The 72,089-nt window shown below is 43.1% G+C and overlaps 3 protein-coding genes and 1 pseudogene across 3 annotated transcripts; 2 read left to right on the forward strand and 2 right to left on the reverse strand.

Annotated features, from left to right (window-relative positions):
* Positions 1-104: 104 nt before the first annotated feature.
* LOC113641397 (NLR family CARD domain-containing protein 3-like) lies at positions 105-10,723 on the forward strand (the record flags this gene model as incomplete). Its single annotated transcript, XM_047809725.1, has 7 exons — positions 105-145; positions 1,050-1,166; positions 1,858-1,906; positions 2,108-2,312; positions 2,536-4,312; positions 6,864-7,040; positions 10,564-10,723. Coding segments are annotated over exons 1-7 (2,526 nt in total), but the record flags the coding sequence as incomplete, so codon positions are not given.
* A 432-nt stretch (positions 10,724-11,155) lies between these two features.
* On the reverse strand, positions 11,156-13,266 carry LOC125140452 (leucine-rich repeat extensin-like protein 5). Its single transcript, XM_047809726.1, has one exon. The coding sequence runs from the start codon at positions 13,264-13,266 to the stop codon at positions 11,587-11,589; it is 1,680 nt and encodes a 559-aa protein (XP_047665682.1). The 3' UTR covers positions 11,156-11,586.
* Positions 13,267-24,857: 11,591 nt separating this feature from the next.
* Positions 24,858-24,976, reverse strand: LOC113641398 (annotated as a pseudogene).
* Positions 24,977-40,148: 15,172 nt separating this feature from the next.
* On the forward strand, positions 40,149-41,275 carry LOC113641396 (DNA-directed RNA polymerase II subunit RPB1-like). The gene is made up of 2 exons (XM_027144055.2): positions 40,149-40,474; positions 40,791-41,275. The coding sequence occupies exons 1-2, from the start codon at positions 40,471-40,473 to the stop codon at positions 41,273-41,275; spliced, it is 489 nt and encodes a 162-aa protein (XP_026999856.1). The 5' UTR covers positions 40,149-40,470.
* The last annotated feature ends 30,814 nt before the right edge of the window (positions 41,276-72,089 follow it).

The raw sequence follows: 72,089 nt of genomic DNA on the forward strand, positions 1-72,089 counted from the left end.
AAGTGAACTCTGTGCTGATTCAGGGTTTAATTTAACACACCGATGTTGGAGTGAAGTAAACGTGTGTCCTGCTGTAATCTGGAGAAGGAGACATGACCTCCAACATGAGTGTGTCTGGGAAACAGGACTTAAAGAAAGACGAGACGTGACTTACTTTTACATTCACCAGCAATAAATACACACTGTCTCATGGGAACACATCTGTATCTCTAAACACTCGCTAGTTAACACAGGAAGTCAACTTTGCTTTAAGGTGTTTAATAGCAGTGAATATATCACTGATCTGATCTAAGAACAGTTTAGACAAATCATTCACTGAGAGAATAGTAAAAAGGACTGTGTAATGTGGAGCTAGAAGTCTTCTCGGGTCTAAATATTTGTATCCAACCCGAAGTGACCCGAATCACTTTTTACCCGAACCCGACGTGCATAATTTATTTATTTTTCTACCCGAGACAAACCCGAAAAAATTAGACCCAAGTCCGACCCGACCCATTGGCATTTTTTTAACCCGACTGGACCGGAATGTTGCGTAACTCTACACTAAAATAACCGCTACAGCGTGGATTCAAAATTGATTGACAGGTCTGTTTCAACAAAAATTCGCTTACTGCCAGCCACACGTCGCAAGCGGTCTTGGCAAACAGAGGAGAGGTTGGAAAAGAACTCGAGTCGATGCACACACGCGAGATCTTCTCGGGTCCGTTCGGTAAAAACACATTCATTTTAAATTACCCGATAATAAATGCCGATATTATTACACCCGACCAGTGTCCGAGGCACATGTGAAACTTTTAGACCCGAACCCTTTCGGATCTAAGTGGACCCATGAAGACCTCTAATAAGAGCAGTATAGCTTTGTGTCAGTGAACTCTACAGGCTGTAATTCCTGACTTATGTCTCCTGTTTGAATAAGTGTACAGACTGGATCTGAATTAAAAAGATGGAATTATTGGTGTTTAATGATGAACACATGATTTGTTTAATAATTTAACAATGCTGAGACAGCAGAGTATTAATTATTGCTGATATTTCTGTTGTAATACTAGAATGATGGAGGGAAAGAGATCAGACTCACCAGAACCCAGCTGTGTGTCCATGAAGAGTGACCAGTCAATGGGAAAACCAATTAACTTCAGAGACAGAGACAGTTCTACTGATGTGAGGTCAGTATAGTGAGGTGTTTAACACTCACTTGTCTCATTATGAAGCCCTTCGTGACCTTTATCAGGTGCTGAAGCAGTTAACAGTGCTGAGACAGCCGAGTATTAATTATTGCTGATATTTCTGTACTTCTGTAATACTAGAATGATGGAGGGAAAGAGATCAGACTCACCAGAACTCAGCTGTGTGTCCATGAAGAGTGACCAGTCAATGGATTTTCCACTTTTCTTCAGAGACAGAGACAGTTCTACTGATATGAGGTCAGTATAGTGAGGTGTTTTACAGCAGTGTTCCACCTGATCAAACTCACTCGTCTCATTATGAAGCCCCTCATGAGCTTTATCAGGTGTTGAAGCAGTAAAACACTAAACTGTGCAGTTCTGCAGCTCTCGGACTGGCAGTGAGGAAAAGTGCTTTAAGAGTTCAGTTCAGTCTGCAGTCCCTGAGCTGGAGGGTCTGTGGTGCTACAGAAGAACATTTACACCTGGGACATTAATGACAATATAAAGATTTTATTCATTTATTCAAACATTTGTTTCTAAACATGTTGGTGTCAGTTAGGAAATCCTGAAATCAGTGTATTGTGTTAAGAGGATAGTGTTAAATATCTGTGTGTGTATTTATTAGTGTGTGATTTGTGCAGCTATGAATACATATAGTCCATATTACATGATGGGTTTTGTTTGTTCACAGACCACAAAAATCAAACATCAGCACAAATCAGCTGGACTCTATATTCAAGGTGTGTGTGTTGTTTTTAAAGTGTGTAATGTCTGTGTTGTGATCCCTTGTCATGTCTTGATGTGCAGCAGCATTAAGGGTAATCAGTTGTATGAGTTTAAATTTTGTGATAATAAAAGACTTTTCTTCTTTTGATAAAATAAAAGCCTCTCTCACTGTAACATGATAATATTTATATCTGTTCCTGTGTGTTTCTAACCAGGAGCTGGAACACAAAGTCATCACTCTGATAAAGAATGAGCTGAAGAGGTTTAGGAAGCTCCTGAGTCCAGATTACCCAGCATGCACTGAGAGGGAGGTGGAGGATGAGGAGGATCTGCACAGTGTCAGAGACGGAGCGCTGAAGATCTCACTGCACGTCCTGAAGAACATGAACCACACAGATCTCGCTAACACACTGCACAACAGTAAGAGCTCTGAGTCATGACTTTATTCCATCAGCTTCACTTTAGAGAGAGTAATAATATATAGTACATATACATATAATACAGTATATACAGTATGCATATAATATAGTATATAGTATATAGAGATAATATTTAGTACATCAGTCAGGAATTAATAGCAGTGTTTGTACGATTTTGCATTATAACTATTTATTACTAAACTAGATATTACTTTGTTTATTAGAACTCGCCTCTGTGTATCAGCCAAAGTTGAAGTCCAATCTGAGAAAGAAGTTTAAAAGAATTAATGAAGGAATCTCACAGCATGGAAGCTCAGCACTTCTGAATGAGATCTACACTGAGCTCTACATCACAGAGGGTTGGGGTGGAGACATCAATAATGAACATGAGGTGAGACAGATTGAGGCAGTGTCCAGGAGACCAGCAACACAGGAGAAACCCATCAAATGTAATGAGATCTTTAAGGACAAGTCCATCAGAACTGTGCTGACTAAAGGAGTTGCTGGAATTGGAAAAACAGTCTCTGTGCAGAAGTTCATCCTGGACTGGGCTGAAGGAGAAGTAAATCAGGATGTCACCTTCATGTTTCCACTTCCCTTTAGAGAGCTGAATCTGATGAAGCAGCAAAATCTCAGTTTGATGAAACTTCTTCATCACTTTTTCCCAGAAATACGAAAACTAGAATCAATAGACTGTGACTCCTACAAAGTGTTGTTGATCTTTGATGGTCTGGATGAGTGTCGTCTTCCTCTGAATTTCCAGAAGAATGAGAGATTGTGTGATGTGACAGAGTCAGCCTCAGTGGATGTGCTGCTGACGAACCTCATCAAGGGGAATCTGCTTCCCTCTGCTCTCCTCTGGATAACCACAAGACCAGGAGCAGCCAATCAGATCCCTCCTGAGTGTGTAGACCAGGTAACAGAGGTACGAGGCTTCAGTGATCCTCAGAAAGTGGAGTACTTCAGGAAGAGGATCAGTGATCAGAGCCTGGCTGATAACATCATCACTCACCTGAAGTCTTCAAGAAGCCTCTACATCATGTGCCACATCCCAGTCTTCTGCTGGATCTCAGCCACTGTTCTAGAGAGAATGTTGGGTGAAGCAGAGGGTGGAGAGATCCCCAAGACTCTGACTCAAATGTTCACACACTTCCTGATCTTTCAGATCAAACACAAGGACCAAAAGTACCATCAGAAATGTGACCCTGATCCTCAGCAGACCAGAGAGAGTATCATGGCACTGGGAAAACTGGCTTTCCACCAGCTAGAGAAAGGAAACCTGATCTTCTATGAGGAAGACCTGAGAGACTGTGGCATTGGTGTCAGAGAAGTGTCAGTGTACTCAGGAGTGTGTACCCAGATCTTCAGAGAGGAGTTTGGGCTTCACCTGGGGAAGGTGTTCAGCTTCGTACATCTGAGTGTTCAGGAGTTTCTGGCTGCTTTATATGTATTTTTCTGCTTTATTTTAAGAAATACAAATGTGCTTGTGGGGCAAAGCACTGGTCCTTTTCATTTCTTCAGAAAACCAACCATGTCTGATCTCCTCAGGAGTGCAGTGGACAAGGCCTTACAGAGTGAGAATGGACACCTGGACCTGTTCCTCCGCTTCCTTCTGGGTCTCTCACTGGAGACCAATCAAACTCTTTTACGAGACTTAATGCCACAGACAGGAAGCAGATCTCACAGCAAACAGGAAACAGTGGAGTACATCAAGGAGAAGATCAGGGAGAATCCATCTCCAGAGAAATCCATCAATCTGTTCCACTGTCTGAATGATCTGAATGATGATTCTCTATTGCAGGAAGTACAAACTTACCTGAACAGAGAGGGTTACAGTTGTCTCAGTGGAACCAGACTCTCACCTGCTCAGTGGTCAGCTCTGGTGTTTGTGTTACTGACCTCAGAACAGAAGCTGGATGTGTTTGAATTGAGGAAATATAATCGATCACATGAAGGTCTTCTGAGACTGCTGCCAGTGGTCAAAGCCTCCAGAAAAGCTGTGTGAGTATTTTTATTTATAACTATATTACTGCATGGTTTATTATTTTAATGTAACACTGAACTGCACTGTTTGGATTAATGTGTGTTAATAGTTCCTCTAATCATCTTTACACAAACCTCTGGTACTTTTACAGAAGATTGTGTCACTTTTTAAACTAACATGTTATATCTGAACTGAGGGCTGGGCCACATGGACAAAATCTTATAGCATCATATGAGGTATTTTATAGCTTTTATATATGAATCATGAAAAATTAAGTGTTCTCTAAAATTTATGGAAAAATTTCTATACAAAATAACTGCATGCATTTAAGAACTAAAGACATTTCTGAACTAAACACCAATGAAAGACTTTTTCTGTTCTGTTTATATTGAAAGTGACATTTAACAAAACTCTCACACATGAGAAAAACATCAGACTGACAAAATGGGATCAATATGGATAGAAAATAGAAAAAGTAAATATTAAAACACTCTAATGTCCTTCAGGTATGTCTTTATGTTGAAGTTCCTCATCTTTTGTTGTGTGTGACACAGTGTTGTGGGGAGATTCACTCTGTCATGGCTTTTTTACTCAATTGTTCTTTCTTATAAAAATAAAACATAAATGCTTTTTAAAACTTTAACCCAATATGAAGGAAAAACAAAAGTCTCCTTCAGTCTGCACTACTGCTAAACTTTACCAAGGACTGAGCTCGTGGTAAATAAAACATCAACCATCATTTTGGACCTCGACACATTGGACAGACGAAGTTGGAAAATGTTCAGCTTTATCTTCTTATTATGTTAGAAACAAGCTAGGCAGCGAACTCAGATGTGTGATTAAGATTTTCTTTCTCTAACACTGACCTGTTTGTAGAGGATGGAGTTTAAATGTGACTTTTTATATGAAGACTTTTATTTTGATGGGGTTCTTTGTTCTTTGCTTATCAAGTGTACAAGCAGGTAAAAAGAGAGAGGATGAATAATGTGTCACAGGTGAGTGTAGTGTCGTGACCGCTGTTATTAAAAAGTCCTGTTTTGTTCTACTTGGCGCTCGACAAAGACACCAAACTGTTAATAATCACATTCTTGTTCTTGGGTCGTGATTGTTGTTAATCTGTTGTAGTTGAATTATAGACAGTTTTTTGTCTGGTTCACTGCATCAGAAGATGGTGGATGTGGTAAAAACAGACGGTGAACACAAAGACGGTTGCCCGTGACGGTCGGTCAGGTTTATCACCGTTACTGTTGAAGAGTCGCCAGGTTTCGTTCTTTGGAAACTTTCTGTGGATTTTGGAGACATTAACCTGTGGACTGTGTTTGTATTTATAAGCAGCTGTAGTGAATCGTTATTTTTGTTGTACAACATTAATAACAGACTGGTTTTGTTCTCTGTTCATCATTATGTACTGATAAAATATTACACGTTGGTACACTACATTCTACCATGTCACTTATAGCCCCCTGAAGCCCAACTACACAAATCCTTTAGTGTAACACACAGTAGTGTTGTGTTAGATTTGTACCTACAAGGTGGGTTAGATTTCCTGCTATGTGTATAGTCAGTGTTTTAGATTGAACAAACGAATGTCTGTATGTTGATCCATCTAAAGCTAATACTTGTGTATATACAGTGTGACTCATTTAAAGGTAAGAAGTTTGCCTTTGTTTATTTCTGATGCTGTGTGCAGTCGTGCTGATGTGACGTCACTCTGTAAACAGGGAAGGAGCTCAGATTTGAGAAGAGAACCCAACGTTCACTTCTCAGTTGTGGAGGCATGAAAGACATGATCCCATTTACTCTGTGGAGAAAGAAGGGTTCACTAAGTTGTGTTGAAATAGTAACAGTGACATCTGTAGTAAACAGTACAAAGTTCTTTCTAATATCCTTTATTTACATTGTTTATGATCGATGAGAGATTTTTACTCATCTATATTTTATAAAAAATACAATTCATGATCAAGAATCGTTTATAAGGTTAAAAAATGTAATCTTTCTCTTTAGTTTGGATGTGTTTGGACGTATGTGAACACACCACCTGTACTCAGGTCCACACCAAACACCTGAACCAGTGTGTGTGTAAAATCAGAGGTCTGGAGGTGACAGATTTGTACGTGTACGAGCACAGAGAACAACACACACCAACTGTTTTAGTGTCTCTGTGAAATCCAACATATAACTGAGTGTAAAGTACGACTAGTATTGTCATGTTATTAACTGGTAGTGTACAGCTGTATAATTCTTTATGTTCTGTAATAAAATGCACTGTATCTGCAGTGTTGGGTGTAGAAACTTGAACACAGATCAGAGTGTAGTGTTTGTAGGCTGCTCGCTCTCACATGTGTGTGTTATGTACATAACCGAATGGTCTTATAATAAATTGTACCTGAGAGATTGTGGAGTGCAGAAAGACGTCCCTGCTCCTGTAAATGTGCTGATGTGGTGTCCTGTCCTCTGATTTGTGTGTGTGACACAAACACACTGACATTTCTGTTACATCTTCAACTTTAGCTGGATTATGGCTGTGTTTGAGATCAGTGTTCTGATATTTCATCATTTATCTTTCAGTCTGCGTGGGTGTAATCTGACAGAGGAAAGCTGTAGACTTCTGTCCTCAGTTCTCAGCTCAAACTCCTCCAGTCTGAGAGAACTGGACCTCAGTAACAATAAACTGTTGCAGGATTCAGGAGTGAAGCTGCTCTCTGATGGACTGAAGAATCCACACTGTACACTGGAGATACTGAGGTACACACACACACACACACACACTCACACCACACACACAATACATACATATATATATATATATATATATATATATATATATATATATATATATATATATATATATATATATATATATAGCTAACAAGCTATAAGTTAGTAAACATCAGCAAGGCATTTTTTAACAGGCTTTATTTAAAAGGTGTGTTATGTACATGAAAAATCAATATTGAGTTTAATAAAAGTAAGATTGTTACATTATAAAGTCTTATAACAGACTGAATAGGAGCTTAGAATGTGAGAGTTTACAACACAAAGCATTAATTATCCTCTAAATAAATTCACATAGCATCGTTATTACATAATTTCATAACATTCAGAGAGATTTAGATCACTTTTGAGTTTGGGAGTTAGATACATGGTGAGACTACTGAAAACTGCTGTGACCTTGTAAACATTTCATGTTGTCTCACCCTCAAGTGTTTACCCAGGACACGCTTCACCTACAGTATGGGGGAAGTTTGTGTTTGATGTGTTTGATGAGTCCATCTCTGTTCATCTCATTCACAATGGAGTGAAGTGGAAGATAAACTCTGTGTGGCTTTCGGCATGGTTTAAGTCTCACCATGTATCTAACTGTTGTAGTGGAAATTTTAACTATCATCAGTGTTTATATATAATGTTATGTGCTTTTACAGTATTCTGTGTGAAAGACTAGGGAGAAAGAACAAGAGGCCCTTATTCTAGCTGTTATGGGAACTTTAGGTGTGTGTGTGTGTGTGCAGGTGTTCAATAAGAACTGAAAATGGAATGTGGCCTTGCTGAGGTGATAATGGGAGAAATCTTCAGTAATGAGGGAGGATGCATGAAGACACACACATACACACATGTACACACATGCACACACATACATTTACACACACACACACACACACACACACACACACACACACACACACACACACACACACACACAAACAAACCCACACACATGTACACACATACACACACACACATTTACGCACACATACACACACACACACAAACCTGGGGTATTTGCCTCTTCACTGTGTAGACTTTGCAATGTATTGAAGAAGCCTTTTGCTTTTACTACCAACTCTGAGTCTGAGTGTGTTTTATACCTCAACTGACAACACACTCTCAAATTCAAAACTGATCTAAATCTCTCTGATTGTTATGAAATTATTTAAAAACGATGCTATGTGAATTTACCCATCCATCTATCCATCTTCTACCGCTTATCCGGAGCCGGGAGCTCTCCACCAACCTGAAGTGGTTTTCATCTGAGAACCATGGCCTCACAGTTGGAGGTGCTGATTCTCATCCCCGCCGCTTCACACTCGGCTGCAAACCGTCCCAGTGCACGCTGAAGGTCCTGATTTGAGGAAGCCAACAGTACAACATCATTTGCAAATTACAGAGATGAAATCCTGTTGCCCCCAAACCGGACTCCCTCCGGCCCCCGACTGCGCCTCGAAATCCTGTCCATATAAATAATAAACAGGACCTGTGACAACATGGTCTGACTTACTGCCAGCAAAGCAAACCAAACTCCTGCTCCAGTCATATAGGGACCAGACAGCCCTTATTAGCAGAGGGCCCTGGACCCCATACTCCCAGAGCACCCCCCCACAGGTCGTCATGAGGGACACAGTCGAATGCCTTCTCCAGATCCACAAAGCACATGTGGACTGGCTGGGCAAACTCCCATGAATCCTCCAGCAACCTGGCGAGGGTATAGAGATGGTCCAGTGTTCCACGACTGGGATGAAACCCACATTGTTCCTCCTGAATCCGAGGTTTGACTATCGGCCAAATTTTCCTCTCCATTACCCTGGCATAGACTTTTCTGGGGAGGCTGAGGATTGTGATCCCCCTGTAGTTGAACACACCCTCCGGTTCCCCTTCTTAAACAGAGGGACCACCACCCCAGTCTTCCAGTCCAGAGGCACTGCCCCCAGCTGCCACGCGATGTTGCAGAGGCATGTCAACCAAGACAGCCCCACAACTTCCAGAGACTTGAGTTACTCAGGGTGGATCTCATCCACCCCTGGTGCCTTGCCACTGAGGAGCTTCTCAACTACCTCAGTGACCTCAGCTTGCGGGATCGACGAGTCCACAACTGAGCCTTCAGCCTCTGCTTCCTCAGTGGAAGACATGTTGGTGGGGTTGAGGAGATCCTCGAAGTACTCCTTCCACCGTCTGAGGATGTCCCCAGTCGAAGTCAGCAGATTCCCACTCCCACTGTAAACAGTGTGTGCAGGGCACTGCTTCCCCCTCCTGAGGTGGCGGACGGTTTGCCAGAATTTCTTCAAGGCCAACCAATGGCCTCACTGAACTCCACCCAGACCCGAGTTTTCGCCTCCGCAACCACCCAGTCTGAAGCTCGCTTGGCATTCTGGTACCTATCAGCTGGATCTGGATTAACCGAGCCAACCAGCCTGATAGGACTCATTCTTCAGCTTGATGGCATCCCTTACGTCCGAGGTCCACCACCAGGTTTGGGGATTGCCGACATGACTGGCACCAGAGACCTTACAGCCACAGCTCAGAGGGGCCACGTCGACAATGGAGGTGGAGAACATGGTGCACTAGGACTAGGGTGTCCTGGTGCCACGTGCACTGATGCACACCCTTATGCTTTAAACTGTGACTAGCACAGAAGTCCACTAACAGAACACCACTCGGGTTAGGTTCCTCCCAATCACACCCCTCCAGGTGTCACTGTCGCTGCCCACGTGAGCGTTGAAGTCCCCCAGTAGAACGACGGAGTCCTGGTAGGAGCACTTTCCAGCACCCCTCCCAGAGACCCCAAGAAGGCCGGGTACTCTACACTGCCAAATTTTCCCATAAGCACAAATAACAGTGAGAGACCTATCCTTGACCCGAAGGCGCAGGGAAACGACCCTCTCGTTCACCGGGGTAAACTCCAACACATGGCGGTTGAGATGGGAAGCTATGAGCAAGCCCTCTCTCCATGGCCAACTCCAGAGTAGTAGAGAGTCCAGCCTCTCTCGAGGAGTTGGGTTCCTGAACCCAAGCTGTGTGTGGAGGCGAGCCCAACTATCTCTAGTCGGTATCTCTCAGCCTTCTGCACCAGTTCAGGCTCCTTCCCCCCAGTGAGGTGACATTCCATGTCCTTAGAGCCAGATTCTGTGTCCGGGGATTGGGTCACCGAGGCCCCCGCATTCGACTGCCACCCAATCCACAATGCACCAGACACTTACGGTTCCTCCTATAGGTGGTGGGCCCGCGGAAGATGGGCCCAGCTAAGCATCTGTCGATCAAAACCATCTTAATGTCAGGTTTACATACTCTCTTGTGATGTGGCAAGAAATTGCAGGATCCTTCTCTATGTGATGCGCATTCTTACTTACCACATCTGTACACAGACTGTTTATTTTATATTTTTAACCTGATATTAGAACCTTGTGTTCAGGTCCACACTTTATTTCTCACTGATGGAAACACCCCAATTCACTATCAGACAAATAAATCAAACATTTCATAATTTCTCTTCCAGTCTGTGTTGGTGTAATCTGACAGAGGAAAGCTGTAGAGTTCTGTTCTCAGTTCTCAGCTCAAACTCCTCCAGATTGAGAGAACTGGACCTGAGTTACAATAATCTGCAGGATTCAGGAGTGAAGCTGCTCTCTGATGGACTGAAGAATCCACACTGTACACTGGAGATACTGAGGTACGCACACACGCACACACGCACACACACATACACGCACACACGCACACACACATACACACATACACACATACACACATACACACGCACACACACGCGCACACGCGCACGCGCACACGCGCACACGCGCACGCACACGCACACGCACACACATATACACATATACACACACACACATACACACACACACACACACTGTGTTTAAGCTGCTTTGTAAATGTATTTAGTGAAGGTGACTGATGGATAAACACTGAGAGTGAGATCCACATCCTGGGAGCAGCGACACTAAAAGCAGTTTAACTGAAGCTTCTTCTTATTAAAATTCACCTTAAGGAAGTCAGCATTTGTTGATGATAAATAAATATTTGAGATGATATTAAAATGATTGTGGATGTCACAGGTAACCAGTACAGTTCCTGTACAATAGGAGTGATTTGGTTACTAACTGTAATGTATAAAGGGTTTTTTTTTGTGAAATACATAAAAGAGCATTACATTAATCTAATCTACTTGGAATGATTGAATGTAGAAAAAGTTTTTCTGTATCTTCTTTACTCCAAATGAAATTTCATGTTGTCTTGATGATTGACTTCACAATTGAACATAAAACTGTCTAGCACACAAGTATGATGTGAACCAGTTTAGTTCTGGTCCTGAGAGACCTACCCAGTGTTCAAGTCTGTGTAGCAGAATATCCTGGTCTACAGAATCAAAAGCTGCACTCAGGTCAAGAAGAAGAAGAATGGAAATGTGATCAGAACTGGAACTTAGTTACAGATCATTTGAAACACTGAGCAAATGCCACACAGCACAGAACATTTGTATTTAGTGACATTAAAACTCTATATGTCACAGCGGGACAAAGGCGAGTGAGGATCGAATTGCAGTTTCAGAGTTTAATAATCCAAAACAAGAAACAGATGAACAATCAGGCAGAGCAGGAGGCCAGGGTGGAGCCAGTAGGGCAGGTGGCCATGGCGGAGCCGGAAGGGCAGGTGGCCGGGGCGGCGCCGCAGGCAGAGTCAGATACCAGGGCAGGACTTGGAGCCAGGGTGGTACCACGGGTCGAGCCAGGGACCAAAGCCGAATTGGCAGCCAGGGTGGTGCTGGAGGCGGGGCCAGAAACCAGAGCAAGGCCGGAGACCAGGGTGGTGCTGGAGGCGGAGCCAGAGACCAGAGCAAGGCCGGAGACCAGGGCGGTGCCGCAGGCGGAGCCAGAGACCAGAGCAGGGCTGGAGACCAGGGCAGGGCTGCCGATGCGCTCAGTGAGCTGGCCGTGATTGCAACCCATGGTGGTGCTGGGGGTGCTCTGAGCCTGTAAACAGGGACAGGAGGTAGAGGGGCTGGCAAATCCAATGGAACGAAACACAGGACAGATAAAACAGGAAAATTGGTTGGTTCAGGCCAGGCAGAGAGTTCAGGGAGCTTGGGTATATCCATGTCGACTGCGTTATCCGACTCCGTCATTTCAGTCGACCCGGTCGGTTCGGCTGGTTCCATCGACCCGGTCGGTTCGGCTGGTTCCATCGACCCGGTCGGTTCGGCTGGTTCCATCGACCCGGTTGGCCCATCTGGTTCTGAAGACCCGGCCGGCTCGGCTGGTTCCGTCGACCCGGTTGGCCCATCTGGTTCCGTCAACCTGGTCGGTTTGGCTGGTTCCGTCGACCCTGTCGGTTTGGCTGGTTCCGTAGACCCGGTTGGCCCATCTGTTTCCGTTGATCCGGCCGGTTCGTTTGGTTCGCTTGGTTCCGGTGACCCGGCTGGTTCACTTGGTTCCGGCGACTTGGCTGGTTCACTTGGTTCCGGCGACCCATTTGGCCCGGTTGGTTCCGTTGAACCGGCTGGTTCGGCTGGTTCCGTCGACCTGGCTGGTTCGGTTGGTTCCAACGACCCGGTCGGCTCATCTGGTTCCGATGACCAGGTCGGTGCGGCTGGTGAGGCCGACGGCTTAGGGATGCCGGCCACCCGAACCGACCTCATCGGGGCACGGGCCTCAGCCGAGCTTGCTGGTATGGTAGCCATGTGAACCGGCTCGATCACAGGTGTGCACGGGACTGGGCTGGACGGAGGCACTGTAGGGCATTTGGGCGTCCGTGGCTGGTTTGGCCCCGAAGCCCACGGACCTCGATGCTTGCTGCCCCCCCCCCCCAAAAAAAAATATTTAAGGCCGGCTTCTGTCTCTCCACTGCCCATGGTTACCGAGGACCCGCCCAGGAGCAACGCCAAGTTGACGAAATCCGACAAAGATCCAATCTCTCGGCTATTCTGCATTGAGTAGCGCAGGTTTTTCTCTAGTCCATACCTGAAGATGTCCTTGAGAGCCTTCTCTCCAAAATTGACCTGGTTACACAGGTCCACGAATACCTCAGCATATTCCTCGACTGGGGAATCCTCTGACAAGATTTCTGCTGGATCCAATTGTGGTTGGTCGTTCTGTCTTGGCGGGACAAAGGCAAGTGAGGAGCCAAGTGCAGTTTCAGAGTTTAACCCTCTGGGGTCCAAAGACGTGCCGGCGTGTCTTTGGCACATTTTTTCCTCTTCAACGTGAAGTCCACTTAAAATACTCCATCATTCATAGTCATACACATACATGTAATACATCATTCGAATCTGTAAAGGGTCCACTTTTATTTGAGTGCCTTCATAATAACAACAAAACACTGTGCTTTTGTAGAATAAAGAAAATAAACAGAGTGTGTTCTCTGCCATCTCTGTCTCGGTCACCACTCTTCACAGACACATAAATAAAACAACCCGAATCTCAGCAAATACTTGCCTCAAATACAAGATAAATATATGCATAGAAAGCTTGAAATGTCTACTTTTTAAAAAAAAAATTCAAGTCAAAAACAAATAATCTATTTTTATGTAATCCGTAAGAAAGTAAGGAGTGGTCCGGTGTCTCCTGTTTCGCCTAATTATCGCTAATGTGTTCCCGCATCCCTCTGAGCGCGCTGTTCATATGCAAATGAACTGAGGTGATTCAGGTAATCACGTACATGCCCCCGAGACACAGGGATGACTCAGTACATGAAATACAGACCTGTGTGCTTGGAAATGCCTTGGAAATGCCAGGCATGTGATGTTCACTTGTGTGTTCAGCTGAAAAGGAACTGTTTCCTAGAGTGGCACAAAGATGACTGTATAATTCTGGGTACTATGTGACAGAGTAGGTTAGGTTCTACAAACCTTACACCCTTTTTTATCTTGCGCTCTTCCTGTCCTCTTTTTGTTGCACAGTTTTGCCCTGATTGTGTCTTCTGTGTTATTACTAACTTCTAAAGTGATTTTGTGTGGTTACCTGTAAGGCTCATTATGCGACTCATTATGCGGGCCTTTGTCTTCTCAGGTGTGAATTACATTAATATGCATGATAGTTGACGCCTACTCGCATATGCCCTTTACAAACAAAAAGTGTCTTAGAAAATTTAAATCAACATATTGTTTCCTGTGAGTGAGTAAACAAGATAATTTTCACATAATTTTGAAGCAAAAACTCTAGGCTACAAGATCCAGTTCTCAAAAGTCATGTGAACCAATGTTCTGTATGTGTTTTAAGGCCTTATTCAAGTGATTTAAAATGTTTCATTTTTCACTAAACATTGTTTTCTCAAAAACACAATCATGTACATACATGCTGCTCACATATTATTGTAGTCCAGTTTGTGCTGATTACAGTCATATTAGACTTTAGCCATTTATATCTTCATAAGCAATTGAAAAAAGCACAAATGTCAGGGTATGACAAAACTTCTCCAGGCCCTAAAATACCCTTAGACCCCAGAGGGTTAATAATCCAAAACAAGAAACAGATGAACAATCAGGCAAGCAACACAAGGCAAAACACAGAGCACACAGGAAACGGGAACATCGACATAGACACACAACATACCAACACCAACAATGACCAACACCAGGGAAGTGAACAAACAGAGTAGATATAGCAAACAGGAACCAATCACAAAGCGGAGACAATCAGAGACTGAGACAACACACCTGGGGAAAGGATTGAGAGCAATTACTGTCCATTGTGACAAATGAGCGGTCGGAGCAAACAATTAACAGCAGGGCAAGAGAGCAGACAGAAACAGGGCAAAAACACAGACAGACTCATTACACTATAAAAGGTAAATGGGAGTTATTGTGACTTATTAATGTAACAGCAGCTGAAGACCAAAATGTGGAACCAGTTTACAGGAAAGGTGAATTAGGTGTGAATGTGGTGAAGGGAAAGAAAACAGTTGGAAGGAGAGAAAAAGAGATCTACACTATACCCGGGTGATCATGAACACTGTAATGACGAGTCAGCAAAATCCATGTGAAGAAGTTTTAATGAAGAAAAGATAAGACAAACAATCCAAAATCAGTAAGCAAAGGCAGGGTCAAAAAACAGGCCGAGTCTGAAATAAGTGTAACAAACAGTCCATGAGGAGAACAAATCACATCCACAAATCTGAAGAAGCAATAATCCAAAGAGCAAAAACAGGGTCAATAGTGATAAATATCACCATCAGAAACAAAGCTAATTCACACCATATAGAAAAACACTTATTTATTTGATCTGTGTATTGATGGTTTTAAGTGATGTGAAGGTGTGTGAAGGTTATTAAAAAACACCAACAGTTTTACTGTCTCTGTGAAAATACTGAAAGATCTACATCACTTCTCACATCAGAACAAAATCAATCATCACGTTAGTTCAGGCAGGCCGCAGGCCACGTCGTCAAGCGTGCATCAGGGGTTAATCAGCTGTTCATGACGCGCACCAATCCAGGTACGACATCCATATTATAAGACCCTTTAAATTCCCATTCACTGAGCCGCTTTTTAGCGCATCGCTGCTGCTGCGATTTAAACTCCCTCCTCCAACCCCAACTCCACCGAACCTGTTGTTCCCTTTCGGAACTTGAGCTGCGTCGAAATGCTATGGGAACGCCCCTGCGTGACCGCTTTCTGAACCACGTGTGTAATCTGACCAATAGGCATAGGGACGTGACGTTGCATAAACAGGAAGCTACAAATGGCTGCGAGATGGAAAAGACGCTAGCTTCTGCTCGTTCAGGTAAGCGCTGTTTTTCTGATACTGTGTTTTTCTGATCGAGTGATGGCTGGCAGACAAAAATTCCGAAAGTGTGTTTTTCCGTGTCTCCGTTTTATTACCGGGAAGGATTCGCATGATCGATGAGTTGTTTGCTTGGGAGTGGAGCATGCACAATCGGCTCTCGAGGGAGTAGATTGCTCACATTGCAGCCGCATGGCTATGCGCATGTTTCGCTCCCGGAGAGCGCTCTTCAAGAAGAGCGCTCTCCCTCGCGGCTCCGGTCCCGCTCCTGCTGAGGCAAAGCGGCGCCGGTGCTTGTGGGGCTCGCAGGTCGATTTAGCAGCGGGATTGGAGGAGGATGAGTCCTCTCCAGCTTCGTCTGCTGAATCGAGCTCCGGCTCTTGTGGAGAGGCAGGCCCGATGGCTGCTCCTTCTCCCGGCGTGAGCAGCGCGGCATTACATGTCTCTCTCTCCGAGGAAGGAGAGCTGATGGATGCTAGCGAGGCCGTGGGCTCCTCACAGCCTGTGCTGTATGAGGAGCTCCTCGAGGTCGTGACATGAGCCATAGCTAAGCTGGATTTAAATTGGCCAGTGGAGCAGCAGAAGCAGCGCACACCCGGTAAGCTGGATGAGCGTTTCCTACGCCCTGTGTCACTTCCTCAGCACCGGAGCTTGCCATTTTTTCCCGATCTGCATGCCGAGGTGTCCAGATCCTGGGAAACCCGTACTCTACGCGCACTTCTCCTAGTCACTCCTCGCTTTACGCGAATGTGGTTGGGGCTAATGCGTGCAACTATTGGGCAATGCCGCATGTGGAAGAGACGCTGGCTAGCTATCTCTCCCCTAGCGTAGCATCATCGCTAAAGGCTCCGGTGTTCCTTACTAAGCCGCTACACGCTACATCAGCCTTAGTAGGGAAGGCTTACGTGGCAGCAGGTCAGGCCGTGGGCTGCCTCCACACCATGGGCATACCAGGCTGACCTGCTACGTGATTTGGATGAGGGACTTAGCTCCGGGACCGCTGATATTGAGGAGTTGCATCGCACTGCCGTCTTGACTCTTTGTGCCACAAAGCACACCATGGCTGCCCTGGTGGCCACAGAAAGGCATCTGTGGCTCACCTTGTCCGACCTCCCGGACAAGGATCGAGCTGTGCTACTGGACGCACCGATGGCTCCTCCTGGATTGTTTGGCAATGCTGTAACAGCAGTCGTACACAAGTTCCAGGAGTCTATAAAGCAGTCGGCTGCGTTTCAGCAATACCTCCCTCGGCGATCTCGTGGGGCTGTTCCTTCCGGGCACCACGAATCCCAGAGACAGAGGCCCTCAGGTCACCCTGCTCTTTCCTGGGCCTTGGACGGAGATCGGGTGGCGACGCTCTAGGCCCAGGAAAGAGCAGGGTGACCTGAGGGTCACTCTCGCCTCCGACAAACGGGCAGTGGTGCATAGATCCTGATGGTCTATTGTTGGGAGGATGGGGCACACCTCACGTGATGGTGCCCATCCCTCCGCTGCACCACCGGGGTGCTAGGCCGTTGGCTCTGCCACAGGATGTGCTCCAGAGCACGGCCCCCCTCCGGCGGGCACCTCTCTCCACTTCCGCCCAAAGTCTCGGTACGGATGGGGGAGACCCGCCACCTCTCAGGAGGTGTCAATGGCCGCAGTACGTGGCTCCGGCCGTGCGGGTCATGGAGGCCGGTCTGTCAGCCCTGCCACAAGATGTGCTTCACGGCGCGGCTTCCCTCCAGCGGTTCACTCCCCACCTTCCACCCAAAGGTTCGTTGTGGAGGGGGAGGGTCCACCGCCTCTCGTGAGGCACCAGCAGCTGCAGGGCTTGGCACCAGCTGCTCTGAGTGGGTCAGAGGCCAGCAGTGAGGGGCTGGTTCCCCTGAGGAACTTTCTGACAGCTTGGGAGGAACTGCCAGAAGTCTTCCGGTGGGTCCTGCGGACCATAGAGGACGGCTACACGGTTCAGTTCGCGTCCTCTCCTCCCCGTTTCAACGGGATGTATCCCACCCTGGTGGGACTAGAGCAGGCTCTGGTCCAGGAACAAGAAGTGCACATACTCCTGAGGAAAGAAGCCATTGAGGTGGTCCCCCCCTCGGTTTTACAGCCCGTACTTCATCGTTCCGAAGAAGGATGGTGGGTTGCATCCCATTCTAGATCTACGCTCCTTGAACCGCTCTCTCAGGAGGCTCAGGTTCAGGATGCTCACCCTCAGGGAGGTCGTGACTCAGATCAGGTCAGGGGACTGGTTCGTCACAATAGATCTGGAAGATGCGTACTTTCACGTTTCCATCCTTCCTGCACACAGGAGGTTCCTGAGGTTTGCTTTCGGGGGCGAAGCTTACCAATATCGGGTCCTCCCGTTCGGCCTAGCACTCTCGCCCTGCACCTTCACGAAATGCATCGAGGCAGCACTGACCCCGCTGCGGAACCAAGGCATCCGCATTTTAAATTACCTCGACGACTGATTGATTCTGGCTCAGTCGGAGCGCCGGGCATTGCGTCATCGCGATGTCGTCCTCGCCTGCATGAAGGTGCTTGGGTTTCGGCTACACGCCAGCAAAAGCATGCTCTCTCCAGCACAGATAACCACCTTTTTGGGCGTGATATGGGACTCGGCCAGGATGCAGGCACGGTTGTCACCTGCTCGGGTCGAAGTCATCCTCACCTCAGTCAGGAGAGTGCGGGAAGGCCAGCCACTCATTGTGAAGCAGTTCCAGAGGCTGCTAGGGCTCATGGCTGTGTCATCCAGCGTAATCCCGCTCGGCCTCCTGCACATGAGGCCCCTCCAGTGGTGGCTCCTGGGCAGGGGGTTTTCTCTCAGGGGAAACCCATATCATTCCATCAAGGTCTCGAGGCGTGCCCTTCGAGCCTTGGATGTTTGGAAAGACCAAACGTTTCTGTCCCAAGGCCCCGTGTTGGGGGCTCCATGTCGCCACGTGACACAAATGACGGATGCCTCCCTCACGGGGTGGGGTGCGGTCATGAGTGGCCACTCTGCCCAAGGTCTGTGGAGCGGCCCATGTCTCTTGTGGCACATAAATTGCCTGGAGATGATGGCGGTGTTTTTGGAGTTAAAACACTTCCTCCCGGACCTGCGAGACCGCCATAAATTGGTCCACATGGACAATACTGCGGTGGTCTCCTACATCAACAACCAAGGGGGCCACCGATCTCGCCCTTTGTACAAGCTAGCACGAGCGGTCCTCTTGTGGTCTAGGGACAGACTCCTCTCTTTGAGGGCCATTTATATCCCGGGACGGTTGAATGTCAGAGCAGATGCCCTGTCGAGGCAGGGTCCGAGGCCTGGGGAATGGCGTCTCCACCCTGAGTTGGTGGAGTTCATATGGCGGAGGTTCTACAGAGCCCAGGTGGATCTGTTTGTGTCCCGGGAGACCTCGCACTGTCCCCTCTGGTTCTCTCTCTCACCCAGCCCCATTAGGTCTGGATGCCATGGTACAGTCGTGGCCGAGGCTACGCCTGTACGCCTTTCCTCCGAATTGCACTGCTCCCTGGAGTTCTGGAGAGAATTTGCCGGGATGGAGTCCGACTCCTCCTGGTAGCACCTCGATGGCCGGGCAAGCCATGGTTTGCGGATCTGGTGTCCCTACTCGAGGGCCCTCCGTGGGAAATTCCTCTCACAGGCGGGCGGAACCCTGGTGCACCCCCGCCCAGAGCTGTGGAGGCTGTGGCCCTGAGGGGGCACAGTTCATAGCGGCTGGTCTCTCTACCGAGGTAGTAGTGACCCTTCTCCGCCCCAGAGCTTCCTCCATTTACAGCCCCTGAACAGAAGCGACAGAACCGACTGTGTCTAGTGTGAGCACTGGTCACTTACCTCCGCAGGACGAGTCCGTGGAGAGAATCGGTGCAGCTGCTCGTCTGCTACGGCCCTAACAGGAAAGGTTTCCCGGCCGCTATGCAGACGTTGAGCAGATGGGTAGTGGATGCGATTGTCGGCTCACAAGCCCGCTGGCTTCCCCGCACCGTTTGGTGTCCGAGCTCACTCCACCCGGAGTGTGGCGGCCTCTACGGCCTAGTCCTCTGGAGTGGCACTCCAAGACATCTGTGGCGCTGCGGGTTGGTCCACCCCGCTGACCTTCATCGGGTTTTATGACCTTGACCTCAGAGCCACCCCGGGCTCCTCTGTCCTACATGCAGGTGCCAAGGCCCTCACTCTCTACGCAGGGTCTGGTCAGTGTGGCGTGATTGGACACTCGTTCCCATAGCGTTTCGACGCAGCTCGAGTTCCGAAAGGGAACGTTTCTAGGTTAGAGACCGTAACCCTAGTTCCCTGAGGAACGAGATGCTGCGTCTCCGTGCCACAATCCCTTCATCCCTGCAGCGCTTACTTTCTCTCGCATGAGCTAGCGTCTTGTCCATCTTGCAGCCATTTGTAGCTTCCTGTTTACGCAACGTCACCCACCGATGACGTCACGTCCCTACGCCTATTGGTCAGATTACACACGTGATTCAGAGCGCGGTCACGCAGGGGAATTCCCATAGCGTTTCAAGGCAGCGTCTCGTTCCTCAGGGAACTAGGGTTACGGTCGTAAACTAGAGATGTTGGTGTACCAGTTTAAGTTATAAATCTTTATGATTTTTTTCTCTCCATCTTTATTTATTTATTTATTTATTTATTTATTTTCCAAAACATGTAAGTGAGCATATCTAATACTATGCATGATTAATGGTTCTGCTGTTATACGGGGAGTGTATTCTATTTTCTAGTTGCTGCTCTCCCCACTCTGTGCATGCGTGCGAACGGGCATGTGGATTTTTGCCCAGAACAGAACCATACCGTCTAAATGTATGCATATCATCTAGTAAATCCTCATTTGACAAAGTGGTCCTGACTGAAGTAAATTTATTGCCACAGTGTGTAGATCAGTGTACGTTACACACATTTAATAACATATTAATACTCTAGTCATACTAAAGTGTTGTACAGCATTTAAATAAAGATGTTGTGACAAACAGAAGTAATTAATAAACCAGCTTTTATCCTCCAGAAACATCACACTGGTCTCTAAATAACTAACAGTGAGCTCCAAATCTTCTGTCAGCTCAGGTGTAGAGAATTCCCTGTGTAAATACTCACACGCGCGCACACACACACACACACACACACACACACACACACACACACACACACACACACACACACACACACACACACACACACAATCTCTCACTCACACACAATCTCTCACTCACACACACACACACACACACACACACACACACACACACACACACACACACACACACACACACACTACTACTCCTATTTATAGTGTTATCTGTCCTCATGGAGCTGTTACTATTTTATAGACCTGTTTCTGTTGTTCAATGGGAGCAAAACTATTCCTGAAAATGTTTGTAACACAAAGTAAAAGTGTGTACAATGTACACAGATCTACACACTGAACACACTGTAATGAAGCAGTAAAGGACAGTGTGTAAATGTGTAAATGTTCTCCAGCAGAACTTTCCCCAGAGCTGCTGAACACACTGTATGAACATCTCTCTGCTAGAAATAAAGAGACGTGTTTGTTCAGAGTGACGTCTCTGTTATTATCTTCTTAAAGAAAGTTAAATACATCGTCTCATATGAGCTGAGACACATGGATCTGTCCAAGAGCAGTCCACGTTTATACACAGATGTTTATTTTATATTTTTATCCTGATATTAGAACCTTGTGTTCAGGTCCACACTTTATTTCTCACTGATGGAAACACCTCAATTCACTATCAGACAAATAAATCAAACACTTCATCATTTCTCTTCCAGTCTGTATCAGTGTTATCTGACAGAGGAAAGCTGTAGAGTTCTGTCCTCAGTTCTCAGCTCAAACTCCTCCAGTCTGAGAGAACTGAACCTGAGTAACAATAAACTGCAGGATTCAGTAGTGAAGCTGCTCTCTGATGGACTGAAGAATCCACACTGTACACTGGAGATACTGAGGTACACACACACACACACACACACACACACACACACACACACACACACACACACACACACACACACACACAGAGTTTTAATAAACACTACAACATCCAGTTCTCCTCTGTGGTAACTGTAATTGTAGTGATCTGATATATTGTCATTGTTGTGTGTGTGAGATGGAGAGTAAATGTACTGTATATAAAGATTTTGTGTAGTTCATGTTTTCAATACTAAACCTGAGTGTGTTAAGTGTGAGAAGGTTTTCTTTCTTGTAGGATGTATGACTGCAGTATTACAGATGAAGGTTGTGCTGCTCTGGCTTCAGCTCTGATGTCAAACCCCTCATCACACCTGAGAGAACTGGATCTGAACTATAATAATCCAGGAGAATCAGGAGTGAAGCTGCTCTCTGATCTACTGAAGGATCCACACTGTAAACTGGAGACACTACAGTGAGTTACTGACTTACTGTCTCTTTACTGTATGATATTGTGTAATATTCACTGTGTGCTGTAAAATGTCACATCTAATGTGTGTATTTATGCTTCTGTTGTTCATAAGCAATGTGTTTAAATGTGTCTGTAATTCTGTCCTGTTGTGTTTTTCAGCATTAAGTATAAGACACTCACCAGGTCTGGTGTATGACAGGAGTCTCTCCTCAGACCTTTTTTCCAGGATAAAGCAGTTATGGTGGTGAAGCGTTAGAACACGTCCCACATTTCCAGAAGTTTGGGAGCTGAATCATTCATATTCAGATGTAGAAGATCCATAACAACAACTGTGACTGATCACATCCTTTTATCCTCTCAGCTACAACTTCACACTTTAACATCTTTTACAATCCAAAGTCAAATCCTTCAGCATCTACACACAACACAGAGATATCATCACATCATCACACTGATTACACAAATACACATCCATGTGTTACAGATGTTTATACATTATTTTTACCTCTTTAATTGGATCTCAAATTTGTTTCTCCACAGATGATTGACTCACAGTTTGTGATCTTGATTTATTTATTTTCCTTTAAAAGTCTCTTCTTTTCAAACCCTTTTCACCAAACACTTAAAATCTTTATTAAAATTCCTTTAAACATGAAAGGAATCTTCTTTTTTGTGTAGTTGATCTATTTTCTCTTAATTTCCTCATGTTTGAATCGGTGACTCAAATTTGTTTCCTTATATCTGATTTTGTCTGTAAAGTTTTCTACATTTCTTGTACATAAAATAAAGACAATCGTTGTCCTGCAAGTTTTTCACTATACAGGATCTCTTCTTTCCTTCCTACATTTCTCTCTCTCTACACGTCTATCAGGTTGTTTTCACTCATTAGATCCTTTAGTTCTTTTCTCTCTGTATCTGATTTAATAACCATCCCATCTGCCATATCAAGTTTACTAAAAACAGTCACTGCAACTCCCATCATTATTATTTCTTTATGCTTAAAATTCTTTTTAAATGATTAAATAATTCTTTCTTTTCTTTTTTATCTGTTGGGTCATGTACATTTACTGAACTGACAAAAAGGAGAGCTAAAACTTCACTGTGTATAGGCAAATTGTAGTGTGTCAGCACTCTTTTTTTGTACCCCAGGTGTGTGTGTGTGTGTGTGTGTGTGTGTGTGTGTGTGTGTGTGTGTGTGTGTGTGTGTGTGTGTGTGTGTGTGTGTGTTCATGCATCATACTGTACCTGGTTACTGAAGATGTCTCCCTTTGAGTTATCACCTCAGCAAGGCCACATCCCAGTTTCAGTTCTTATCGAGCACCTGCACACAAACTCCCCTAAAATTCCCATCTTTCTAGCATGTACAAATGTAACAGTTAGAATAAAGGCTTCTTGTTCTTTCTCCCTAGTCTTTGTCACAGAATTTACTGTAAAAGCACATAATAATTATATAAAAACACTCATGATATTTAAAATGTCCTCTACACCAGCCTCTAGACTGCTCTAAGCTGCTGTCAAGTAGTTTTCAAAAAAAAAAGAAAAAGAAAAAACAAAACTAATAAAAAACAAAGTGAAATGGAGGAGAGCTTCACTTGTCGGAACTCAGAGCCGGTCTCCAAGCCGACACAAATAGAGGGTGATCTCTTCTCTTAGGCCTTTAGTTAGATTTCACTGTTAACTCTATAATTACTACAAAAATACTGAGAAAACTCCTCAGACCTGGATGAGAATGAGCAAACTTCTTTATTGTGGTCAATCAGCCAACAAATTATAATTTGCCAAATTCAAAGTAACAAATTGGCAAATTCAAAGTAACAAATTGGCAAATTAAAAGTAACAAATTGCCAAATTCAAAGTAACAAATGAAAACCCCCAAAAAGAGCATGTCATGCAAAATCAATCAAGAAAAACAAGAACTCTCGCGACATCCTTGCAAAAATAAAAACATCCACCTTGACCCATGGACACGGGCATGCGCCCGCACGCGCGCGCACGCGCCCCTACGCACACACACCTTCGCCCCCGAAGAACCAAAAAAAAAACCTCAGATATCTTCTCAATATATACCCTGGCACTCCTAGGAGCCCAGGTGCCATATCACCCTATTTACCGGAATCATCTCCTATGTTTTCTAAATACACTGACCCAATTTCGCCTTCGTCAGTCTGCACAACAAGTTTATGAGCACCACATGCCCATTTATGGATTTTCCTCCCCTTATTTTTCAGGGCCTTAGTCTGTGGACCACTGTTTTTTTTTTCATTCTACATAACATGTTATTGCTATGGACCAAGGTTTGAGAACCATGGTGTTCTTCATTTCCCATAACAATTTATGAGCTAAGGTCTGGGAACCATGGTCTTTTCCCTTCTACATAACAAGTTGTTATTTTGTTATTACAAATGTGCTCAGACTGACTAGGCCTGACAGCCCCGAATCTGGTTGCAATAAACATCTTTGGCCTACAACATCACCTACATATGTCTTATGACAGCAATTGTAATATTTTGCAAGGCCTAATACTTTACTTTGGTTATAGTATTGTAAGGAATAATATTTTAATTATTTCTACTAAGATTTTTTTGCAACACACTCTCCTGACTGCTGCCACTGAATAATAAAATGATGTTGTTACAGAATTCAAACAGTAAAGTAAATGAATGCCTTTGTCAAAAGTTTACAGCACCTGGTATTCCCAGGCAGTCGCACATCCAAGTACTAACCAGGCCCGACTCTGCTTAGCTTCAGAGATCAGACGAGATCAAGCGTTCACAGGTTGGTTTGGCTGCAACAAAACAGTTAATCAGCTTAATCTGTTAGACATATACTTTTCTATTAAATAATCACAGTCTGTAATTGATTTCATAGGACTTTTGTATAAAATTAGTGTGTTGTCAAGATTGAGATCCCAAACAAATAGACCCAAAATAACCTGTTAAAATGTCCAGCAATGTTTGCAGTGTTAAAAGTCTTATAAATATTTACTATTCTTCTGCGTGAAGTGTTTTCTGTGGTGTGGGCTGATGATACTATTCCATATTCCTGATAACCAGTACAATAAAGATTAAAGGCTCGGCTCAATCCTCATAGCAGTGTTTAACAATATACCAACACTCGTTTGTTGGAACCTTTCTGTGTGTCTGTCATTCCTGGTCCTATTAAATATACCAAGTCCTTGAATGCTGAACTGATTACTCTGTGAAATCTAACCCTAGACTGGCTCTTAACTCTGTACATCTGTGTACCTCATTTCATGTTCAAATACAGGGTTGCTGTGGATCTGGAGTCTATCCCAGGAATACTGGACATGTGACAAGAATCCACCATGGATGAGATAATATCAATCACAATGAAGTATATTACAGTAAATAAATAAACCTTGTTTTGTGGAGTTTGTGCTCTGTGGTAAAAAGTGTTTTGGCGTCACAGCTGACATTAGTGATGATAGTGGAGAAAGAAGCTGACCAGTAGGGCTGAGGGGAAAAAAATCAATTCACCTAACTATTGCAATTCTTTTTAAAACCGATTTACACCAGAATCGATTTATATCTTACTTTTTCTCAGAGGTGGTGGAGGGAAGTTACAAATTTAATCCCAGCAAAGGGCGCAATGTATTTGTTATTATCTATAGTATATGACATCATGTCAGTTTCAAGCTGGGGCGAGAAGTAAAACCATGGTGGAGGCAGAGGGTCAAACCTCTCTGAAGATTCATGCTGCACCGTCACGGTTTAAATCTAAAGTTTGGAAACTCTTTGGATTCTACACACTGCTGGAAAAACTGTGCTAGACATGACCAAAACTTTATGTAAACACTGTCATATACTGATTCCATATTGTGACAATACGACTAACTTGAGTGTCAAACCTGCTCGTCACCATCCAGAGTTGAATGTCGAGCTAAACACTAAACAATCTGCAGAAACCCAGCTGACTCTGTCACAGAGTGCAATGCACATTTTTACTGCAAAATCATTTTGTCCGTATAGCGTTGTGGAAAATGCAGGTTTTCAATTAGTTATAGTATTGAATCAGCAGGTAAGTGTGCTGTATCTTTCCAGTACTACTAACCAGGTACCCAGTTTAGTCCAGGTGAACAGATCAGGTCAAGTGTGTGATCATGAGAGTGGGTGGGTAAGTTTACATGTTGCATAAGTTAAAGTTTTCCAGTATTGACAGAAGTTCATTGGTTTTAGCAGAATTATTGTCTACATGGGTGTGGAACCATTATATGTGGGTGGGACTGGACCCACCCACTTTTAAAGACCAATAATATTGGACCAACCCACTTTTTCCCTCTCTATTCAGCTAATATGTCTTTGATTTATTACTTTTCAGAGCGCCGCCAGTTGAATCCATTCTGCTTCAGGAATGCCCTAATAAATTAAACTCCATTCCGCGTTTTACCTACAGCATTGACCATTTTCCTTCCTATTATCTCCGACCTTTTTCGTCATTGTTATTGAAAAAAATTGTGCTCAAGAGAGCTTTACTTCCTTGTTCTTGTCACATTTGTCACTCAATCTTTCATGACAGACGTCTGGTGGATTAATCCTCTGTACAGCTACAATGTGTAAGTCTCCTCATTTCTTTTCTTGCTATTGTATACTGTGTATGATTTCTACTGATTATATGTTAACTTTATGAGTTTGCATTATGTTAAAAGTTCTTACTTATATTGGTTATTTTGTATTGTTATTATTGCTAAGCTCTTGCTGCTATAATGTTGCTTTGCATATAAGTGGAGTTCTACGTTAACTCCTTAAGCTTACAGAACTTATTATGATCTTAGTCTCCCTTTTCCCCTTAGATCCTCAACCTCAGACTCAGCAACTTCGTCCAGCTGGTCAAATGATTCAGCTGTCTCACCCTTCTCCCTACATGAAGCCTATTCCAGCTGAACTCATGACTAACTGTGTAACTAGCTGTGTCATATGGCAAGTGAACTCACCAAATTCCTGGAACACCTCTGTTCTCCTGACCAGTGTGGTTATTCATATATTAATCATATATTACCTTAAAACTATTACAACATCTGGGGCCTACTCCCATATGTCTTATGCAGTGGTGTAGTCAGGGCCATACGCACATATAACGACTTCTATGGCTTAATATTAGCGTATACCCTTGGTATACCCACTTATTTTGCTGCTAAAACGTCCATAATTTACCCTTGTCTTTTTTTCCCCTTTAACTGCATCGCAAAACTTCCATGTAATTGGTTAATTTTTATTTGAATTCTGCCACCACCAGCTGTCATGTACCAACTTCACCGAGCGTTTACAGGGAGGAGAGTTTACTTCAGCAACAGAAGCTGGTGTCATGCTGAAGCAGACGTAAAGTTGGCCACATATTCACAGATTTAATTTTCCTGAGTCAATAACTCCTATTGTTTGCATTATAAACAATATACAACAATATACATTTCACTGTGATGTAAACTTCAATGTGTAAATATGCTTTTGTCAAACATATGTAATCCTGCTGCTTATATAAGAGCTATTACAGATTGTTAAACGCTATGGTCTCTGTACTTGCTTTAATGTACAATGCACAATACCAAGGGATATATCCGCTCGGTATTTGTGCTTCTGTCATCCCAAGTCATTTTATATGGAACCATTTTGTGCAGGTTCCACACTGAATCTATAAGGGGTAAATATGTAAATTATATCTATAAAATATTTGCTTTAGGAATCCTGTAATGCATAAACATATTGAAATATTTAATTACTTTAAATTTATCCATACACTCCCTGACAAAAGTCTTGTTGCCTATCTAAGTTGTAGGAACAACAGATAACTTGACTTCTAGTTGATCATTTGGAATCAGAAGTGGCTTATATGAAAGGCAAAGGCCTCTAGATTAAGCTTATTTTACTATTTTACTATTTTACTTATTTATTTTACTTATACTTTACTAATTAATGTAACAGTATTTTACTTTTTACTTTATATATATGTATATACTTGTGTGTGTGTGTGTGTGTGTGTGTGTGTGTGTGTGTGTGTGTGTATGTATGTATGTATATGAATATATAATTTTGGAGTTTGCTGATGGATATTTGTGTAAGTCAGGCACTGATGTAGGTGAGGTAGGGTGGAGTCAGCGTTCACATTCATCCCAAAAGTGTTCAGTAGGGATGAGATCAGAAAACAACCACATATAGCAGGAAAGGTCAGGTGACCCAATACTTTTGGAAATATAATACCAAGTGCATCACCAAGGCCATATCCCAAACTGTAGGGAGATTCCAGCTCTGTGCTTCAAAACAACTCAAAATTATTTTGATGTTTTACAAATGACAAAATTAATGTTAATTAAATTAAGCACTTCGTGTTTTTTGGGTTGACACCAGGGGCAGTTCTGGGATTTCATCTTTAGGGGGCTTAGCCCTCAGTGAGAATTTAAAACAAGAAGAGTTCTATATTATATATTATATGACAACTCTGGTAATAAGAATAGTGACATTTCACTGCTTTTGTTTGCCGTCTTTGCATCTTTGCGTGTACCTGTGCTTTTCCGTTCAAATAAAGCAGACAGCTGAAGACGCACTTTTGAAAGACTACAACACGCGTGTAAAAGCAAAGTAAAAAAAAAATCGCTCTTGGATCAAACTGATAAATAATTTTCTTTCCCATTGACAACATGTCCTGCATTTTAACGTAATTTTTATTGTTTGTTTATGAAAGTAAAAATTCTGCTTATAGTTTTAGGGAGGCTGAGATTACAGACAGGGGGCTGAAGCCACCCTAATAAAGGGCTAGAACCGCCCCTGGTTGACAATTCGCAACGCATTCGCCAGGAATCCTTTTTGATGCCGATTATTTCAAACATCTCCCTCATATATGGCCATGTGTGTTCAGGAATGTCCTCGTTGTTAGTTATTTTAACATCGGTGACTCCCTCTGAATGAACATTAGCCATTCCTTTTGTAGGCGTGCTGCTCATTGTTAGCTCCGCTATTCTTAGTCTATGTCTGATAGCCAGTAAATAATACAGTACACCAGTCACAATGATAGGATGATAGGTGGAAACAGCGCTCAATGAGAATAAATAATACTAAAAGTAACGAGTCCGTTTTGAAAATGTAAGAAGTAAAAAGTACAGATATTTGTGTAAAAATGTAATGAGTAAAAGTAAAAAGTTGTCCGAAAAATTAATAGTGGAGTAAAGTACTGACACCAGAAAAATTTACTTAAGTACAGTAACAAAGTATTTTTACTCCGTTACTTCCCACATCTGTTTACTACTAACTTACTTTAACATTCTTTACTACTAACATTATTCCCTTCTGTACTTCATATATAGACATATGCAACATATCCATAAATATATGTCTTGCCCATTCTCATAGAGTGAACCAGGAGTGAGCGAAAAACCCTCGAAAGCCAATATGAGGGAAAATTCTCACTCTGCCCGCATATAGCGCGACAGTGAAATCTGTATCACCAGAATCACCGTAACACATTGCATAAGCATATAACAACAGTGTAAGCACACAGAAAAGAGAGTCAGACTATAAGCAGTGTTGAAGGCCACCCATGACTATGGCCACCACCAACAGTGATTATGATGCGGCGTGTAAATCAAACAAGGCAAGGGAGCCTTAATCTTTCGTTTGTTTCCCAGAGAGTGCCAAACACCTGAGAACGTGCGGGCATAGTATGTCTTAGACAAGACAACTACAGAGTCTGCATTATGGCGGTTCCACGGGCTGTTGATTAGCCAGTCCGGCTGTGGTGACAAGTTTGTTATGGATGTCCGTGATCCTACAGTTAACGATTACCACAGCGTGTATCCACAAAAGAAAAGAGTGCAGTACTGGCAAATGGTTTTCTGTTGTATGAGACCAGAGAGGAGATACGCATGTTCTGTTTTTGGTCCATAGAGAGATCTAACAGTTATGCAGCGTTGTAGTTCATATGTGTGCACTCATAGAACTAGTCTGTCCGTAAGGGGATAATTCACATCGGCTTGTTGTGAGGCCAGCCTCTCAGTGCTGTTGAAGATCTCACATGTGATCATGAGGAATGTGACACCAGGTTGTTTTTACGTGCACAACATGCTGCCAATGAACATCAAACTGTAGTTATCAAGAGCCCTGATACTGATGTGGCAGTGATTGCTTTAAGTCTGCAGCCAGATTTACCATGTAGGTTGGATCTTTTCACAGGGGTTGGCAACAAAACAAGGATCATTGATTTGGTTAAGGTGTCATCAGCTCTTGGTACCAGTGTGTGTTTGGCACTTATTGAGATCCATTCCTTTTCAGGTTGTGACTCTACAAGTGCCTTTTATGGCAAAGGCAAAAGAAAGGCATTTTCTGTTGCTTATGAGAAAGAGGAATACCTAAATGCATTTACAAATCTGGGTAAAAGTTTTAACCTGGACCAGTCTACTTTTGACATACTTTTCAAATATGTGTGCCACCTCTATGGCCAGTCATCTGCCGAAAATGTGAATGATGCAAGGTACAAAGCATTCTGCATGGCATCATCGGCTTTGCCAGAACTATCCATGCCCTCGACAAGTGATTCCCTGCACCAACACTGCAAAAGGGCAAACTACCAAGCAGCCATAATGAGACATTCTCTGAGAGGTATAATGTGTGCCCCTTCACCGATTGGCAATGGATGGCACCTTGAGGATGAGGAGTTAACAGTTAACAGTGACCTGGATGACTAGAAATCCTGCACCTGAAAGTGTTTTGCAGGTAGTCCACTGCAGTTTCAAGCAAGGCAAATGTGAAACTGTAAGATGTTCCTGTGTGTCTGCAAGACCTTCTTGTGCTGATTTTTGTCGGTGCCAAAATTGTGCAAATGTTTCAAAGGAAATGGAGGAAAGAACTACATGGAATGAGGGCTTTGATGATGATACTTATGAGTAAAGATGTGCTGTGCATTATTTTAAGCTTATTTTTAGTTGTAGTGAATCTGTTGTGTATTATTCGTAATTAGGGGGGGGGCATTTTGAGTGATTTCAGAAAAAGGGACAAAGTGTGCTGCTTGTTTATGTTTCTGTGATTACACAGTGCCTACTGAAAATTTTCGTGTATAATACATCACAGTTTTGCTAAAATTACAATGTGTATGTTTAATTTTGCTTGGTGCCAATCCATGAAATTAAAGCATATTTCCTACAAATTTGCCATATTCTATGGTCTACATTCACACTTGACAGTTTAATGCACCAATACCTTTCTCAAATGTTTAGGTACATGTATAAAGGTCAATTTGAGAGAGATTTTATGTTGCTAAAATAAAAATAAAGAAAATTATAAGCAAAGCCAGCAGCATACGATTTTCTTTTTTTTTTCTCTTTTTTTTCACATTTATACGCAATCATGGATCATGAAAAAAAACTGCAGCATTTTTTGTGGAGAACTTTTACCATAAAGTCCAAAAGGGTGTCTATGCAAAAATGCATTGCAGTGTAGTGCTGAGACGTGGGAACGAAAATCACTTTCCAGCCAATTTTTCCTATTTCACCTTATGGCCTTTTCCTAGTTCACCTTATATCTCTCTATGTGCACTACAGAGTGTGTAAACACACTATTATCTTTCTACGTGCACTACAGATTGTGTAAACACACTATTATCTCTCTATGTGCACTGCAGAGTGTGTAAACACACTATTAGCTCTCTAGGTGCACTACAGAGTGTATAAACACACTATTATCTTTCTAGGTGCACAACAGATTGTGTAAACACACTATTATCTTTCTATGTGCACTACAGATTGTGTAAACACACTATTATCTCTCTATGTGCACTGCAGAGTGTGTAAACACACTATTAGCTCTCTAGGTGCACTACAGAGTGTGTAAACACACTATTATCTCTCTATGTGCACTGCAGAGTGTGTAAACACACTATTAGCTCTCTATGTGCACTACAGATTGTGTAAACACACTATTAGCTCTCTATGTGCACTGCAGAGTGTGTAAACACACTATTAGCTCTCTAGGTGCACTACAGTGTGTAAACACACTATTATCTTTCTATGTGCACTACAGAATGTGTGAACACACTATTATCTTTCTATGTACACTACAGAGTGTGTAAATGTAGAAGAGTAGTAGGGGAAAGAGTGTAACCCTTCTATAATAAAGATTATAAAACACTCACAAAAGGCCCCTAGGAGCACATCATTTGACTACAATAAACCTTTATTTATACCCTTTATGCAGGATGGTGAACACCGTCCCACATGTGGGACACCACCACCTTAGATGAGGCTGCGTCAAATTCATTGCAACTTTTAAGCATTAAATCCTCTAAATACACGGTCATGTTATATACTGTTTGAAAGCTTAGACTCTCAGGATTTTATTAAGCCCACACACAAAGCATAATATGATTTATAGCAGTCATAAAATCTAATCAAGTTGATAGTCACCTGAACTAGGCGGCGCTAGTCCAGTTGTTTACTTACGTTTAAATGCTTCCCTTTCTTCACTGGGGTAATATTTTCCAAAACAGATGCTTGGAAAAAATCCCCAAGAGTCCAAGGAACTGGAATATGTAAGCCTTTTAATCCAAAAAGCTTTGTTTGCCTCACAAATATTACGTTTCTGACCGAAAACTGTAAACAGCAGTTCACTTCCCTCCTTTGTTTCGGCTCTAACTTCTCATTTGAGGGTTATAAAACTACACTGAGTTGTCAGATTTGTAGTCCAGGGTCTAACGAATCAAACAAGCCATCTCATGAGCCAATCGGTGCCCGTGGTGCCCGTGGTGCTGAGATATGCAGCTAAGAAGCCAATCATGTCTCTCCATCCTATGTGGGAACCCTCCGTTTGATTGACAATTGCTCCCTCCTGTAGCGATTTCATGATCTGGGACTTTACAGCTCTTTAGCCAATAAGGAGACGATTCCAACGATATGCAACATGACACATCTGTGAAGGGAGGCTGCACAGTAGACGGTGCGCAATGGTTTTATTGCGCAATTCTCAAACTTTTCACACTCTCACACTACAGGGTGTCAGCTTACAGGCCTTTTTTCACAGCAGGCAGAGGGGTTCTCTTTGTTTTAGGCCTTTTAAACTAAGCATGCAGTCTTTTAATACAAAGTTATACAGTAAACAAGAAAAACATGAAAGGACAGACATGTCCGTAGAAAAATATTCATATAAAATCCATTTTTGAGTCTTTTGACTTCAAACTTTTTTTGCTGAAAGCTAAGACATGTGGCTATGACCCTGAGTTGTTGTTTAGCTCCTAACATGTTTTACAGCAATAAGTTTAATCAGTTTATCAGTAAACAACGGAAAACAAAACCCTCCATTCTAGCCTCTGTAACTTTGTGTCAGTAAGGCCTAGAATCACGCTGACACTTGTATCAGAAACTAGAGACTCTCTTCTTTCCAATGAGACCAGGCCCCTTGTGTCAAAGTATGTGGGAGCTGTACCACTTTTTATGTGGGTATGTCATCTAGGCGAAAATCATGAAAATAGGGGGCGTTCGCTAAATTCTCAAAAATATGTGAAATCTTCAGTCACTTATAAAACAAAATCATATACACAGAACACAAGATAACCAGGCCTTTCGAGAGCAAGAGGAGATAACACATGACCCAGCTACAAGCCAAACCACTCACACACAAACTCACACGTGTGGAAGGTACACACATTAAAGTGTGTACCAAGTGTGAGTGTGGTTTACATTTACATTTACATTTACAGCATTTGGCAGACGCCCTTATCCAGAGTGACGTACATAAGTGCTTAAACCTCTAAAATTGAATACATTAATGCTGCTCACTAGGTTACATACTTAAGATACATGAGTTTAAAACATTTGTTCAAAGTTACAATGAAAAAGTGTCAAAGGTTTTTTTTTTTTTCTTTTCAAATACAAAAGATAAGGAAAGAAGTGCTAGTTGAAGTGCTTCCTGAATAAGTAGGTCTTCAACCGCCGCTTGAAAATAGTCAGTGACTCGGCTGTCCGGACCTCTAGGGGAAGTTCATTCCACCACCTTGGTGCCAGAACAGAGAAGAGTCTTGTAGTATACTTGCCTCTTACCCCTGAGAGATGGTGGAACCAGTCGAGTGCTGGTAGATCGGAGGTTGCGGGGTGCAGTGCGAGGAATGATGAGGGCTTTGAGGTAAGAGGGAGCTGGTCCATTTTTGGCTTTGTAGGCCAGCATCAGTGTTTTGAATCGGATGCGTGCGGCTACCGGAAGCCAGTGGAGGGATCGCAGCAGTGGGGTGGTATGCGAGAACTTTGGCAGGTTGAAAACAACCTGCATGCCATTCATATGAAAATTACCTGAGCGGGCTATGCAAACAAGAACAACGCCCCCAAACAATGCTATAAGAAGCAAAAAAAATGTATTTCATTCATTCACTTATCAACACGCTGGGAAGATGAAACACTTTGCAGCTGAGGAAGCTCTACAGATGCTCCTGGACAGCGAGGAAGAGTTCACCGTTTCCTCAGAGGAAGAGCAGGACTCCAACGACGAACATTTGTATTTTGAAGAGCGACTTGATCAAGCTGAGGATATCATTTCTGAAGAGTAAGTTTTACTTACATGTGTAAATGTAAAATTATATATGCTGTACGGTATTCAGAAACGTCTCGTAATTGCCAACTTTTATTTACCTTAAAATGTTAGTTCTTATTAAGCAGTATGCTGATTAATGTAATGTGAATATACAATATTTTATATAGCAATATCACTATTTAGAATATATTTTAACTAGTGTTTATGTCTCAAGTAGTCTTGTTTACGTGACTATCTGTTCGGGTGTAAATGTATCGATGTGGTGTCGATGAGCTGTAAATGTGCCTGGTGATATGTCATGTGTTAAATTAAAATGTTTAGCCATAAATATGTCTGTTAATGGCCCGTTAACAAACATATACAGCGCATCTCTGTACCCAATTATTTTATCTCAGCTATGCTTGACTGCCTTAGTTATTGCTTTATAAGTTTGTTTCTGTCTCGAATATATTATATTAATTATTAAAAACTTTTGTAGGAATGTGGCTGCATCACTCTTGTCTTCACCTGCACTGGCTGCAACACTTTCACCTTCGTTTGATGTTCGCACTGGGGCACGCAGCAACGAGAACAATAAAGAGTACGTCCACATGTAACCATTTTTTTCTATTATGCGTGCAGAATATTTGTATTACTGATGTGGAAAATACATTATATTAATTGTTTTGTAAATACTTTGAAAAATACATGATACTAATTCAGATTTTTTTTTTAGGAATGTGGCTTCACCTTCGTCTTACACTCGCACAAGGGCACGCAGCAACGCGACCGACATTCATCCTGTGTAAGCCACATTTACTGTTTTTTATGTTCTCAGTATTAGTAATACTGGTGTGTTGCTTTGTACTTTGGAAATACATGATACTAATTATGATATTTTTTTAGGAATGTGGCTGCAACACGTTCACCTACGTCTGACACTCGCATGAGGGCACGCAGCAACGCAACTGGGAACACAAAAGAGTACATCCACTCTTGTACCCATTTTTCATTTATATTTTATATTAGTATATATTAGTTATATATTATTAATACTAATGTGTTGCTTACTACTTTGGAAAATACATGATGAGACTAATTATGATTTTTTTTAGGAATGTGCATGCATCACCTTTACCTGCTACTCACACATGCTGTAGGTCTCTTTCAGTTCTCAAAGCAACTGAGACTAATGTGTAAGTACAGTTTATTAAAGTGTCACTGCTACAGTAAAATACTGCGTAATCATTTTATTTTATATTTTATTTTTGATTCAAAATTTTTCAAACCCTAACCATTTATTTATTTATTTACAGATCTAACACTGACAGTGATAATGCACCTGTTGCAAAGAGACTCAAGACCAACATCCAGGCAAGCAGCAGGCAGTCCGTTCCGTCATGGAAAACAGAGACTGATATTGATGTGGTTCCACACACTTTGAGTTTCTTTCCTGCACGGGAACCTGGACTACAGCTTTTGTACTTCATTGTACACTATTTTATTAAACTACAAGCAAAAGATTTTCTCTTTAAGTCTCCCCACATTCATTCTTTTGTCAACACAATCCAGACTAAGCCATTAGGAGGTTGGGCCTCCTCAGGTGTGAATCATCAATATTCATGACCATTGACCCTCCCTTGCATATTGCCTTCACACAACAAAAACTATCTTACAAAAGTTAAATCAATGTATTGTTTCATGTGAATGAGTGGGTAAAATGGTTTTCACATCTTTTTGTAGCAAATTATCAACTCTACAAGAGTAGAGAACTTTATTGTGTGTGAACAGATGTTTAGTATGTGTTTCTTGAACTTATTTCAGCATCTTTTCTTCTTCTTTTTTTTACTACCCACGCATAAACATCATTTACTTAAAAATACAAACATGTACATACATTTTACTTACATAATATTGTAGCCCAGTTTGTGCTGAATACAATGATGGTGATATTAGCCATTAATATGTTTTGAAATAACTGAAAAAAGACCAAATGTAACAGCATGTCAGAACCTCTGCCAGTGTCCCAAAATGGTCAGACCCCAGAGGGTTAAGAGTGTCCCGTAGCGAGTAAGTGAACGAAAGTGAAAGTGCAACTCCTCCTAACCTCTCCACCTGTTTACTCCTCCCTCAACCTCCATGCGCATCTTCCGTAAAGTAAAACCAATTTATTTTCTTAACATTCTCTTTTATTACTTTATGTTTTTTATACAATATTTGTCATTTATAAATACAGGTACTGTACATTTTTTCATATTCAAAACACATAAACAAAACAACTGGAGTGGAATTTTGCGAGCTGGAACGGATTAATGGGATTTCAATTAATTTAAATGGCCCATAATGCCCAAAATGTCATTCTTTTCTTACAGATATTAATTAACACATGAGCAGAATTATATCTACTCATTTGTCTGGTAACTGCATCGTTCCAAAAATGTGACCATTAATGTCAGAAACTCAGGAATAAATTAACTAATTAATTGAGATGATGATTACTGTGTCAGAAGAGTTTCTGTCTGTCCATCTTTAAAAGTATCGGTCAGAAGGGTGATGACCAATATTATGTAGCCACCATTATATATATTATATATATATATTTTTTTTTCAAATCAAGAGTTAAGAATCTTTTATTGTCATATCAACTATATATTGCTGACAAAGTACACAGTAAAATGAGATAATGTTACTCCAGGATCAAGGTCCTATGTAGAACAACATGAAGCTAAGGACTGAAAAGTAAGTTATCCTCGCCATATACAGTGCATAGTATGCAACTTAGTGCAGACAGACAATGCATTACACTACAAGACATAAAATAGTGCTGACCAGTTTGCAGTCTGAAACAGACCATTGTGCTAAACAAGCTCTACTATCAGCCCCTCAGACAGCCTGTTAAATGACCTCAACACTTTCTATGAATTTTAGGTGTGTTGGAGTCGGGGGTTACAGGAGGTGAGAATTGGGCTTTTTTAAACCTACAGTAGAACTGGCCTTGATTGACCACAGTGCTGGGGGATGGTGTCATGTAGTTGGTGATGGCTTTCAGACCTTTCCACACAGGAAGCTGAGAAATTAGAGGAAAACTGAGCCCGTAGCTTTTCAGAATAATTTCTCTTTGCCACTCTGATCTCCTTTTCCAGTGTGTATTTGGCCTGTTTGTACAAGACTCTTTCCCCATTCCTGTGAGCATCCACTTTGGCCTGACGGAGCTGGCTGAGTTTTGCAGTGAACCATGGTTTATCATTGGTGTAAGTTAAGTGAGTCCTGGTAGGAATACACAAATCCTCACATGTTTTGGTACCCTCTTCCACTCATACCATCAGCTTTGGAACAACTCCGCCGGGGGCGGTAATTCACCAAATTGGATCTCCGCTGCGCCTACAACCTCATCCGTATCAGAGAGGGAGAAGAGTGGAAGAGTGCTTTCTCGACCCAGTCTGGCCACTATGAGTATTTGGTCACTAGTATTTCAGTCCTTCATCAACGACGTGTTTCATGACATGTTAGACCGCTGGGTAATCGTCTATATCGACGACATCCTCATCTATTCTGAAAACCTGCAGAATCACGTTCAACACATGAGGGCAGTATTGAAGTACTGGACACACAGGAAGCAAGCGGCACACAGGAAGCAAGCGGCACACAGGAAGCAAGCGGCACACAGGAAGCTCTCGCATCTTCCAATTTATATGCCTGGCTGAGTATTTTTTATTCAAATCCGAGTTATCTTGAGTTTACACTTTAACCTACTTACACCTTAACTCTTGACATTGTATTTACTTGTCCCGCAGCGTCAGCTTTTAGCCAGCTAGCATAACTAGCCTGTTAGCTCGGCTACCGCTAGTACAAGCTCTCGCATCTTTCACATTTTCATTTCACAGACTGGAGTGAGAGGCAGGGAGTTGACCTGCTCAGTCCAGTGGCTCGCTCCCACCCTGCTCTCCTCCATGTCCTTTCCTATCTTTTAGAAGCAAGTGATATACAATAAATAAATAAATAGGTTAAATAGTCCGCTTCTAGCCGGCTAGCACAACTAGCCTGTTAGCTCGGCTTCCGCTAGTACAAGCTCTCGCATCTTCCACATTTTTCATTTCACAGACTGGAGTGAGAGGCAGGGAATTGACCTGCTCAGTCCAGTGGCTCGCTCCCACACTGCTCTCCTCCACGTCCTTTCTCATCTTTTAGAAGCAAGTGATATACAATAAATAAATAAATAAATAGGTCAAATAGTCTGCTTCTAGCCGGCTAGAACAACTAGCCTGTTAGCTCGGCTACTGCTAGTACAATCTGTTGTACTTGCTCTGTAACATCATGTTGGTTACGTCTCTGCCTTTGAGTGCAGGTGAGGACGCATTGGAGCTGCACACGGTAGAACTGGAGCTGGATGCTGTGGAGAAGCAGATCCGTGAACTACAGGTGAAGCAGGCCGAGCTGCGGGAGCGGAAAGCCGCGCTGGAAGCTCCCCGGTCGGTCGCTCACCTGTCTCAGGTAAACTCCCGGGATGTAATTACCACTCCCTCCACCTCTACCCCGCGTGTTTCTCTGTCCAGGTCCAACACACCCATGAAGTGGCCTGCCCAGGAGCTGTTCACTCCGGCGCCAGGGCACCACGGGCCCTGGGTGCAGCAGCGGAGGACGCGTACCGGTCCCCGGCCGAGGACCTCTCCCCCTTCACCAACGCCGGTCTTCGAGATCCCCAACCGGAACCGCTTCGCCCCCCTTAGCGAGACGGACTGCGACAACGTGATCATCGGAGACTCCATCGTCCGCCACGTCCGTACTACGGTGGCTAAAGGTAAGGTCTCCAAGTCGACACATCACGGGGTGTCCTCTTCTCTTAGGCTTTTAGTTAAATTTCACTGTTAACTCTATAATTACTACAAAAAAACTGAGAAAACTCCTCAGGCCTGGATGAGAATGAGCAAACTTCTTTATTGTGGTCAATCAGCCAACAAATTGTAGTTGCCAAATTCAAAGTATCAAATTGCCAAATTTAATAGTAACAAATTATTGCCAAATTAAAAGTAACAAATTACCAAATTAAAAGTAACAAATTAAAACCCATAAGAGCATGTCATGCCAAATCAATCAAGAAAGAAACAAAAACTCTCGCGACGTCCTTGCGAAAATAAAAACAACCCCCAACTGACCCTCTCGCCCCGGATTATATATATATCCTAACACTCCTCGCCCCCGCTTCGCTTCCCACTATTTTTTGGAGTCCCAGGTGCCATATCACCTGTTTTTATCGGCATTACCCACTATGTTCTCTAAACACCCGGACCCAATTTCCCCTGATTTCCCATTACCTTTCACCCATATGCCCATTTATGGATTTTCCTTCCCTTATTTCGCATAACTTTAGACTAAACACCTGGGCCTTCTTCAGTCTGCACAACATGTTTATGAGCACCAAATGCCCATTTATGGATTTTCCTTCCTTTAGTTCTCAGGGCCTAGGGCTGTGGCCCCCTGTTTTTTTCCATTCTACCTAACATGTTTTCGCTATGGGCCAAGGTCTGAGACCCATGGTCTTCTTCATTTTCCATAACAATTCATGAGCTACGGTCTGGGAACAATGGTCTTTTCCATACTACCTAACATGTTATCGCTATGGGCCAAGGTCTGAGAACCACTGTCTTTCCCATTTTTCATAACAAGTTTACATTTGTTATTACAAATGTGCACAAAAAGGGGCTCCATTCCCTCGTCAAAGTTACATTTGCCATTTGCTTCTGAGTCTTTTACGACAGACATCTGCCCTGAGGATTAAACCTGCATTCAACTAAAATGAGTAAGTTTCCCTTTTGCTATCTTCTCCTGTATATGATGTTTTCTGATTATATTCACTCTATGAGACTATTTTATGTCACATGATATTATGTAAAAAGGCTCTTACCTATTCGTCATTCTATAACGTTACTATTGCTAAGCTATTGCTGCTGTAATATTGCTTGTGTGCAAGTGGAGTTCTTTAACTCCTCAAGCCTGTTAATTGTTTATGATCTCAGCCTGTCTTTTTATCCCCTGGCTGGGCTTGCTAACATATACATATCTCAAGCTTCATTTCCTCTATCTCTACTAAGTCAGTTACTCTTTTCTCTCCTTAGATCCTTCACCTCCAGGTCGGTCAATTCAGCCTGGCTACACCCGCCGGGACCCTCGTCCTTCTCCCTATCCAAGACCTGCGCCTGCTGACCCCATGGCCGGCTATCGCCGCTTCCAACTGCGTCATATCATCTCTAAGCTCACTACGCTTCTGGAACAGCTCAGTTCTCCTGAACTGCCTGAGCATGCTTATCTGCCATCCCATATTGTGAGAAATCCTCCTGTTCTCATGTCCTCCTCTCAAACCACTCTGGTAAACCTCGTGGACAGGGGATCTCAAACTGATGGCTGTCCTCATGCTCACCCTTGCACCCGTGAGCTTGGAACTCCCGGCTCCCCCCCTCCTTATGCCTATGTTCGTCCCCTCTCTCCCACCTTTCCATCTTCTCCCTCTGATTCTAACCCTGCATCTCCAGATTACACTCCTGGATCTCCAGATTACACTCCTGGATCTCCAGATTACACTCCTACTACTCCCCTTTACTAAGGCCTAATAAAAAACACCTTAATAGTAATAATAACTCACCTTCTATCCACCCTCTGACTCAAGTGTGGTTATTTGGTTATTTTATTCTCTAGTTATATATTACCTTAAGATTATTACAACATCTGGGGTTTATCCCCATGTGTCTTATGACTCCAATCATAATCGCCTTAAGGCATGTCTCTCTGTTTTTAATGCTGGGTTCTGGGATTTTTCACAACACTCGCACTCACTGCTTGCCTGGTGCTCGTGTTCTTGATGTCTCTGCACAGGTACCTAGAGTCGTGAGCAGAAACACCAGAGCTGTGGTTCTTCATGTCGGCTCGAACGACGCCAGCCTGAGGCAGTCGGAGATCCTGAAGAGGGACTTCAACACCCTGGTGGAGACGGTTCGCAGAACAGCGCCCACGACGAGTATCATCGTGTCTGGACCGCTTCCAACGTACCAGCAAGGAATTGAAAGGTTCAGTAGACTTTTTGCTTTAAATGAATGGTTACAGTCATGGTGTCAGGCTCAGAAACTACTCTTTATCGATAATTGGTATGTTTTCTGGGAGAGTCCTAGGCTATTCTGTGCTGACGGCCTGCACCCCAGCAGAGTTGGAGCGGAGATCCTCTCGGACAACATCTCCAGGGCGCTGAACACCTTCTGACTGGTAAACTGTGACAGAGTGAACTGTCCCTATCGCCACACACTTTAACTTCTCCTCCGTTTCTAGCTACAGCGCTGTGGGTGCACACACACGCCAGTTAGCACGCCGCTCGCTCGCATACACACCGCACACATGCTCACTTCATTCTCTCATTCCGGACAATAAGCGCACACACACACACACACACAAGGACTTTGTACTTCTTTATTTTTTTGTTACATATCTGTGTATAAGTTTCCTTTTGTGGGGTTAAGTTTGTTAAACTCGCCTGTTTGTTGCGTCGGTCTTCCGGGTGGGTTTGGACAGCAGCCAACCGGAGCGCTGATTAGCGGCTGGCTTTAAAGCGCCAGCGCTGCACTGCACATGCGCAGTAAACCGAGTTTATGTTGAGGGGATATTTTTTTGTGTGTGATTACTATTATTATTGGTGTTATTATTATTATTAGTACTAATGTTATTATGTTTATTATTTATTATGAAATATATATATATATTCATTCATTCATTTTCTACCGCTTTATCCGAACTACCTCGGGTCACGGGGAGCCTGTGCCTATCTCAGGCGTCATCGGGCATCAAGGCAGGATAGACCCTGGACGGAGTGCCAACCCATCGCAGGGCACACACAAACTCTCATTCACTCACGCATTCACACACTACAGACAATTTTCCAGAGATGCCAATTAACCTACCATGCATGTCTTTGGACTGGGGGAGGAAACCGGAGTACCCGGAGGAAACCCCCGAGGCACGGGGAGAACATGCAAACTCCGCACACACAAGGCGGAGGCGGGAATCGAACCCCGACCCTGGAGGTGTGAGGCGAACGTGCTACCCACTATATATATATATATATATATATATAATAACTCCAGTCTATGGCTGGTTACAAGTTCCAACCCCTCTGGGAGAAATGGTTGAGTCCGAGGGGAGGGGATTACCCTTTAAAAACCAGTCTCCCACTTCAGTTCGGGGTGGGAGTTGTAGGCGTGGATGGTGGAGTTATTGGAGTTGGAGAAACTATTGAAGTAAATGCACAATTGTAGGTGCTGAATCTTTGTATATAGTTTTCTTTATTTCCCTCGGATTTTCTTTGGTTTTCTTTATTTTTCCACTTTTTCTTGTCTGGGAGTTGTAAATATGTTGGACATTGCACTTGAGCACCCTGTAAATAAACACCACTTTACACTGAACATCACAGCGAGTATTGCCATCATTTGGGTAGAAGGCGAACCCGTAAGGCAGCTCTACCACATAAACTACTCTTTAAATTTAAATCTCAATAGCCATCCTTCACCTCAGCACATTGACACAAAAAATGCACACATAGCTCACCCTATAGAAACTGTGTCTGTTCCCCGAGCAGTGAGATCAAAAAGTAAATACATGAGAAGTTCTCGAAATAATCTCACTGTAATTAGACCAGAAATATGCCAAAGAAACAAACAAAAACAGTTCTTAAGGTTTGGACTTCTGAACATTAGATCGCTTGCACCCAAAGCACTTATTGTAAATGAAATGATCTCAGATAATAGTCTTACTGCACTCTGCCTCACCGAAACGTGGATTAAACCAAATGAATACATCAGTCTAAACGAGTCTACACCATCAGGATATATCTATATGCACGAGCCTCGTCTGACTGGTCCTGGGGGTGGTGTCGCCACTATCCTTAGTGATTACCTTACTGCTACCCAGAGAACACAGCATAGATTTAATTATTTTGAAGTGCTCGTCCTTAATGTTACACTATCGCACATGCACACGAAGAAATCCTTGATGTCTCTTGCTCTAGCGACCGTTTACAGACCCCCAGGGCCCTACACAGTTTTTCTCTCAGACCTATTGGTTAACTTTGACAAAGCATTAATTGTAGGAGACTTTAACATTCATGTTGACGACACAAACGACGCTTTAGGACTCACATTTATGGACTTACTAAACTCACTTGGGCTCAAACAAAACATCACTAGTGCAACTCATCGACGTAACCACACACTAGATTTAAAAATATCACACAGAATAGATGTCACTGATATAGATATCATACCTCAAACTTATATTAACTTATTAACATTATATTAACTTATAATGTACACACTACCTATAGAACAGACTAACTATGTCTCACCACATTATCGACTCGGTAGAACCATTATTCCGACCACCAAAGACAGATTCACAAATAACCTGCCTGATCTGTCTGGACTTCTTGCTGTACCCTCAAACTCAAACGACCTAGATGCAATGACTAACAGCATAGACGCTATATTCACTAGCACATTAGACACTGTTGCCCCAGTCAGATTACGGAAGGTTAGAGATAAAACACTTGCACCATGGTATAATAGTCATACTCACACCCTCAAGAGGGAGACCCATAACCTCGAACGGAAATGGAGACAAACTAAATTAGAGGTTTTTAGAATTGTGTATAAGGACAGTATGTCCAGCTATAGACAGGCTCTAAAAGCTGCTAGGGCTGAGCACCTGAGCAAACTCATAGAAAATAACCAGAACAATCCCAGGTTTTTATTTAGCACAGTGGCTAGTTTAACAAAAAAACAGAAATCTGAACACACTATTCCATCACAGTTCAGTAGTGAGGACTTTATTAGATTCTTCACTGATAAAATCAAAAGTATCAGAAATAAAATAGGTGACGCGCAACATATGAGAGCAACCAGTGACACAATCTCACCTAAGGCTTTACACAGCTTTACAAGTACAGGACAGGAAGAGTTAGATAAACTTATTACTACAGCTAAATCAACAACATGTTCACTAGACCCCAACTAAACTACTGAAAGAAGTGTTACATAAAGCTGGTGAGCCTCTTCTTAATATCATTAACTCCTCGTTATCTTTAGGTTACGTCCCGAAGTCTTTTAAGTTCGCAGTTATTAGGCCACTCATCAAAAAACCTAACTTAGATCCTAATGAACTATCAAATTACAGACCTATCTCACACCTTCTGTTTATGTCTAAAATACTTGAAAAGGTTGTGTCTGTTCAACTGAGCTCCTTCTTACAGGAGAGCAACATCCTTGATGAGTTTCAGTCAGGTTTCAGGCCCCATCATAGCACTGTTACGCCTTTATGTTTTGAAATTTGCTTATTATTTTTGTGACTGTCACTGGTGTCTTTCGGTGTCTGGTTCTTGTTTCAGCCCCTCCAATTACGTCACATATCCGCCTGCATGCCATTGGACGATCATCACATGACACGCTATGCCCCGCCTCTTCGTCGTGCTATTGGCTGGCTGCGAATTTCAGGTGGACATTTAAACCACGTCGGCGAAAGTGAAAGGGAGGAGAGATAGAGAGAAAAAGCCGGTTTTGAATGGTTGTATGCTGTGGCTTGCGTGCCGTACTACCCCCATTGTGCAAAGCACGGTGTATTGTCGAAATTGTGGGTTGATTTAGTCATTTTGTGTTTTCTGCCTCGTTGTATGAGTGTCCTGTTGTATGTGTTTTTCATGTAGATTTTGTAAATATGGTTATATGTGGACCTTGTAAATACACACTATTCCGTGGTTTGTAGGAAATCGGTGCCAGTTTTGTTATTCGGTTTATTATTGTTTTTGGCTAGATAGGGAGCGAGGGAAGGACATGTACTTTCTTTTCTTTTCTTTGGATTAGGTTAAGGGAGTTTTACTTGTTGAGTAAGAGGGAGTTTTATTTATTATTTTGGCCTTTCCGACTACTGAAGCTGTCACCACCTAAATAAAATAAATACAAGAAGGAAACTGACATGCCACGTTCTGTTATTTTTCTTTTTTCTTTTCTATTTCGTGCTGAGTTTCATTTTTACCTGTATGTTACGGTCTGACCTAGACCCAGTCGTAACAAGCACAGAAACTGCACTTGTTAAAGTTACAAACGACTTGTTCTTAGCTTCGGACCAAGACTGTATGTCACTATTAGTTCTACTTGACCTTAGTGCTGCATTCGACACTATAGACCACAACATTCTTCTAGCTCGCTTACAAAATTACACAGGTATTCATGGACAGGCTTTAAGCTGGTTTAGATCCTACCTGTCTGATCGATACCATTTTGTAGAATTAAGTGGTGAATCCTCCAGTTTATTACCAGTTAATTATGGGGTCTCTCAAGGATCAGTTCTCGGACCTCTGCTTTTCTCTATATACATGCTTCCATTAGGGAACATTATTAGAAGACATGGGATTAGTTTCCATTATTATGCTGATGACACACAGTTATATATCTCATCAAAACCAGATGAAATAGCCACAGTGTCCAAATTAACTCAATGCCTTAGAGAGATAAAAGACTGGATGAGCTGCAACTTTCTATTGTTAAACTCTGATAAGACAGAAATACTACTCATAGGTCCAAAAACCATTGCACAGAAACTCTCACAACTTAACTCCCATTTAGAGGGATGTACTGTTACTAGTAGCTCGACAGTGAAAGACCTCTGTGTTATATTAGACAGTAACTTGTCTTTTAAAAATCGTATCGCCCATTCTACCAAAACAGCCTTCTTTCACCTTAGAAATATTGCCAAGCTGAGAAACATCCTGTCTGTATCTGATGCTGAGAAGCTAGTTCATGCATTCATGACCTCTAGACTGGACTATTGTAATGCATTACTAGGTGGTTGTCCTGCATCTTTAATAAATAGGTTACAGTTAGTCCAAAATGCAGCTGCCAGAGTTCTCACTAGGACAAGAAAGTATGACCATATAACCCCAATTTTATCATCTCTTCACTGGCTACCAGTTAAGTTTAGAATTGACTACAAACTGCTGCTACTTACATACAAGGCTCTTAATGGTTTAGCTCCCATGTATCTAACCAGTCTTCTAACACGTTACAATCCTTCACGCTCTCTGAAAACTCAGGACTTTTGGTAGTTCCCAGAATATCTAAGTCTACTAAAGGTGGTAGAGCGTTTTCGTATTTAGCTCCCAAACTTTGGAATAGTCTTCCTGATAGTGTTCGGGGCTCAGACACACTTTCCCAGTTTAAATGTAGATTAAAAACTCATCTCTTTAGTCAGGCGTACACATAATACATCCCATAATATCATGCACCAGTACATAAGACCGGCACATTTTTATGAACAGCAGATATGTTAATCCCTTTCCACTGCTTCTCTCTTTGTACCTATCCCGAGGCATCCAGACATTGTACCAGCTCCCAACGTCCTCTATGGGACGAAGCCTTTGGACGTCCACTGAGCCAAGGCCGACTCTAAGAATCCTGAGACATCTCCAGTTAGACTCTATGATACTAAGGAGATCTGAAGTCCATGATGCTTACACCAATACAACATTTAAATGACTGTATATTACAATCACACCCCCAGTGTCACCCATATGAGGATGGGTTCCCCCTTGAGCCCGGTTCCTCTCAAGGTTTCTTCCTTTACCAATTTAAGGGAGTTTTTCCTTGCCACTGCTGCCTGAGTCACCTCAGACTTACTCATAGGGGAATAAATACATACACATTGTGAACTATATACATCTAATAATAACCTAGAATTTTTATTCTGTAAATTCTTATTTCTTTTATTATTTGTTATTTCCTTTATCATTAATTATGTCTTCCTTCTGCTCTATGTTTATGCTCTGTAAAGCTGCTTTGAGACAATGTCTATTGTAAAAAGCGCTATACAAATAAACTTGAATTGAATTGAATTGAATTGAAGTGCTTGATTCAGCACCATCTCTATGCCAAGGCAGAAAAGTGTTAGTTTCACCAGACCTCGACAGCCTTCCTGGGCTACGTCATTTCGGCCAAGGGGGTCGCCATGGATGACACAAAGGTACAGGCAGTGCTACAGTGGCCTCGGGATCATCAAAGAGCTGCAGCAATTTCTAGGGTTTGCTAACTTCTACCGCCATTTCATCCATTCATTCGGCACAATCGCTGCGCCCCTGACATCCATGACCAAGAAACCACCTACCCGGCTCGCTGTATTCCGGCACTTGAAAGAAAGCTTTCACCACCCAGACCCGGACCAGCCATTCATAGTGGAGGTGGAAGCCTCCAGCACGGGAATTGGGGCCATCCTGTCTCAAAGCCAGGGATTGGCCAATACGATGTTCCTGTGCGTGTACTTCTCCCACAAGTTGTCACCAACGGAGCGCAACTATGACATGGGAGACCGGGAGGCTATAAAAGCGGCGTTCGAGGAGTGGCAGCACTAGCTGTAAGGCGCGCAGCACCTTTCCTCATTCTCACCGACCACCAAAACCTTGAATACCTATGCGCCACGAAACGCTTTCAGTTTACAGTAACCTACCGACCAGGGAGCAAGAACACTAAAGCTGACGCCCTGTCACGTGTACACTGAGCGAATGACCGGAACACGCCGGCTGAACCCATCATCCCCGGAACTCGCATCCTCGCTCCCATCCAGTGGGACATCCTGACCAAAATCTCTCAGGTCAACAACACCACCAACTGAATGCCCCCTGACCAAGACCTACAGACCCGAGAACCTGCATACAGCCCTCTTGGAGCTCTTGCACACTAGCCCTGGCTCCGGCCATCCCGGCATCTCAGGAACTATCCACCTCGCTCAAAATTCTGGTGGCCATCCCTGCCCACGGACATCCGGGAGTTCGTCAGAAGCTGTGCAGCCAAGTCTCCCATCAATGCCCTGCGGGTTTGTTACAACCTCTGCCCATTCCACAATGACCATGGTCTCACATCGCTCTAGACTTCATTACCGACTTGCCCCGATCAAACAACTACACGGTCATTCTAACCGTCATTGACCAGTTCTCTAAGGCCTGCCATCTGATCCCTCTGACCAAGTTCCCCACCGCCTTTGAGACAGCAGAAGCGCTATGTAATTCTATTTTCTGCTTTTATGGTCTACCTGAAGACATCGTTTCTGACAGAGGCCCCCAGTTCACGTCACGGGACTGGACGGCTTTCTTCGAGCGACTGAACATCAATATCAGCCTCACCTCGGGGTGCCACCCACAGTCCAACGGGCAGACCGAGCACTCGAACCAGGAAATCATCCGCTTCCTCCGGTCATATTGCCAAAGCCAACATAGCGAATGGAGCAAATACTTGATGAGGGCGGAATATGCCCAAAACTCACTTGTTAAACCCGCCACCAGTCTAACCCCCCGTCAATTCGTCCTGGGTTTCCAGCCTCCCTTATTCCCTTGGTCTGACACACCCACCGACCTGCCGGCCGTGGACGATTGGTTTCGCCAGAGTGAAGAGGTCTGGGGCGCGGCACATCAACAGCTGCAGAGGGCCATCCACATACAGAAGACACAGGCTGACAAGCACCTGAGGGCACACCCCGAATACGAATCTGGCCCTTGAATGTGGCTCTCGACCCGCGACATCCGTCTCTGCCTGCCCTGCCACAAACTAAGCCCCAGGTACGTGGGGCAGTTTCGGATCCTCAGACAGGTCCTACTAGACTCTAGATGCCGAGGTGGTTGACTGGGACTGATACGGCCCGGAGGAACGCTCGTTGCTGAAGGCGGGGGATGTCCTGGACCCATCGCTCACAGCTGACTTTCACCAGCAACATCCTGATAAGCCGCTCTCAGGGGGGGGCTCTGTCATGGTCAGCGGATCGCACCTCCCAAACGTCAGCAAAGGGAAGCATCCCCAGAATAGTAAGCTCTTCCAAACTACACCTCCCAGAATTCTTCACCGCCACTGATTACGCTGCCACTTGTTCATCAACCACTCCCTACATAAGCTGAACTTGAACTCTACGCCGTTGCGAAGTCTCGATGTGTTTCTACTGTCATTCTGAGTGTTTCCTGTGTAGTTCTAGTTTGGTTTTGATCCTGTTTCTGTCTAATGGTTTTTCTGATTGCTTGCTACCTGCCCCGACCTTCTGCCTGTTTGCCTGACATAGAGAAAGTATGAAATCTTGAAAACACTGCCATCTTTCAATATCACAACAGAGTTGTGTCGTAACTCAGAGCCCGTCTCCAAGTCGACACATCGCAGGGTGTCCTTCTCTCTTAAACTTTTTGGTTACTAAAGACTGTTTTAGTTAGACAACTGATAACTCTATAATTACTACAAAAAACACTGAGAAAACTCCTAAGACCTGGATGAGAATGAGCAAACTTCTTTTGTGGTCAATCAGCCAACAATCTTCTAAGAGAAATTGCCAAGTTGAAAGTAACAAATGAAAACCCCAAAAAGAGCATGTCATGCAAAAATCAATCAAAAACAAAAACTCTCGCGACGTTCTTGCAAAAGTAAAAAACACACACAACTCCACACACACACACACACACACACACACACACACACACACACACACACACACACACACACACACACACACACATGCGCGGGGCTGCCTCCTTCATCTGGCCAGAAGTATTTAACACACACACCTCCACCCGCGAGCCCCAGATATCTTCTCAATATATACCCTGGTGCTCCTAGGAGCCTCCTCTTTGGTTCCCAGTATTTCTCCGAGTCCCACGGTGCCATATCACCTTATTTACCGGCATCACCTCCTATGTTTTCTAAATACACTGACCTAATTTCCCCTTATTTCCCATCACCTTTTTCCCATATGCCCATTTATGGATTTTCCTCCCCTTAGTTCTCAGGATCTAGGTCTGTGAACCAATGTCTTTTTCAGTATACATAACAAGTTGTAGTTATGAGCTAAGGTCTGAGAACCATGGTCTTCTTCATTCTACATAACAATTTATGAGCTAAGGTCTGGGAACCAAGGTCTTTTTCATTCTACATAACAATTTAACAGCAAACAGAACACACACACACACACACACACACACACACACACACAAACACACACACACACACACACAACACAATGAGACATTCCGTTTACTAATAAAACCCAAGATAAGGTACTCTAAGGTTTTCATTCTTATAACCCTTTTTGTAATGTGTTTCTTCTTTTAAGGCTTGCCTGACTTAAAATTATTTGCTCCTTAATTTCCTGACAAGGGTGTATTTTATTCATGTGTCAGAAAACAACATTGTATTTTAAAATCCGTTATACTCTATCATCATATCTGACTGATCATGGCATGTTAATGTATACCTGTTCTAATGCCGTATGACCCTTTAAGGTCTGATGTCAGAATGTATACGAAGCTATTGTTTTCTTTTTACTTCCCTAATGAAAGTGCATCTTGTTCATGTTTCATTTTTGTTTCTTTGCCTTTATCTTTGCCTTGATTAATGACCTATGTATGTAATGTACCGCTGCCTTCATACCGTCATTACCCTTCATGTTTAGTATCCAAATGACCACAAAATCATCGGTTACTCATTTTTCAAGCACTGGTGTATTTTATTTGAGCACGAAAGGCGCCATACCGTCTTAATACACCCTGGATCAAACTTTAAAGTCATCTAAAAGTTTGATAGCTAAACCACGCCCACAGACAACTGAAACAAAGGGAGTTTTTCCCTTCAAAATCCTGACCAAAGTATTGGTCATCTTCCCAAAGATGGGTGGAGTTCGTGACCTTTAAATTGTCACAAACACCACTAATCCGTGGTCAGACTTTCGGAACAGCTTCAAGACGACTCCATCTTCCTTCAACGAAGTTCCAGCAAGCTTCACTTCCAAGAACGACAACTGCTCTGATCTTCAGAAGAACTTGGAAGAACGTCTGACCCCACCCTAACTGACTTTTCAGAGATTTCTCTGCTGCATCCGGACTCTTGTGCAGTAAGCCAATGCAAGTAACCGTTTCCTCTACCAACCAATTTAGATGCGTAATTTTAAGTAGGAATCTTTCATTGAATCTTAAGGTGAATTTAAGTTTCCGGTGACGATTTCCCAGTTAGGGTGTGATTTATTTCGAAGTCTAAGCTTGCCATTCCTTTCCTTCCTTTCTCTAGTTTCTTCTTTCCAGTCTCTTCCTCCCTTTCCCCAATTTTAATTTCTTTTGTTTTATTTTATTTTCATTTCCGTTTTCCCTATTTCTTTTGTTTGTTTGTGTAGTTAGTTTTATGTTGTGTTTGTCTCATTCATTAAATGTCATAATTTTGAGCCACAGGTGATTTGTCTCTGAGTATCGCTCACAAATTAAGGTACCTGCAATATCTGGTCTGAACTACATGCTCTATTAAGTTAATTTAATTTAAATTACGGTATACAGTAAAAGAAGAGCGAATCTTTCTTGGCCGGGAAGATACCGCCTTCATAGAATTAATAAAGGTTACACGGCCTGTTCGCCGGACGAACAGACCAAATAAGCATAACGTTAATTCCAGTACCGTTAATTTCAACTTAGGTTAAAATATTTGGAAGTCACTATAACACGTTTTAGTTGCTTATAAATATTTACCTTGCTTCGCGAGCCAAAATCGCTACACTGTTATGTTAATACCAGCATACAGACCACTCGTCAGACACTCAAAACCGGTTCTGAAGCAGGTGAAAACCTGGCCAGCAGGAGACACCTCTGCTCTTCAGGACTGCTTTGAGTGCACTGACTGGAACATCTTCAGGGAGGTTGCAACCAATGGTGACTCCGTCAACTTGGAGGAGTACCCGTCAACAGTCACCGGTTACATCAGCAAGTGCATTGATGACATGACCCTCTCCAAGACCATCACTACACGTGCCAAACAGAAGCCGTGGATGACTGCTAACGTGCATGCGTTGCTGAGGACTAGAGACCTAGCCTTCAGAAAAGGGGACAGGGTGGCCCTAAGAACAGCAAGGGCCAAACTGTCCCGAGCCATTAGAGAGGCAGAGCACGCACACGCCCACACAATCCACAGCCACTTCCAGGACAGCGGAGACACCCGGAGCATGTGGCAGGGCATACAGGTGATCACAAACTACAAGACAGCTTCACCTACTTGTGATAGCGACGCATCCCTCCCAGATGCGCTGAACGACTTCTACACTCGGTTCGAGGTACAAAACAGCGTAATTCCAAGGAAGACCATCCCTCCCCCGACGACCAGGTACTCTGTCTATCCATGACCGACATGAGGAGATCTCTATGCAGGGTTAACCCACGGAAGGCTGCTGGACCAGACAATATTTGTGGCAGGGTGCTCAGAGAATGTGCAGAACAGCTAGCGGATGTCTTTACGGAAATCTTCAACATTTCCCTGAGCAGCGCCGTTGTTCCTACGTGCCTCAAATCTACCACCATCGTTCCTGTCCCAAAGAAGTCTACAGTGTCCTGCCTCAATGACTATCATACCATTGCACTCACAGCCATAGTTATGAAGTGCTTCGAGAAGCTCATCATGAGGCACATCAAGACCCAGCTACCACCCTCACTGGACCCCCTACAGTTCGCGTATAGTCCAAACCGCTCCAAAGACGATGCCATTGCCACAGCCCTCTACTTTTGAGTGGGCAGTGGTGGCTCAACTGGTTAAACCTCTTACCTGTCACCACCCCATTTTCATGATTTTCACCTAGATGACATACCCACCTAAAAAGTGGTACAGCTCCCATATACTTTGACACATAGAGGTGAGTCTGGTCTCATTGGAAAGAAGAGAGTCTCTAGTTTCTGATACAAGTGTCAGGTGATTCTAGGCCTTACTGACACAGAGTTACAGAGGCTAGAATGGAGGGTTTTTATTTCCGTCTGAGTTGTTTACCTGATAAACTGATTACATACATTGCTGTATTTAATGATGGTAGGTAAACAACAACTGAGGGTCATAGCCACATGTCTTGGCTTTCACCAGAAAAAACTGAAGTCAAAAGACTCAAAACTGGATTTTATATAAATTTTTTTCTACGGACATGTCCGACCGTTCATGTTTTTCTTGTTTATTTGTTTACTGTATAACTTTGTACAAAAAGACTGCATGCTTAGTTCAAATGTCCTATAACAAAGACAACCCCTCTGCCTAGAATCCTGCTGTGAAAAAAGGCCTGTAAACTGACACCCTGAGGTGTGAGAGTGTGAAAAGTTCGAGAATTGCGCAATAAAGTTCAAAAAAATTAATATGTGCATGCTCATTGCACAGCCCGCCCTCACCAGGGGTCTCATTTATAAAGCGTGCGTACACACAAAACGGGGCTGGAAACGTGTGTACGCCAGTTTTCGCACAAAGGTTATGATCTATAAAAAACAAACTTGACGGGAGAATGTGCGGACCTTTAAGCAAACTTTGAGACGTGCATACGCACATTCTGGAGACAAAGGGAATCGGCGACACAGATGGTGAGGCTGAAGTTAGATTGTAGAAAATTCATGTGAGCAGAACAATTATAAGAATTAATGACATAAAATTTTCACTCCATTTCATACGTTATATCCACATTTTCATGAGGATTAAATCCAACAGTGTTATTTGTGCCGATTGTTCTAGTAAAATCCAAACGTAATTCAAAATGTATTAAAAATAAAATAATTACAATAATAATCAGCGCTACTCCGTCCAGGGTGCATCCTGCCTTGATGCCCAATGACGCCTGAGGATAGGCACAGGCTCCCCGTGACTCGAGTAGTTCGGATAAGCGGTAGAAGATGAAAGAATGAATGAATAATCAGCGCTGCCTTACAGTCACATTGTCCACAACGGGAGTGCAGGAGGAGATGGCACGACTACATGTGATACAGAATAGCATGAAATACCCTTTTATTACAGAACTACAGAACACAGTGTAAAAACTAAATATTTTCTTTAATGTACATATATCATAAAATGTCAAAGTCTGTAAATACAGTCATGAAGCACAATCGCTACTCATCATCGGTCCTAACTATTACGGTGTTCATTACAAAACCGTCATGAAGAAGTGTGTTCACTATAACATTTTCGTCTTAAATTTTCGCCCACAAATTAATTCTGTGATATTGTCAAGGTGTTAACAATCAGTCTAATTGCTAGAAACATATAAATCCTCCGGTGACCCGGTATGTAATGCTTTATGATGGCACTGCTGGCCAATAGAATAAGGAGAGAACGAGTTTTCAGGGACCATGATGATTTCCTGGCCCATTATGATGACTGGCTAATAAGCCGAATAGATTCCCTAGAGCTGTGCTCTTAGATCTGTGTGTTGAATTGGGTCCAGTATTAGAGAGGGCAACACGCCAGAACCATGCCAACCCAGTCCAAATACAAGTCCTCACCACTCTGTTTTTCTTGGCAACCGGCTGTTTCCAGCGGGAATTGGCAGACAGGTAAATTATTTATATTAATAAAAACTATAAGTAATCCTCAACTTTGTGTCTAAAACCTTTTCGTATATGAAATAATTCTATTGGAATCTATCATCTCACCCTATAGGTCTGGTATATCACAGCCGTCCCTGAGTGCCATAATATCTGTCGTTTGGAATGGTTTACGTACGCACATCGGCGGGTGATCTGTGATTTATAAAGGGAACATTGCTTACAGGTGAGTGTACACACGGTTTTATAAATCGGAATTTTTTTTGCCGTACGCCATTTTTGGCTTTTGGGCGTACGTAAACTTTTAGTAGGGATCCTACGCACAGTTTTATAAATGAGACCCAGATGTATCATGTTGCATCTCATTGGAATCGTCTCCTTATTGGTTAAAGAGATATGATGCTCACGAAACATCAAATCGCTACTGGAGGGAGCAATTGTCAGTCAAAGGGAGGGTGTCCCACATAGCATGGAGAAACCTCATTGGCTTCTTAGCTGCCTATCTCTGCACCACAGGCACTTGAAACATGAAAGCAGACTTGGCCCAGAGAGGACCCAAATTCTCAACACTATTAGTCAAATGCAGGAGCGAATGCATATTGTAGGTCATCTGATCTTTACCATACAAAGACTGAACTGATTTAACATAAATCTAAGGAGCATCATGAGCATGGTCAATATCCTGTTGACTAATATCTGAACCTGGCAAAATGCTCATACCCTCCACAAGTAAAGCCCAGTGGCAAAGGTACTTACATTTACATTTACATTTACAGCATTTGGCAGACGCCCTTATCCAGAGCGACGTACATAAGTGCTTAAATCTCTAACACTGAATACATTAATGCTGGTTCACTAGGTTACATACTTAAGATACCATGAGTTTAAAACATTTGTTCAAAGTTACAATGAAAAAGTGTCAAAGGTGGTTTTTTTTTTTTTTTTTTTTTTTTTTTTTTTAAATGCAAAAGATAAGGAAAGAAGTGCTAGTTGAAGTGCTTCCTGAATAAGTAGGTCTTCAACCGCCGCTTGAAAATAGCCAGTGACTCGGCTGTCCGGACCTCTAGGGGAAGTTCATTCCACCACCTTGGTGCCAGTACAGAGAAGAGTCTTGTAGTATACTTGCCTCTTAGCCTGAGAGATGGTGGAACCAGTCGAGCAGTGCTGGTAGATCGGAGGTTGCGGGGTGCAGTGCGAGGAATGATGAGGGCTTTGAGGTAAGAGGGGGCTGGTCCATTTTTGGCTTTGTAGGCCAGCATCAGTGTTTTGAACCGGATGCGTGCAGCTACCGGAAGCCAGTGGAGGGATCGCAGTAGCGGGGTGGTATGCGAGAACTTTGGCAGGTTGAAAACAAGCCGGGCAGCTGCATTTTGGATCATTTGCAGAGGTACTTATTTGGGGGAAATGTATTTTTGTTTAACCTTTATTATTTTTCATTGTTTCTATTCATCATTTTATTGATTTTTATTTATTAAGAAAATTCATAAAAATTAAACAAAAAGACATTTCCCCAAAATAAGTGTTGTAGTATATCTATCAGGACATCAGTGATGTGTGAGCTGAATTTAGTGACAGTACAGTGTATTACAGTGAAGTTATTGAATATAATTTACATAATGGTAGTGTTATGGAATTATTTTCATATAAAAAAAAATCATAAAAATTATACAAAAAGACATCTCTCCCAAATAAGTGGTGTAGTATAACTATCCGGAAATCAGTGGTGTGTGAGCTGAATTTGGTGACAGTACAGTGTATTACAGTGAAGTTATTGACTGTTTTTTGTATTTGCTTTTCGGGTTTTGCACTTTGCAGACGGTCCCTTGGAATCTGTCTCTTAGGTGTTCGCACATAGAGACTTATGTATTTTGTCCAACGCGGAGGAAAGCTGATATTGAGGAAAATTGGGTTGTAGATGCATTGTAGCTGCCTCTCTACAGTACATTACTAAGATAAAAAAAGAGGTGTTATTTGTGTAATAGGAGCGTTTAGCTCAGGAGTTATTGACTCGGGAACCTCGAATCTGCGAATATGCGGCCAACTTTACTTAAGTTCTTTCTTTCTTCTCCTTGGCAACTGTAAAAGCAATACGATTTTCATTTTGGCATTCTAGCTGCTGCGTAGTGTGTTACTTAAAAAAACAGTGAACACTTATGTAGGCAAGCGAATGATGTTTGGAAAAATAAACTATTAAATGCGCCGATTGGTTGATGTTTGAAATGCATCGCGGGATCCAATGAAAAGCCAGATCACGTGGACAAGCACAGAGAGCGGTAAAACGGGACGATTTTTTTCAACAGTGCTGCACGGATTTCTTCAGCAACGTCACTAGAAGCCTAAGGTGATATAAAAATTCATGTGTTGTAAAGATTAACTTACTCGGGCAGCGGAGTTGATTAAGGTTTGTGCATTTAGCAATCTATAACTTAAGTGCTAGGATTGAATTCAAATTGGTTCAAATGTGTTGTGTTTGGATTATACCATTAACTAGGCTAGTTTTATTTGTGAAGTATCTCTAGGGCTATCAAGTAATGTAACTTAGTGAACTGTTAAAATATTTTAATCGTGTTATTTTTCATAATTAATTAATCAGATTAAAGCATTGTGTCTATATTAACTGTTAATTACAAAGCAAAAATCCTGTGTTGCAGTCAGACTCGCAAGACAATTTTCATGTGGAATCTAATGAAACAGCCCATTGCTGTAATCTACGTAAATGGACTGAAAACCACAATCTTTGTAATTACCAGTGTTGTATACCAGTACTAGAAAGCAATACTTGAGTAAAAGTACAAGTATTGTACTAGAAAAAGACTTTGGGAGAAGTTAAAGTTGCCTTTTAGAATATTACTCAAGTAAAAGTCTTAAAGTATCTGATATTTACTGTACCTAAGTATCAAAAAAAAATCTGATATTTAATGTACTTAAGTATTTGAAGTAAAAGTAAAAAGTAAAATTTCAGTGATTTTCAGTAGGTATAAGATCAGGGGCAGTTCTAGGGTTTCATCTTTAGGGGTTTTATCCCTCAGTGAGAATTTAAAACAAGAAGAGTTTTATATTATATATTATATGACTACATAGTATGCCAAAAGTTATGGTATTATTAATTCAATTCAATTCAAGTTTATTTGTATAGCGCTTTTTACAATAGACATTGTCTCAAAGCAGCTTTACAGAACATAAACACAGAGCAGAAGGTAAACATAACTAATGATAAAGGAATTAACGAATAATAAAAGAAATAAGAATTAACAGAATAAAAATTCTAGATTATTATTAGTTGTATATAGTTCACAGTGTGTATGTATTTATTCCCCTATGAGCAAGTCTGAGGTGACTCAGGCAGCAGTGGCAAGGAAAAACTCCCTTAAAGGAAGAAACCTTGTTCCTGGTAAAGGAAGAAACCTTGAGAGGAACCGGACTCAAGGGGGAACCCATCCTCATATGGGTGACACTGGGGTGTGATTGTAATATACAGTCAGTTAAATGTTGTATTGGTGTAAGGTTCAAGGACTTCTGATCTCCTGAGTACCACAGAGTCTAACTGGAGATGTCTCAGGATTCTTAGAGTCGGCCTCAGCTCGGTGGATGTCCAAAGGCTTCGTCCCACAGAGGACGTTGGGAGCTGGTACAGTGTCTGGATGCCTCGGGATAGGTACAAAGAGAGAAGCAGTGGAAAGGGATTAACATATCTGCTGTTCATAAAAATGTGCTGGTCTGATGTACTGGTGCATGATATTATGGGATGTATGGGAGTTTAGTAAGTCCATAAATGTGATTAAATGGCCACCAAAATTTTATGCATGATGTAATGATACCAGTCTTGAATCAAATCAGTTCATGTCAATGAATGCACTCACTCACTCATTTTCTACCGCTTATCCGAACTACCTCGGGTCACCGGGAGCCTGTGCCTGTGATCTCAGGCTTCAAGACCAATAAATGTTATTAGGGCCCGAGCACTGATGGTGCGAAGCCCTATTGTTTTTGCTCGGGTTTATTATTATTATTATTATTATTATTAATTATTATTATTATTATATATTTTTTTTGCACACATTGGCCAATTGGGGTCCCTTAACATGCTCGAAAACTCTTGAAATTTGGCACACACGTCAGAGTCGTACGACGCTAGGGTTGGGCAAAGGCTGGAATACGGACATGGCAGGGGGGCTCTGTAGTGCCCCCTGTAATGAAAAAAACAAACATTTGTGCACAGATCGGGCAATTATGTACGCACATGTACGAGAGTTGGTACGCATATAGATCTCATCGACCCGAACAACTTTTGGATTATTTCATAATTGCATGCGGTCAACTTTTAAGTAGTCCTCCTAGGGAATTGTGATGCCGAGACATTGCACTTGCCAAATTCCGAAAGGATTTTTGATATCTCGAACGGTGCTGTCATGCCGAGGCGACGAATTTATGGCGAATTCAGAGAAACAGGAAATGTCTAATATTTAAAGCAAAAAATGTCTTATTGGGATGACACACGGTGTATATGTTCGGCCAAGGATTCCGATCGCATCGATGTGCCTATTGTGAATCTCAGACATAGCGCCACCAACAGGTGCCAGGAAGTGTGTCAGTCACAAAAGTTGCATGTACTAAACTTTTAAATACTCCTCCTAGGGAATTCATGCGACTGACACCAAAAGTTGTGAACATGATGCCGAGACATTGCACTTGATAAATTGCGAAGGGATTTTTGATATCTCGAACGGTGCTGCCATGGCGAGGCGACTAAGTTATGGCGAATTCAGAGAAACAGGAAGTGTCTTCTATCTAAGCCAAAAAATGTCTTATTGCAATGACACGCGGTGTGTATGTTCGGCCAAGGATTCCGATCGCATCGATTTGCTTATTGTGAGTCCCGGGTATAGCGCCACCAACAGGCCCCAGGAAGTGTGTCAGTCACAAAGGTGGATTTTTTCACAGTTGCATGCAATGAACTTTTAAATACTCCTCCTAGAGGATTCATGCGATTGAATCTAATGCGAAATTGTGAACGGATTTTTGATATTTTTTATATATCCATAGTTAAAGTTGTCAAAGTTAACTTTTATTTCAGGCATATTTAAGGCTTTTGGCATGCTTAGATTAATTTGAAATTTGACACATACATCACATTTATCAGCTGTTAAATGTGGACAAAAAGGTCAGACAAAGGTGTGTCTCTGAAGTGGCTCAATAGCGCCCCCATTTGTCTAAAATGTGGGATTTCATTATCAATCTAGGAGCAGTGATTCACCAAACCTCCCTTATTGCAGTCACACACATTTCTTCAGATTTTATTTTGTAGTAACGAGTAACAAAGATGCTTAGTGGAAATATAACGGAGTAAAAGTGTACATTTTATCTCGGAAATGTAGTGGAGTAAAAGTGAAAGTTGACAAATTTAAATAGCGAAGTAAAGTACAGATTTCTACTTACAGTAAGTACAATAACGAAGTATTTGTATACATTACAACACAGGTAATTACCAAGGTGATGAGAAAGTTTGCAGTGGTCCAGTGGCAAGGATGCTGGGATGTATAGTGAGGTGAAAACCAATTCCAATACGCAAATATGTTGACACCAAGATGGATGAGGATGGATACCCACAAACTGACTATTCAGTTGCTGTGGAATGGCAGAATGGGATAAAGCCAAAACATGGCTGGCCAGTGTACGCTGCCTCTATCAATTTTGTGAGCAGTAAGTAAATCTCTAATGGATTTTGTTTTTACAGTGTGAGGTCCACTAACAATAATGTTAAGCTGTTGTGATGTGTACCTATACCATTAACAAATAATATTTACAATAGCAACTAAGTGTCCTTAGTTTCAAATAGGTTTGGCTGTAAAGTGCCTTAATCTGATCTCTCATCCTACTTTTAATTATTTTTCAGACAACCGATTTCAAACTAATGCAAAGATTAAGGAATTCCTGTGGTTGGACTCTGAATCAAGATATACAGATTCAGATGAAACTGATGCTGAGAACACAGTGGTAAGATAAAATAAGATACAATATAATAATATTTTTGTGCCTGGCTTCACAAAGAGGGCTTAGATTAAGTCAGGACTAGGCCTTAGTTATATTTGAATATCTAAATTGTTGCTTTTTTTATAAATGTGCCTTATAAAAACTTTACTGGTTTGCATCTTGCAACAAAACAACGACACTGATAGATTTGAGATGTCAATGCAAGATATTTTAGTTGAACACTTAAAGGGACAGTTCGCCCAAAAATTAAATTTCTGTCATCATTTACGCACTCTCATGTTGTTACAAACATGTATAAATGTCTTTGTCAAAGAATACTATGAAAGTGAATGGGGCTCATGAACGGTTTGTTTACAAATGTTCCTCAAAATATCTTTCTTCGTGTTCATCAGATTTTTCATTTTTGGGTGAACTACACCTTTAATATTTCTAATGACTAAAGTGGTCAAACATGTTGATAAGAAGTGGGCTTCTCAAAACCTTTCTCCCTATAATGTATATATAAAACTATTGCAGCTCTTGGCAACACTGCATAATAATTTGTTTTCGTACTCTTCCTTAAAATAAGTGGAAATGTCTCCTGGATCGAATGTATTTGTTGACAAACTGGCTTGGGCTGTGGCTCAGAATGCAAACTCTGCCTTCAGTTCTCTTTCATCATCTCATGTTTGAGATCCACCTATGGGAAGGGCATCCTTTCCTGACCTCTACAGAAGTATCCAATTGCACCAAGTCTGGCTTGACAGACAGGAGCGCGTGCCAAAGGCCGGTAAGGTAACGCCCCTTACCCGAGTGCATAATGCACCTGCACACGCTGCCTTTCCTCAGTGTTCACTTTCGCTTCTCGCGACTTCTCATCCTACCTCATAGCTCCCTGGTTTTTTGGACTGCACTTTCTGTCTTCAGGAGGACAGATCTCTTGATCAGCCTCCGCCAGACGTGCTCGTCCTTAGCCAGGTTAGCTTTGCGAGCCGCCCACGCTCGCACCCCCCCCCTTTTTTTTTCTCCGTAGGCTGCCCGTCTGCTTTTTTTCCTCCTTATGGCACTCTCCAAAGTGGCTCCGGCTACTATACTACTCCGGCTACTCCGACAACCTATCGCGAGCCTGCCCGGCCGCGTGCGGTGCACTTATCGCCGCGAGGGATTCACATCCCTTCTGCATTGTCTGCACGTTTCTCAAGCATGTGCAAGAGGCTATTGATCTGCCGGAGAACTGTAGCCATTGCCTGGCGCTCCCAAAAAAGCTCCTGTGTCGCAGGCTCAAGACGGCCACCTACCAGTGTGTCGAATTCGAACTGTCTGACTCGGAGGGGGAAAAAGGTGACGCCGCCGCACTCCCGGGGGCCTCCCGTGGTGCGGCTTCCTCTGACTGGGCCGACATGTGTCCTTCCCCGTTTGAGGATTTACTAACGGCCGATGACCACTTCCCCGAAGGACCGACAGGTTCCCGGGGATGAGGCCGAGGCGGGCCTTCTCGAGGGCTCGGATGACGAGGTAGCCATCCCGTCTTCCGCGGCCCCTCAGGCTCCCCCCGCTCCACCTCAATCGGTGCTGTTGGAGCTTTGCGAACGCACCGCCGCGTGCCTCAACATCGAATGGCCGGCTCTCCTGAACGCTTCGGATCAGGAGAGGGATGTGTATGATGGTAAGCTTCTAGGGCCTCCTGCCGGCCCAAGGAAGCAGCTCCTGCCCGTCCTCCCTGCATGTGCAAAACACATGAGGTATTGCTGGGGAGATCCGCTTGATCTAAAACACGGTCTCGCGGGGCTTGAGGTGCAGGATATGGCGGGTCTGGGCATGGGCGACCCCCCCGTGATCGAGCCTTCCATCGCCAGACACCTTAACCCATCCCTGGGCGGGCTGCTCGCCCCACCCAAGCCTGTCCTCCCGGGCAAGATGGATCGTTTCTCCGCATCAATCCATCAGGCGTCTTATAAAGCCCCAGCTCTTTCCATTCAAGCTCTCAATGTCTCCTCGCTGTTGTTTACATATCAGGCTGAACTCCTGCTTGATTTGGGCCAGCAGCTGGAGAGTGGGTCGCCATCCCCCGATCTCTGGAAGGAGATCGTCACAGTCAATGACCTCGTCCTCCGCAATGCCCATCAGGCTGTCCAGGCTAGGGGGCGCGCTATGGCTTTGTCACTGGTCTGATAACGTGCGCTGTGGCTCAACCTATCTGGTCTCCCCGATAGTGAGAAGCGCCCCATCGCTGGGGCGCCAGTTCAGCCGGGTCAGGCTCTTTTCGGCCCAGCCTTTGCGCTGATGCAGCAGCGCTGCGTTGATAAGAAGAAGGAGGACGAGGCCTTCAAACTGTGTCTTCCTAGAAAGCCGGCGCTGCGCCAGACGCCATCTGTGCGGCCGCCTAACGCTCCTGCTGCGGGACGCCAGTCCCACTACGCTGGTAGGTCCAACAAACCCCGTGGGAAGCCACAGGCTCAGTAGGACGGGCCCCCTCCCCCCCCTGATAGGCCCTGGGGTAAGACGTCGCACCATCAATGAACGGTCCGGCCGGACCGGCCCCCGGCGTCCCGCCCTCCCGTGTAGGGACGCTCGGGAGTCACGTGACAGCCTGGCTGTCTGTCTCGGCCCCCGATTGGGTGATTCACACAGTCACGAGGGGTTACAGACTTCAGTTTGTCTAATCACCCCCGTGGTTCAACGGGGTGGTCTGGTCCCACACGGACCAGGGCTCCGCCCACATTCTGAAAGACGAGATCTCATCTCTTCTCGAGAAGGGAGCGATTCGAGTTGTCCCGCGCATCTAAGTGATCTGGGGTTTTATTCTCGTTATTTCCTGGTCCCGAAGAAGGACAGATCTCTCCGTCCTATTCTGGATCTCAGAGTGTTGAACAAACATTTACGGAAATACAGCTTCAGAATGTTAACAGACGGCTCTCTCATGCGTTCAATAAAGCGGAACAATTGGTTTTGCTCAATCGATCTGAGCGATGCTTTTTTCCACATAAGCATCTATCCTCCACACACAAAATTCCTTCGTTTCACCTACCAAGGCGTATGTTACGAATTCACAGTCCTTCCGTTTGGGCTCGCGCTGAGTCCGCGGACGTTCTGTCTGTGTGTGGAGGTGGGACTTGCGCCGCTGAGAATAGCGGGTCTCAGGATCCTGACTTACATAGACGATTGGCTTATTGTAGCCGATTCAAGAGAGAACGTGATTCAGAACACTGCCCGTGTGCTCTCACACATCGCTGCGCTCGGTTTTAGAGTCAATGTGTTAAAGAGCAATTTCACTCCCGCTCAGGAAGTCATATTCTTGGGTCTGGAGCTGAATTCTGTCGCGATGCACGTGCTCCTAGAGTGGGGGCGCGTCTCTTCATTCATGAACTGTCTATCGCGGTTCAGGGAAAGGGTGCGGATACAGTATCACACATGTCTCAGATTACAGGGTCTTATGGCTTCGGCTGTCCATGTCTTGCCTCTAGGTCTTCTGAGAATGAGGGCTTTCATGAAGTGGATTTTGTCCCTTCATCTCTGCCCGTTGCGTGATCTTTGCCGCTTTGTCTCGGTGACGCGCACATGCATGGCTGCGCTGCACCACTAGAGAGCTTTGGAGTTTTACGCACATGGGACCCCTCTCGGGGCGGTCATGATGCGGAAAGTGGTCACGACAGATGCCTCCTTGACAGGGTGGGGAGCCACTCAAGAGGGCAGATCAGTGAACGGTGTGTGGCCGATGTCACTTCGCTCAGCCCATATAAATTACTTGGAGCTCCTCACTGTGTGGAAAGCTCTGATGCATTTCTCACCCCGCCTGCAGGGACATCATGTGCTGGTACGCTGCGACAATATGACAGCTGTAGTATATATCAACCGTCAAGGCAGCATGCGCTCCTCCAGGCTTCACGCTCTGGCTCACAAGCTGTTGGTGTGGAGCACGCGGCATTTTCTGTCGTTACGGGCGACTCAAGTCCCTGGCCTTTTGAACAGGGGTGCAGACCTTCTGTCGAGGGGGGACCCTCTGTACGGAGAGTGGAGGCTCTACCCCCAGATAGTGGGACTGCTCTGGGAGAGGTTCGGCCAGGCTACCGTCGATCTCTTCGCCTCGCGAGAAAACGCCCACTGTCCTATGTTCTTCTCGCTTCGGGACGAGGATGCCCACCTTGGCGTGGACGCTCTGGCTCATCCATGGCCCAGCGCGCTGCTCTACGCTTTCCCTCCGCTCTGCCTGATATCCCCAACTATGATATCTTTTGATAGCCTTAGCCTTTTGAGCCCCTGGGGGATATCTCCCTCAGGTTGCTGTCCTTCAAGATGGCGCTGCTCCTGGCTTTGGCTTCCCCCAAACATGTCAGTGGTTTGCATGCGCTCTTGGTTCATTCCTCGTGCACCAAATTCTCGCTCAGCGGGGATAGGGTTTGGCTTAAGCCTAACCCGGCCTTCGTGCCTAAGTGCTTTCCAGCCTTCACTGGTGGTGTGATTGAGCTCTCCGCTTTTCACCCTCCTCCTTTTTCCTCTGTGGAGGACCAGAGGTTGAATGCTTTGTGCCCTGTGCACGCCCTACACCCTCCTTAGCGTATGAGTCTAGGGGCGTGCAGCCTCCAGATGGCCTCAGGGCTCACTCCACTAGAGGCTTAGCTGCTTCGTGGGCTCTGTTTGGGGGAGTTCCCTTGAAGGACATTTGTTCTGCGGCGAGCTGGTCCTCTCCACACACCTTTGTCAGGCAATACCGGCTTGATGTTACTCGTACCACCGTGGCTCATGCGGTCTTGAGTGTGGGCTCTTCGTAGCCACGTGCACTCTTGTCAGCCCTGTCCGCCCGGCCTGGCTGTGCATGTTTTCAGGCATATGGTCGTCTCCCCGCCGTATGTTTGGGTTGGTCCATTTACATGTTTATTTACATGTTCTTTTCCTGCAGGCTGCCCGCTTGTTGAACGTCAGCGAGGTTTGAACATGCATGTTGCCGCATGCTGTGTTTCCCTTTGGCTGAGCTTTTTGCCCCACGCAGTATGTTATGTCTGCTGCTTTGTGACGTGCCGAGCACCACCTTTTTGGCCATCCTCTGGCTTATAGGGCCTCGCTGTGAGTGTATTGGGCAACCGGGGAGTTGTCTATATCTCCCATAGGTGGATCTCGAACACGAGATGATGAAAGAGAACATTAGGTTACTGTCGTAACCCCGGTTCTCTGAAACATCGAGTGGAGAGATCCACCAAGTTTGCCCCGCTTGCTGCATGAGAAGCGAATATGTACACTGAGGAAAGGCAGCGCGTGCAGGTGCATTATGCACTCGGGTAAGGGGCGTTACCTTACCGGCCTTTGGCACGCGTTCCTGTCTGTCAAGCCAGACTTGGTGCAATTGGATGCTTCTGTAGAGGTCAGGAACGGATGCCCTTCCCATAGGTGGATCTCTCCACTCGATGTTTCAGAGAACCGGGGTTACGACAGTAACCTAATGTTTTGTGAGAACACTCCTGACAGCTGTGTTTCCAATTGATGTGTTCCTTGTCAGCAATCTTCGAGGAACATCTAGGGATTCTGTGCCACAACGCCAGGCTCTTGACAAAATAAAAGTGGATGTCATCTACAATAAGTTTTAAATCAGTTAAGAGTATTAAAGTTCAGTGGCGGTCAGTGACTTCCCTTCCGAGGGCCGCGAATATAAAATATGTGTTCGGTGCATCATGCGAACCTATGTGCATCATGTATCTTGTCAAAATAAGTGCCTGCTGCACTCGCGTCGAAAGGGTTTATGATAAAAGAGACATTTTCACAAAAAAATACTCGTAAAACACTCACTTAACACTAAACTTTAATTACACATGAGATTAAGCGAGTATCTGGTGTGTCTCTTTTATCATAAACCCCTTTGAAGCGTCTGCAGCAGGCATGTATTTTTACATCACGCGTGATGCACATAAGTTTACATGACGCGCTAAACACATACTTGACATAAAGAGCCACACAATTTATGGTAATCTTTTACCAGGCAGTAATTGAGAGTTTAATCAGATACTGTATCACAGTATGGTTTGGGAATCTATCTGTGCATTTGAGATCAAAGCTGATACGAATGATACATACTGCTTGGAAAATTATAGGAGTGAAAGAATTGACACCACTGCAAACTATGTACGAACATCCCACTGTAAAATACACTGAGAGGATTGTCTGTGATTTTTTCCCATGTTTTGAATATGGAGTATGAGTTGTTGCCTTCTGGCAGGAGGTTCAGAGTTCCTCGCTGCTTATTTAATAGATTTAAAAACTCTTTTATTCCAGTGTCAGTGAAGTTGTTAAATAGGGGAAGGAAATAGTATTCAATATCTGGTGAATTGTATCTGTCTGTGTGTACTGTATGATTGCAGCATGGGTGATGGCCCAAGACACATTTCCCTACTGGGGACAATAAAAGTTTACCTTACCTTACCTTACCTTACCTTACCTTACCTTACATAGATGTTGTGATGCGCTTCACATTGTGCACCCTTGAAAAAGAAGTCACTGGCCGCCACTTTTGTGGAGTGAGTATATTTATCCAAATTATATTGCTGCACTATGAGGTATTATTACATGTTTCTGTTGATTTTTCTACATGCTTTCTGCCTTTTATTTATTTGTCTCACAGGGGCAACGTTGCAAAAGTGGCCTTGTGTGGTGCCCTCCAGCAATGGTGCAGCCATCAATACCAATCTTACTGAAATTAGAGGGATAAACTAAAAAAAGATTCTGAAACCTTAATGCTCTTTGATGACTGATGGCCATGACTGTGTGTTCGAGGTATTCTGTTGTTAAATGTTTATGTTTTTAATGAGCAAACAGTTCAGTTGTAATTGAAAATTACTTGTGTTAAAAATAAAAGTGTTTCCATCGCAAATTTGTTTGTCATTGACTAAAATCATATATGATCAGTATATTGTAAAACTGACTGAAATCATGTGTAATGCTTATATGTAGATATACTGTATAGTAGTGCTGTAATATGAGGAATTAGGTGAAAACTTATAAAGCGTGAAGAGCAGGCACACACATTTTCCTATTCAAAACCTATAAAATCTGTATCAAAAACATGTAAACAAATTACACATAATGTGAATAAATCCTGTATGATTTTAATTTGACTAGCATGTGATTCAATATAAGATCTTTAAATGTTATGTATATGAATATCAGTTATTTCCTATATGTTCTACTTATAACATACACCATCGTATTCTGTTATCATATAGAACTCATATAAGATTTTTTACAATATTTATATATGACCCAAAAGTCCCTTAAAGTTTTATGTGTGTTTTTTAGTATGAAAGTGGCCATAATCGGTCTGATTTTGTATAGGACATATATTGGACTTACAGGAAACAATGAAGGTTCCTCTGGCCGATTTAAGGAAGAAAGATATATGTTTGTTGAATATGAGCCATATAGTTATTTTTCATATGGGTAGTTATATAAAGAGATGATGCTTAAGGAGAGAGTTTTTGTCTGTCAACCATTAACGCGTTTAATAAAGTAGATTTCCAATTTATATATTGTTTTACCCGTGTGTGATAATTCATGGGTGTCGGAACCATTATATGAGGGTGGGACAGGACCCACCCACTTTTTATTTGCTTACTCTCTCTCTCTCTCTCTCTCTCTCTCTCTCTCTCTCTCTCTCTGTGTGTGTGTGTGTGTGTGTGTGTGTGTGTGTGTGTGTGTGTGTGTGTGTGTGTGTGTATGCCCCTCTGCAGTATAAACTGTAATAAAAGTGAAAGTCAGCAGCTCCATTTAGTGTGGAGTGAAAACTAAAAGATTTGAGGAGTAAAAACACAGTGAGTATCTAAAGCTCTAATATATAAACACACTGAAGTGACACTAGATACAGAAGAGTTTTGTGGGTTTGTACTGAAGCTTTAATGTACACAGGTTGTTTTATAACTTGATAGCGTGACTATTTCCTGTAAGTGAACTCTGTGCTGATTCAGGGTTTAATTTAACACACCGATGTTGGAGTGAAGTAAAAGTGTGTCCTGCTGTAATCTGGAGAAGGAGACATGACCTCCAACATGAGTGTGTCTGGGAAACAGGACTTAAAGAAAGACAAGAAGTGACTTACTTTTACATTCACCAGTAATAAATACACACTGTCTCATGGGAACACATCTGTATCTCTAAACACTCACTAGTTAACACAGGAACTTCGCTTTAAGGTGTTTAATAGCAGTGAATATATCCATGGGCGAGGTTAGCCCCTTTTATGGTGAGCTTCAGCACCCTTAAAATTTCTATTAATATCTTAGTCCAGCGAGTCGCCGCCGCTGTGGAGTAACACAGGACCTGAGTGACTCGTCTATAGTCATAAACGGAAAGAAGTAGCGCCGGTTACAATGTTCTTCCGCAAGACGCATGTAGTTCTGTTTAATAACTGCTAGAGTGTGAAACAAAAACAGCAGCGCGACAAATAAACTGCGTAACTGTGTAGTGCGTACGTGTGTCTCTGTTGGGAAAGTTTATCGTTAATTTGATACTCATTTTAACAATCGGGAGTCATGTAAACATGACGTCACGTGCGTCTTTTCTGGTCAGTCGTCATGGAAACATGAAGCCCTGGCGTTTGTGTTAATGTTTTTCTTTTGAACCTGAACCAGGCTTAACTCCTGAACCCCTAGCATCTCTCTCTCTCTCTCTCTCTCTCTCTCTCTCTCTCTCTCTCTCTCTCTCTCTCTCTCTCTCTCTCTCTCTGTGTGTGTGTGGCCTGCCTGTGAGCGATGGACAGTTCTAAATTTGTCATTTAATAAAAAGTTAAAAGCCCAATAATAATAATAATAATAATAATAATAATAATAATAATAATAATAATAATAATAATAATAATAATAATAATAATAAAGCCATTTAAAATGACACGCCTTTGTGCGCCTTTTGATCATATCCTTAGCTTCAGCACCCCTAAAAAGGAGCTCAGCACCCCTAAAGCTCTGACCCGAGAATCGCCCCAGAATATATCACTGATCTGATCTAAGAACAGTTTAGATCAGGGTTCGGTGACCCGGGGCTCCGGAGCCGCAAGTGGCTCTTTCATCCCTCTGCTGCGGCTTTGTAGATTTGTAAAATAAATATTTAATTTAAATTTATTTTATTTTAGTTAGTTAGTTTTTTTTTTTTTTTAAATGTCATTCTAAATTCTAAGATTATGATGCTCTTGAAACATTAAAATAAACCGTGTTTAATTTGTTTGTCGCTCAAAACATGCGTCATAACTGCCGACTTGCGAAATCCGACACACAGAAGCAGACGCATTTTTGGTTTGCTGCAGCCGGCAAGTTAAAATGTTGATGTCATGAATACGAAGAGGACTCAGTTAGACTTTGAACATTTTATTTGAAAGTAACCTTCAACCCAGCGTTTTTTTTTTTTTTTTTGTTAAGGTTAGTTCAAACTCTTCAAAATATTTTTGTTTACTTCAGGAAATAAAATTTTGTTTACTCGGTAGCAGTTCATTGATGTCATAAATACAACACACGACAGTTTTTTCTATACTTTCCATAAAGGCAAAAAACGATATATGCAGTGGGGGGAAGACGGGTCCAAATGGGTCTTTGAGTGTTTAAGGTTGACGACCCCTGGTTTAGACAAATCATTCTCTGAGAGAAGAGTAAAAAGGACTGTGTAATGTGGAGCATAAGAGCAGCATAGCTTTGTGTCAGTGAACTCTACAGGCTTTAAGACCCAGCTGAGTCAGTTAGCTGTGATTGGGACTCCTGATATCAGTGTAATTCCTGACTTATGAAGCCTGTCTCCTGTTTGAATAAGTGTACAGACTGGATCTGAATTAAAAAGATGGAATTATTGGTGTTTAATGATGAACACATTGTTTAACAGTGCTGAGACAGCAGAGTATTAATTATTGCTGATATTTCTGTTGTAATTCTAGAATGATGGAGGGAAAGAGATCAGACTCACCAGAACCCAGCTGTGTGTCCATGAAGAGTGACTGGTCAATGGAACATCCAAATAACTTCAGAGACAGAGACAGTTCTACTGATTTGAGGTCAGTATAGTGAGGTGTTTAACACTTACTTGTCTCATTATGAAGCCCTTTGTGACCTTTATCAGGTGCTGAAGCAGTTAACAGTGCTGAGACAGCAGAGTATTAATTATTGCTGATATTTCTGTACTTCTGTAAAACTAGAATGATGGAGGGAAAGAGATCAGACTCACCAGAACCCAGCTCTGTGTCCATGAAGAGTGACTGGTCAATGGGAATTCCACTTCACTTCAGAGACAGAGACAGTTCTACTGATATGAGGTCAGTATAGTGAGGTGTTTTACAGCACTGTTCCACCTGATCAAACTCACTCGTCTCATTATGAAGCCCTTCATGAGCTTTATCAGGTGTTGAAGCAGTAAAACACTAAACTGTGCAGTTCTGCAGCTCTCGGACTGGCAGTGAGGAAAAGTGCTTTAAGAGTTCAGTTCAGTCTGCAGTCCCTGAGCTGGAGGGTCTGTGGTGCTACAGAAGAACATTTACACCTGGCACATTAATGACAATATAAAGATTTTATTCATTTATTCAAACATTTGTTTCTAAACATGTTGGTGTCAGTTAGGAAATCCTGAAATCAGTGTATTGTGTTAAGAGGATAGTGTTAAATATCTGTGTGTGTATTTATTAGTGTGTGATTTGTGCAGCTATGAATACATATAGTCCATATTACATGATGGGTTTTGTTTGTTCACAGACCACAAAAATCAAACATCAGCACAAATCAGCTGGATTCTATATTCAAGGTGCGTGTGTTGTGTTTAAAGTGTGTAATGTGTGTGTTGTTTTTAAAGTGTGTAATGTGTGTGTTGTGATCCCTTGTCATGTCTTGATGTGCAGCAGCATTAAGGGTAATCAGTTGTATGAGTTTTAAATGTAATAATTAAAAATAGACTTTTTTTCTTTTGATAAAATAAAAGCCTCTCTCACTGTGTAACATGATAATATTTATATCTGTTCCTGTGTGTTTCTAACCAGGAGCTGGAACACAAAGTCATCACTCTGATAAAGAATGAGCTGAAGAGGTTTAGGAAGCTCCTGAGTCCAGATTACCCAGCATGCACTGAG

This window comes from Tachysurus fulvidraco, unplaced genomic scaffold (assembly GCF_022655615.1).
Source record: "Tachysurus fulvidraco isolate hzauxx_2018 unplaced genomic scaffold, HZAU_PFXX_2.0 HiC_scaffold_77_np12, whole genome shotgun sequence".
Lineage (NCBI taxonomy): Eukaryota > Metazoa > Chordata > Actinopteri > Siluriformes > Bagridae > Tachysurus > Tachysurus fulvidraco.

Coding starts and splice junctions, on each gene's coding strand:
- LOC125140452 (XM_047809726.1), bottom strand. CDS start 13,266: ATGTGCCAAAGACACGCCGGCACGTCTTTGGACCCCAGAGGGTTAAAC.